Source organism: Bos indicus x Bos taurus, chromosome 6 (assembly GCF_003369695.1).
Source record: "Bos indicus x Bos taurus breed Angus x Brahman F1 hybrid chromosome 6, Bos_hybrid_MaternalHap_v2.0, whole genome shotgun sequence".
In the NCBI taxonomy this organism is placed as follows: Eukaryota; Metazoa; Chordata; class Mammalia; order Artiodactyla; family Bovidae; genus Bos; species Bos indicus x Bos taurus.
This window is the reverse complement of record NC_040081.1, coordinates 94,416,920-94,489,008: the sequence shown is the minus strand read 5'-3', so window position 1 is coordinate 94,489,008 and position 72,089 is coordinate 94,416,920. Positions and strand designations below refer to the sequence as shown.

Below are 72,089 nucleotides of genomic sequence, written 5' to 3'. Positions count from 1 at the left end.
ACTCCAGTATCCTTGCCTAAAGAATTCCTGCATACAGAGGAGCCTGGCAGGCTACAGTCCATGGGGTTCCAAAGAGTAGGACATGACTGAGCGACTAAGCACAGCACCGTTTAGTATATCATTCATATATAAGTATATGAAGAACTTATTAATACATGATAGAATCTTTCAAAGGATGGAGAAAATATCCTTTTCACCTAGAGTAGCTAAGCCATAAAAAAGAATATAATCTGAATAGAGGGGAAAATGTACAATGGGGCAAAATCTCCCTTACTTTATTTAAAACAATAAAAATATGTTTCCACTGTTGGCCCAATTATCATCCTCCGTAAGTAAATGTACCCAGAACAGTGCATGCATGTGTGCTAAGTCATTTCAGTCGTGTCTGACTCTTTGCAACTCTATGAAATGTAGCCCATCGGGTTCCTCTGTCCATGGGATTCTCCAGGCAAGAATACTGGAGTGGGTTGCCATGCCCTCCTCCAGGGGATCTTCACAACCTAAGGATTGAACCTCCATCTCTTACTTTTCCTGCATTTGCAAGTGGGTTCTTTACCACTAGTGCCACCTGGGAAGCCCACCCAGAACAGTACCTAACATATAAAAAGCAAAAAAATATAGTAGAAAATCCTCCAGAAGTAAATAATTTATTAATTATTTAATAGTACTTCAACTGTTTAAAGACAGTTATCATGTCTTATCTGGTTTCTTTTGAGTTAATCATTCCTAATTACATCAACCAATTTTACATGCTGGTAAATTTTGCTGTAAATTTTGTATAAGCATCTGAATGCAGAGTTCCACAGAATAGCAAGAAGAGATAAGAAAGTCCTTCCTCAGCGATCAATGCAAAGAAATAGAGGAAAACAACAGAATGGGAAAGACTAGAGATCTCTTCAAGAAAATTAGAGATATCAAGGGAACATTTCATGTAAAGATGGGCCCGATAAAGGACAGAAATGGTATGGACCTAACAGAAGCAGAAGATATGAAGAAGAGGTGGCAAGAATACACAGAAGAACTATACAAAAAGATCTTCATGACCCAGATAATCACGATGGTGTGATCACTCACCTAGAGCCAGACATCCTGGAATGTTAAGTCAAGTGGGCCTTAGAAAGCATCACTACGAACAAAGCTAGTGGAGGTGATGGAATTCCAGTTGAGCTATTTCAAATCCTGAAAGATGATGCTATGAAAGTGCTGCACTCAATATGCCAGCAAATTTGGAAAACTCAGCAGTGGCCACGGGACTGGAAAAGGTCAGTTTTCATTCCAATCCCAAAGAAAGGCAATGCCAAAGAATGCTAAAACTACTGCACAATTGCACTCATCTCACACACTTGCAAAGTAATGCTCAAAATTCTCCAAGCCAGGCTTCAGCAATACATGAACCGTGAACTTCCTGATGTTCAAGCTGGTTTTAGAAAAGGCAGAGGAACCAGAAATCAAATTGCCAACATCTCCTGGATCATGGAAAAAGCAAGAGAGTTCCAGAAAAACATCTATTTCTGCTTTATTGACTATGCCAAAGCCTTTGACTGTGTGGATCACAATAAACTGTGGAAAATTCTGAAAGAGATGGGAATACCAGACCACCTGACCTGCCTCTTGAGAAACCTATATGCAGGTCAGGAAGCAACAGTTAGAACTGGACACGAAACAACAGACTGGTTCCAAATAGGAAAAGGAGTATGTCAAGGCTGTATATTGTCACCCTGCTTATTTAACTTCTATGCAGAGTACATCAGGAGAAACGCTGGGCTGGAAGAAGCACAAGCTGGAATCAAGATTGCCAGGAGAAATATCAATAACCTCAGATATGCAGATGATACCACACTTATGGCAGAAAGTGAAGAGGAACTCAAAAGCCTCTTGATGAAAGTAAAAGAGGAGAGTGAAAAAGTTGGCTTAAAGCTCAACATTCAGAAAACAAAGATCATGGCATCTGGTCCCACCACTTCATGGGAAATAGATGGGGAAACAGTGGAAACAGTGTCAGACTTTATTTTGGGGGGCTCCAAAATCACTGCAAATGGTGACTGCAGCCATGAAATTAAAAGACGCTTACTCCTTGGAAAGGAAGTTATGACCAACCTAGATAACATATTCAAAAGCAGAGACATCATTTTGCCAACAAAGGTTCATCTAGTCAAGGCTATGGTTTTTCCAGTGGTCATGTATGGATGTGAGAGTTGGACTGTGAAGAAAGCTGAGCGCCAAAGAATTGATGCTTTTGAACTGTGGTGTTGGAGAAGACTCTTGAGAGTCCCTTGGACTGCAAGGAGATCCAACCAGTCCATCCTAAAGGAGATCAGTCCTGGGTGTTCTTCGGAAGGAATGATGCTAAAGCTGCAACTCCAGTACTTTGGCCACCTCATGCGAAGAGTTGACTCATTGGAAAAGACCCCGATGCTGGGAGGGATTGGGGGCAGGAGGAGAAGGGGACGACAGAGGATGAGATGGCTGGATGGAATCACCGACTTGATGGATGTGAGTTTGAGTTAACTCCAGGAGCTGGTGATGGACAGGGAAGCCTGGAGTGCTGCAGTTCATGGGGTGCAAAGAGTCGGACATGGCTGAGTGACTGAACTAACTAAATTTTGCTGTGAATCATTTTTATGAGGCTGTGGAAGCTAAAATATAAGGCTTCTTTTTCTCTATAAGCAAGAGAATATATCCTCAGGGTTTCTTAGCACACTTAACAGATATTTATTTTAAGACATTGACAATATCCACAATTCTGTTTCTTTCATGAATGCATAATTCTTATAATATCTCTTATTGGCCTCTTACAAAACTAGGGGCACTCACTTCTACATTGCTAGTAGCAAGCCAAGATCCACTATTGTTGTTGTTTAGTTGCTAAATTGTGTCCAACTCTTGCAACCCAAGGGACTACAGCCCACCATGCTCCTCTGTCCATGGAATTCTGCAGGAAAGAATACTGGAGTGGGTTGCCAATCTCTTCTCCAGGGGATCTTCTCAATCCAGGGATTGAACCTTCATCTCCTGCAGGCGGATTCTTTACCATCTGAGTTACCAGGGAAACCCAAGATTCACTATAATGACTCATAATATTCAAGTAGTATGGGAGATCACTGGAATTGCCTAAGACTGGGGACACCAGCCTCTAGTCTAAGCTCCAAGATAATGGTCAGTGTGACTTTTACTTGGTGACGTAAATAACTGATGTTTCTTCTTTTTAACAGTAGCCATATCTTTTTACTTGTATCCTGAAACTGCAACATGGTAGTCAGTTCGGTTCAATCGCTCAGTCGTGTCTGACTCTTTGCGATCCCATGGACTGCAGCACGCCAGGCTTCCCTGTCCATCACCAAGTCCTCCCAGGGCTTGCGCAAACTCATGTCAGTGATGCCAGTATGAAAAAGCAACATGGTAACTACTACCTAAAAGAATAAAAAGAAGTAAGTTGAGACTTTTCTCTGGCAGTGTAGTGGCTAAGAATCTGCCTTCCAAGCAGGGGAGGCAGGTTCGATCCCTCGTCAGGGAACTTAGATCCCACATGCCACCAGGCAACTAAGCCTGGAGACACAACTAAAGAGAAGCCCACGTGCCACAATGTAGATCCAATGCACCCAAAAATAAAATAAAGAAAGAAAGAAAAGAAAAGAAGTAAGTAATGATTGAAAGAATTCCAGTAGAAGTTATAGGAAATTACCAAAGGAGGAAAGGGGAGAATAGAAAAGAAGTTAATAGCCGCAGAAAGGAAGGGGCAAGGGGAGAGGGAGAGGGAGAGGCAGAGAAACAGCTGGAGAGTAGCCAAAAAGTATAGGATAGGAATCCATGCTTTTCCCTTTTCCTTTTTGGGAACTGGCAACCCCTAGTCAGCTATACCAACTGGAAGGAAGGAGTGGTGAGGGGAGGGTATGGAAGGACCTGAGGGTGGAGAAACCGAACACTTGAGAAAGGAAAAGGAAGGAAAGTGAAGCCACGGAGAGAGAAAGTGTGAAGGTTCAAAGGTATTCCAAGAATTAGAGAGTCCCTGCTGAAGGAATGCAAAGTGAGCAGAAGGGAGAGAAATCTGAATTTAAAATAGAAATCGGTCATCAGAATAACATGTAAAGAAGGCGGCAAGCAGTAAGACCTTTGTTAGAACTTACCTAAGAATAGAAAACTTAGAGCCTCTATCAAATTATTACAAATTACAGGGACATATTTATACATCATATAATTATAAATATTATGTAATATATGCACATAATTTCCATGAGAGTTAACTGGATGCTATAGTCAGAATTAGAATGCACTTTGGATTCGACTAACTATGCTGTTATGTGAACAGGGAATGTTGGTTCACTTGTCCAGCAGTGAAAGCTGAATGGTTTTTCAAATTCTCTTCAGATATTGCTATGGTAAGAAAGAATATTTTACAATAACTGTAATCTCAAGAATGAATATATGTAGTTTAAATTTTGGAAGGAGAAAATGTATGAAATATTTTCAAGGAAACTGAGGCTTGGGTTTAGTTTTGTGATACGTTTGTACGCATGTTTTCTAACCATGAAATACTGAGTTCTGCTCAGCACCAGTGTGTGCTTAGTCACTAAGTTGTATACCAGTCTTCGTGACCCCATAGACTGGGGCACCCGGCACTTCTGTCCATGGGATTTTCCAAGCAAGAATACTGGGGTAGGTTGCTATTTCCATCTCAAAGGGGTCTTCCTGACCCAGGAATTGAACTCTCATCTCCTGTGTCTCCTGCATTGGCAGGTGGGTTCTTTACCACTGAGCCACTTGGGAAGCCCACTAGAGACTACCACACACACACACACACACACACACACACACACACAAACCCTGGTCTGATTATGCACACTCTACATTTGAGCTGGAAAATAAGCACCGGGCAAGTTTAAAATGTATTTCTTTTACAGTTATTCTATTGTGCTTTTTAGACTGTGACTAACCATAAGAGGCAATCAACCCAACTGACTTGACCTCAAAATGGCTATGTTTATTTGTTTCCATGAAGACCTGATAGTCTTTCTATTATAACTTTTCTTTAGCAGAGGGAGAAGGAGCCTATTGTATCATTTTGAATGAAGTTCTTATAAAAGTTGAAAGTTGTTAAGAGTTCTCATCACAAGGGAAAAATTTTTTTTTTCTTTTTTAAAAAATCTATATAAGAATGTTCACTAAGTCTGTTGTGGTAATCATTCCATAAAATATGTTGGTCAAGTCATTATGCTGTACCTCTTAAATTTATACCATCAGATCAGATCAGATCAGATCAGTCACTTAGTTGTGTCCGACTCTTTGTGACCCCATGAATCGCAGCATGCCAGGCCTCCCTGTCCATCACCAACTCCCGGATTTCACTCAGACTCACATCCATCGAGTCAGTGATGCCATCCAGCCATCTCATCCTCTGTCGTCCCCTTCTCCTCCTGCCCCCAATCCCTCCCAGCATCAGGGTCTTTTCCAATGAGTCAACTCTTTGCATGAGGTGGCCAAAGTACTGGAGTTTCAGCTTTAGCATCATTCCTTCCAAAGAAATCCCAGGGCTGATCTCCTTCAGAATGGACTGGTTGGATCTCCTTGCAGTCCAAGGGACTCTCAAGAGTCTTCTCCAACACCACAGTTCAAAAGCATCAATTCTTTGGCGCTCAGCCTTCTTCACAGTCCAACTCTCACATCTATACATGACCACAGGAAAAACCATAGCCTTGACTAGACGAACCTTTGTTGGCAAAGTAATGTCTCTGCTTTTCAATATGCTGTCTAGGTTGGTCATAACTTTCCTTCCAAGGAGTAAGCGTCTTTCAATTTCATGGCTGCAGTCACCATCTGTAGTGATTTTGGAGCCCAGAAAAATAAAGTCTGACACTGTTTCCACTGTTTCCCCATCTATTTCCCATGAAGTGGTGGGACCAGATGCCATGATCTTCGTTTTCTGAATGTTGAGCTTTAAGCCAACTCTTTCACTCTCCACTTTCACTTTCATCAAGTGGCTTTTGAGTTCCTCTTCACTTTCTGCCATAAGGGTGGTGTCATCTGCATATCTGAGGTTATTGATATTTCTCCCGGCAATCTTGATTCCAGCTTGTGTTTCTTCCAGTCCAGTGTTTCTCATAATGTACTCTGCATAGAAGTTAAATGAACGGGGTGACAATATACAGCCTTGACGTACTCCTTTTCCTATTTGGAACCAGTCTGTTGTTCCATGTCCAGTTCTAACTGTTGCTTCCTGACCTGCATACAGATTTATCAAGAGGCAGGTCAGGTGGTCTGGTATTCCCATCTCTTTCAGAATTTTCCACAGTTTATTGTGATCCACACAGTCAAAGGCTTTGGCATAGTCAATAAAGCAGAAATAGATGTTTTTCTGCAACTCTCTTGCTTTTTCCATGATCCAGAAGATGTTGGCAATTTGATCTCTGGTTCCTCTGCCTTTTCTAAAACCAGCTTGAACATCAGGAAGTTCACGGTTCACATATTGCTGAAGCCTGGCTTGGAGAATTTTGAGCATTACTTTACTAGCGTGTGAGATGAGTGCAATTGTGTGGTAGTTTGAGCATTCTTTGGCATTGCCTTTCTTTGGGATTGGAATGAAAACTGACCTTTTCCAGTCCTGTGGCCACTGCTGAGTTTTCCAAATTTGCTGGCATATTGAGTGCAGCACTTTCATAGCATCATCTTTCAAGATTTGGAATAGCTTAACTGGAATTCCATCACCTCCACTAGCTTTGTTCGTAGTGATGCTTTCTAAGGCCCACTTGACTTAACATTCCAGGATGTCTGGCTCTAGGTCAGTGATCACACCATCGTGATTATCTGGGTCATGAAGATCTTTTTTGTACAGTTCTGTGTATTCTTGCCATCTCTTCTCAATATCTTCTGCTTCTGTTAGGTCCATACCATTTCTGTCCTTTATAGAGCTCATCAATTATATCTTAATAAAATGAGAAAGAAAAATAAAAATGGTTAAAATTACACAGAACAAAATTTTATTTATTAATTTAAGCCTAAAAAATACATATGTGGACCATTTCCAGGGTCACTATGATGATTAAGTGAGAATCACTTAAAGTGTAAATGAAATGCTTTGGTAAGTATAAAATGATAAAGAAATACAAACTCTATTATTATCCATATTTCTTCTAAAATAAAAGTCACTGAAATGTGTATTACTGATGACTCAACTAAATGAAAACATTACATGATAAAATACATATGAAGAAAGATAATTCAGTTTCTACTTGTTTAGAAAAATTTGAAGTTTGGAAGATACAAATACTTAAAACAGAAAACCAAGTCATGTGGACCAAAGTTGGAAGAGGCAAAGTATTTACTACTGCTACTCTTACAAGGAGACAATTGCCTTTCCATCTTGGAAATTTATGATGGATTTACTCATGAAGAAAAATTTTGGTAGAAATGCATTTTATTTGCAAGACACATTTCGGAAGGAACAAGAAAAATAGACAAATAATAGTTTTGTAATGTGGACTGTTAATAATAAATGATTTTGTAAAGATGGGGAAGTTTAGTAAAGAGACACAGTGCCTGAAACTAATACTACATTGCAAAGTGTAAATCAACTATACTTCAAAAAGATTTTTTTAGAAAAAGAAAAAAATAGGTGGAAAAATAAAATTTAAGCCAGACCAAGTCAGTGAAGCTAGGAAAGGCCTTCACTAAAGGGAAGCAATAGAAGGTTATTATAATAATCCAGGCTTGATATCATCTTTGCATGGGCCAGGCAGTGTGGTAGTGGCAAAGATGATGAGATATGTATCATACTGTGATACATTCTGATGTGGAGCCAACAGGATTCATTGATAATTTGCATGAAGAATAGGAGAAAAATAGGGGAATGAAGGATAACTCCAAGGCTTTTAGTATGAGAAATTTAGAACATGAAATTGTATATATTTTATGAAGAATAATCATATTTCCCAGAGTCAAAAGTAATTTAGTGGGAAGAGAAGACTTGTCTTATATTTCTATAAATCTCTTTACTATGTGAGTTAAAAGAGAAGTGGACTTTCTTATCTGCATTCAGTCCATTCTGACAGCATGTCACCTAGAGATTCTGAAACACTCAAGTGTGAGAGACTGAGATTATATGAAGTTGTATTGACATGATGGACTTTCCACAAGTGTCCTGGGGATATCTGAACGTTTAGAACTGTTGTGGTACACCAGGGATAAATGTTTAAGTTTGGGTGCCTGTTTTGACTTCTGGAATATGACAATGACAATGGAATCGACTCAGATTTTCAGAGGTATAACGTCCCTCTAACTTTAATATTCATCTTCTATGCCTGGCAAAAAATGAGCATTCTTTAAATGTCTGTTGAACAAATCACAGACTCCCTATACTATCATTGGTTGGAGATATTCATTATAACAATGTCAAGACTAATAGTGGGGTACCTAGTAGTTGGTTAGTTTTAAGCATCAATGTTCTTCGGAAAAACTGGACAAAGTAATTAATATGTAGTTTAAAGGCGTGTTGTATTTTATATTTTAATCTACACCAGTGGTGCATTCAGTTTAATTCTCACTTTGAATAGGATTTTTCAGTAACCTTCACAAGCCAATTCTAAAATCAATGTGAGGGACTTTCCTGATGATGCAGTGGCTAAGACTCCATGCTCCCGACACAGGGAGCCTGGGTTCGATCCCGAGTCAGGGAAGCAGCTTCCGCATGTCACAACTAAGACCTGGCACAGCCAAATAAATACATACATTTCTTTAAAAGAAAATAAGGAAAACATGGTGTCTGTTTTCCTACACACCACAGTGAAGACCCAGAGCAGTCAAATAAATAGATAAATGTTTAAGAACAACAAAAAAACTAATGTGAAAGAGTAAATCAAAATAGCGAAGGTAACTTTGTTATTAATTTTGCCATTTTAAGGAAGAAAAAAGGGTGTGATATGCCAGATAGCAAAGTGTGTGCTACTTTAAAAAATGTGGTGTTGTACAAGTATCCATTAATAATGATCAATCAATAGTGAAGTGCCCAGAAATAATTCTGTGAAAGGTAGGAGATTTACATTATCATGAGAATAACATTTTAAGTCAATAAGATGTTAACTACACATCAAAGGGTATAAGGAATATTCACCATCCATTTGGGAAAAAGAGTGAAATGAGATTTGTGCCTCACACACAAACCTAATCCTCATGAAATTTGAAGACAACAATAACAATGAAACTATATGAGAATTAGATGAAACTATAAGATATAAGATAGCTGGATGAACTATAGGTCTGGCGAGTAGAAGTGGTCTTTTTAAATGTTATTTATTTTTGGCTGTGCTGGTTCTTCATTGCTGTGAGAGGATTTTCTCTAGTTGTGATGAGCAGGGACCTCTCTCTAATTGCAGTGCGTGGGCTTCTCCTTGTGGTGGCTTCTGTTGTGGAGCACAGGCTCTAGGGCCCAGGGCTCAGTAGCTGTGGCGCACAGGCTTGGCTGCCCTGTGACCTGTGGAATCCTCCTGGACCAGGGATTGAACCTGTGTCCCCTGCATTGGCAGGTGAACTCTTAACCACCAAGGAAATCCTGGAGTGATCTTCTTAACCAAGATACCAAAATTAAAGCTACAAGAGAAAGAATTGGTAAATTGACAGCATAAAAATTAAAAACTTTTTACAACAGAAAAATTATAAGTTAAAAGTCAAGAAATGAACTGGAAAAATATATTTGCATAAATATAACTAGGCTTCCCTGGTGGCTCACACAGTAATGAATCTGCCTACCATGCAGGAGACATGGGTTCGATTCCTGGGTGGGGATGATCCCCGGGAGAAGGGAATGGCTACCCATCCCAATATTTTTTTTTTAGAGAATTCCATGGACAGAGGAGACTGGTAGGCTACACTCCATGAAGTCACAAAGAGTCGGACATGACTGAGCAACTAACACTTTCACTTTCACCTAGGAAGCACTTAGTATTCAAAATACATAAAATCCCCTAGAAATTAAAAAGAAAAAGCAAATAAGTATAAAAATGGGCAAAAAATATGAATAAGAAATGCACAAAAGAGGAAACACAAATGCTCACTAAAGGAATGGATAGAGGGTGAATGTAAATAGTACTAATAACTAGGCAAATGCAATTTCAGACATGAGATACCATAGAAATAACAAAAAAAATTAAATGTTGGCTTCAGTGTGGGAAGTCTGCTCTTCTCCAGTTGTTACTAGCTGAGAGGGCATTGGTGAGACCCTGAGAGAAGAGCCACTTGGCAGTATCAACTAATGTGTTCAATGCTTCTACCCTATGACCTAGCAATTCTCTTCATAGAATTCAGTGGAGAGGAATGCTTGACCACACACAGGAGGATACACACACACACACACACACACACACACACACACACACATACTATTTCTAAGAGAAAAAAGGAAATGAACTGGACTTCTCTAGGAAAATGGGGAATTCAACTATAGTCATTCTCAAAGACTTCATGCTGTAGATCAAAATAATGAGAGAGATTTATAGGAACCAACTTGTAAATAATTCCAACACCTATTATTAAATCAAAATCAAGTACATAAATGACAGAACAATTTGTTGCATCTTATATCTATCTTTAAAACATGTGTACATAAAGCAAAATATAGGTATATATTCTATTAATAGGTGTTTGAAACATTTAAATGTAACTCTTTATTACAAGACCTACATCAGAGAAGAATACATATAAAGTGGCATACCTTTGGGAAGGTTTGGATTATAGCTAGTTTTTGTAATATTTCAGTATTTTACATAGAGAAATTATTCATGTATTATATTCATGTATGAAAATAACATAATACCATCAAAATTAAGTAGTACATGTAGAATGATTTTAACTTTTTTTCAGATATCAAATATTTTCTTCAATAAGATCTTTTCAACATTGGTAAAAATTATGCTAACGGGATCTTTGTTGTTAAAGGAATCATTTACATAAATGAGTGTCTAGTGAATGATACAGAGACAATCTTTTGGAAGATAAGAATAAATCTCTCTACAATATTTCCCTTTAAATGCCTCCATTTCATAGAGAAATGAGATACTGCACTGCATTATTTCTGAGTTTAAAAACCATTGATCTGGGGTAAATTTTAATAACTGAAAATGTTTTAAAATCAATATAGTTATGGAGAGGACATTTATTGAACTGGGAGGCCAGAAAATTATAACTTTATGCCAGATGGTTTAGTGGAAAATACACAAGATTGTATATACACAAAGATATGTTTGTAAAGTTACTTTTTATGCACAAGTAGTGGTACTAGTAACATAATAGCAGTTAACCCACTTCTTTAACACTAATGTTATTGTTCAGCCGCTAAGTCATGTCTGACTCTTGGCAACCCCACAGATTATATTTCGCCAGGCTCCTCTGTCCATGGGATCTCCTAGGCAAGAATACTGGAGTGAGTTGCCATTTCTTTCTCCAGGGGATCTTCCCAGAACAGAGATCAAACCAGAGTATCCTGCAGTGGTAGGCGGATTCTTTACCACTGAGCCTCCAGGGAAATCACACTAATACAGTATTGTAAAATCCATGAAAACTTTACGAAATAGTCACACGTATTCTAGATACTAATGTTCAAATAGAGATATTTAAATAATCAAAAATTAACATAGACTTAGATATCTAAGATCATTTAAAATGTCACAATAGAAAATGTGCTTGAAACATAAGAACATATCAGTCTCAGAAAGATTTCAGGGGAAAAAATGTTTGAAATACAGACATTTTTTTCTTGGAGGAGTCAAAAATTCCAATATGGAAAACAAAGGCATGTAAAAAAGATTCAGTGGCAGGAATCACAGCTAAATTTTTCCATTTTTAAGGGAAATAAGTTGAAAAAGTGACCTCTAGTGGACTCTTAGCTTCATGTATAAAGCTGACTCCATTAAAAAAAAATAAAAGGTTTTGTTATGAATCTGGATAACATATTTTAAAAACACATTTAGTAACATAATGTATTTATTTTGATGGCTTGAAAAATTTGAAAATCATTATTTCAAAAGGAGTTCACAAATTCTCCTGATATAATCTAATATATTTAAAATAAACTTTAAAAAGTACGTTTCACACATGGAACAGTTTTTATTGACCAAAGTGCATTTCTAGTTGGGCAGGAAGACACAGTCTAGACCCATGAGAAATGAGGGACAGGCTCCCGTCAGCACTTGTCTCTGTGGGCCCAGTGCTTCACTGCGTTCACCTCCCACTTTGCCAGCCAACGGCACGCCGACAAACCTGACCCACAGCACTTGCTGGTTTCTAATAAGGCTGATCCATAAAAAAGAATGAAATAATGCCACCAGCAGCAACCTGGACAGGCCTAGATAGCGATTATCACACTAAGTGAAGCAAGTAAGAAAGAGAACAATGAACAGGATATCACATATCCATGGAATCTAAAATATGACTCAAATGAACTTATCTATGAAATAGACACAGAGGAGAATAGACTGGCGGTTGCCAAGGGAGAGGCATGCAGGGGATGGATGGAGCTACAATCTGGGATCAGCAGATGAAAACTAGTACATATAGGATGGGTAAGCAACAGTGTCCTACTGTATAGCACAGGGAAATATATTCAATATCCCATGACAAACCACAATGGAAAAAATGTGGAAAATAATTATATGTATAACTGAATCACTTTGCTGTACAGCAGAAATTAACACAACATTGTAAATCAACTGTACTCCAAGAAAAAAAAAATAGGGTGGATCCTCGGCAGGGGCCTAGACTCTCTGATGAGTAAGTGACCCAAACCATCACCAGTTGTTTCCTGACTTCAGTATCTTGAAGGAAATTTCTTAAAAAGCACAAATTGGAAACAAGATGTTGATTTACAGTAGGGTGATAAAATAGTAAAAGTAAAAGAGGTCCCCACCAAGTTAAAGATAGATTTCTTTTTTAAAATCACTCTGAAGGTATTACTGTTAAAAGAAAGAAGAGAATCATTTTTTTTTCAAAGAGCAAAAATAGTTTAGATGAAATTTCTCAAATATAAAAGGAAATATGTTCAGAAACCATATTTCCAAGTAAACACAGGAATCTTGTACCAGTTCCAAAGAGCACTGAAAATTCCTGGAATGATCATTTTACTTTCTAAACCAGAAAAACCATAATTTTTTATTAGAGTTAAAATTAATTAAAAAATAAGTTCTGATAAGTTATGAATCAGTAATCATCTTGAGGTGAGGAGATTTTCAGAAGGAAAACTTTACAGGTCTTTTTCAACTAATATAACATAGTTTTATGGGAAAAATAAGATTTCAGTAATGGGAAAATCTCTTCTAGAAGCCATTCTGAGAAATATTAATATGAAATGAGTGTGTGAGCATAGTATTACTTTCATCTACTGTCCATGTTTTATTTTTTCTTCTTGGTCAATTCCCTTAGATTGAAAACTGCAGAACCACCAGTTTTTCATCCTTCTTGGTTTAAATTTTTCTAGCATCCAGGTAATTTAGGAGAAAAAAAAAAAAAGAGTCCTGAAACACTATTTAAAGAGATAGATAAGATAATTCTTTTCCAAGGTTAAACATAAGAGATTTCAAAGTGTTCTAAATAGAATCATCTTTTAGGGCTCTAATAGGACAGTTTGCTAATCAAATTCATGCTTTTATTCTTTTTTTTTAATGCAGACTTCCTAGGGACCACTTGACAATTTGTCTCACCGGCCTGTTCAAGTGCTCAGAACCTACCTTACATGCTTAAGAAGCCAGCTTATCAGGACCTCCCATGCTGCTTGCTCTAAACTTGAGTGAGCAAACAGGTCTGGCCGGTGTGCCCTAAAGGCCAGCATTCCTGGGCTCCACCAGACCACCAGGGAAGGGAGCTCTCTGGAGTGGTGAGCTTCCAAAGGAGACTTGAGGGAGTGGATTTTTACAGAAGATGTTGAAGGGAGATAAGGAACCTACTCTGTCAAGTGGAATCCATAGTTCAGACTCCAACTTTATTTGTCTTAGTTTTCCACCTACAATTCTCAAGAAATGATCCATATCCCAGGAAGCCTCATATTAAAAAATGCTTTTTAATCCCAGTAAGCTCATATTTTGTGAAGCCTTTGTTTCTCAGATTAAGACACTATTAGAACCTTAAAGTAGTAACTGATGGGTATCTGTGAATTTCTTTTTTTTTTACGTAAAGTAGATTGTCTAAATTAGGCATCCTCCTCTGTATTATCCAGGACCTTGCTCACTGTCATGCGTACTACAAGCTGCAATTTGGAAAACTTACTGTGCTGAAATCCTGTCAGTTCATGGTTCTTGAAGACCAATGATCTCTCCCAAACACTGGTGACTGCGGCATAGTTAGTGTGTAAGAGGCCACTGAGGCCAAAGATTTTTAAAAATTATTGTACAAATTTTTATGTTAAACTATCTAAGCTTTGCTGTAGGAAAAAAAAAATGCTTTTTAATATGCTGTCCAGATTTGTCATAGCTTCCCAGTTTCCCATCCTCTTCTTTATACAGAGTACCAAAGACTCTTCGGGTCATTCACAAAAAAGGAGAAAGCCATTTATGAAGTTGAGAAACCCCAAGGAAATAGAAAACTCATGAAGACACAGGAAATGCAGTTATGAAAATAATCATTGTTATGCTCCTACTGCCTACTAGGTGGCTTGGACTTCCAAACTTCATCTCCAATCTTTACAACATTATGTGGTTTCCAATGTTCAGTTTACAGGGAAGAAAACTAGGTTCAGAAAAGTTAGGCGGCTTACCAACAGTACATTCTGCACAGGACACGACCAAGAGTAGTAACTCTTGGAACAATGCCACGGTCTTTCTGTCTCCAATATCTTTTTCTGGAGTAAGAAAACCTATGGCATCCGGTCCCATCACTTCATGGGAAATAGATGGCGAAACAGTGGAAACAGTGTCAGACTTTATTTTTTGGGGCTCCAAAATCACTGCAGATAGTGACTGCAGCCATGAAATTAAAAGATGCGTTCTCCTTGGAAGGAAAGTTATGACCAACCTAGATAGCATATTCAAAAGCAGAGACATTACTTTGCCAACAAAGGTTCATCTAGTCAAGGCTATGGTTTTTCCAGTGGTCACGTATGGATGTGAGAGTTGGACTGTGAAGAAAGCTGAGCGCCGAAGAATTGATGCTTTTGAACTGTGGTGTTGGAGAAGACTCTTGAGAGTCCCTTGGACTGCAAGGAGATCCAACCAGTCCATTCTAAAGGAGATCAGTCCTGGGTGTTCTTTGGAAGGAATGATGCTAAAGCTGAAACTCCATTACTTTGGCCACCTCATGCGAAGAGTTGACTCATTGGAAAAGACTCTGATGCTGGGAGGGATTGGGGGCAGGAGGAAAAGGGGACAACAGAGGATGAGATGGCTGGATGGCATCACTGACTTGATGGACGTGAGTTTGAGTGAACTCCGGGAATTGGTGATGAACAGGGAGGCCTGGCGTGCTGCGACTCATGGGGTCGCAAAGAGTCGGACACGACTGAGCTACTGAACTGAACTGAACTGAACTGAAGAAAACCTAGAAAAGCAAGGAAGGGCAGTGGTCATTCCCTAAGTCATCAGTAATTCCAACATCTGAATGTTGTTGTTCAGTTGCTAAATTGCGTCCAACTCTTTGCAACCGCATGGACTGCCGCACACCAGACTCCTCTGTCCTCCACCGTCTCCCAGAGTTTGCTCAAATTCATGTCTATTAAATCAGTGGTGCTAGTTAACCATTTCATACTCTGCCACCCCCTTCTCTTTTTGCCTTCAATCTTTCCCAGCTTCAGGGTCTTTTCCAAAGAGTCAGCTCTTCCCATCAAGTGGCCAAAGTACTGTAACATCAGCTTCAGTATCAGTCCTTCCAATGAATATTCAGGGTTAATTTCCTTTCAGATTGACTGCTTTTACCTCCTTGTAGTCTCAAGGGACTCTCAAGTCTTCTCCAGCACCACAATTCAAAAGCATCAATTCTTCAGCACTCAGCCTTCTTTATGGTCCAGCTTTCACATTTGTACATGACTACTGGAAAAAACATACCTTTGACTGTACAGAACTTTGTCAGCAAAGTAATATATCTGGTTTTTAATATGCTGTCTAGGTTTGTCATAGTTTTCCTTCCAAAGAGTCTTTGAATTTCATGGCCAGAGTCAGCATCCGCAGTGATTTTGGAGCCCAAGAAAATGAAATCTGTCATCACTTCCACTTTTTCCCCTTCAATTTGCCATGAAGTGATGGGACCAGATGTCATGATCTTAGGTTTTTGAATGCTGAGTTTCAAGCCAGCTTTTTTTTCTGCTCTTTCACTTTCATCAAGAGGCTCTTTAGTTCCTCTTCATTTTCTGCCATTAGAGAGGTATTGTCTACATATCTGAGGTTGATATTTCTCCCAGTAATCTTGATTCCAGCTGTGAGTCATCCAGCCTGACATTTTACAGGATGTACTCTGCATAGAAGTTAAATAAGCAGGGTGATGATATACAGCCTTGTCATATTCCTTTCCCAATTTTGAACCAGTCAGTTGTTCGATGTCCAGTTCTAACTGCTGCTTTTTGATTTGCATACGGGTTTCTCACAAGACAGTTAAGGCAATCCAATAACTGCATCTTTTTAATAATTTTCCACTTTGTTTCGATCCACACAGTCAAAAGCTTTGATGTAGTCAATGAAGCAGAAGTAGATATTTTTCTGGAATTCCTTTGCTTTCTTCATGATCCAACAAATGTTGGCAATTTGATCTCTGGTTCCTCTGCCTTTTCTAAACCCAGTATGTATATCTGGAAGTTCTCGGTTCACGTACTGTTGAAGCCTTGCTTGAAGAATTTTGAGCATTACCTTGCTAGCATGTGAAATGAGTGCAGTTGTACACTAGTTTGAACATTATTTGACATGGCCTTTCCTTGGTATTGGAATGAAAACTGACCTTTTCCAGTCTTGTGGCCCCTGCTGAGTTTTCCAAATTTGTTGGCATATTGAATGTAGCACTTTAATAGCATCATCTTTTAGGATTTTAAATAGCTCAGCTGGAATTCCATTACCTCCACTAGCTTTGTCTGTAGTAATGCTTCCCAAGGCCCACTTAACTTCACACTCCAGGATGTCTGGCTCTAAGTGAGTGACCACACCATCATGGTTATCCAGGTCATTAAGACATTTTTTGTATAGTTTTTCCATGTATTCTTGCCACCTCTTCATAATCTCTTCTGCTTCTGTTAGGTCTGAACTGTTTCCATCTTTTATTGTGTCCATCCTTGCATGAAATGTTCCCTTGATATCTCCAATTTTCTTGAAGAGATCTCTAGCCTTTCCCAGTTTATTTTTTCCCCCTCTATTTCTTTGCATTGTTCATTTAAGAAGGCCTTCTTATTCCCCCTTGCTATTCTCTGGAACTCTGCATTCAGTTGAGTTATATCCTCCCTTTTCTCCTTTGCCTTTTGCTTCTCTTCTTTCCTCAGCTATTTGTAAAGCCTCCTCAGGCAACCACTTTGCTTCTTGCATTTCTTTTTCTTTGGGATGGATTTTGTCACTGCCTCCTGTACAGTGTTATGAACCTCCAGCCATAGTTCTTCAGGTACTCTGTCTACCAGATGTCATCAGAGTTATAAAAGACAGCAGATACAAGCCCCAAATGAAGCCTCCACCTCTAAGGTAGAGAAAGCCGTTTAGGCAGCTTGTGTAGCCTGTCAATTAAGATGCTTTTCAGAGTACAGCAACAAGAGCACAAACAACTGTTCTGACTTGAGGTACTGAAAAAGGAACAAAGACTTTGAATCTCTCAGGCATTTGTTTGACTGACTCTTCAACACTAGAGTACTCTAGGCTGCATGCCAAATGAATGTTTGGTTGAATATAAATAAGCTTATTATCATGCACATGTGTAAATGTATATAATAGAACTGAAGGTTAATATAACATTTTATACCTAGGCAGACCAATATTTTACCAGAAAGGACCGTAATCAATTTTGCCTGTATTTCTGGGACATGTTTCTATCTTAACACTCAGAATTCTAAGTGTGAGCAATATTTCCAAATTATCTCAGTGTCTTAAAACTGCTTTCTGTTAGAAGCCATAGAAAATGCCTGGAATTTCACAAGTATGACTTCAGAAATTTCTTTTCATTTATTATGACAAAAACCTTTGACTTTTTAAATTCAGCTTCCCTGGAATGTGTATCAAATGAAAGTGCATTTGGGTAATAAAAAGAAAAAAATCAAGGCAGTCAAAACAAAGTTACCTTACAAAGTACCCATTCCATGGGTCTGTACTTAGGATGCCTTCTTTAGACAAAATGGAACGTTTTCATAATAGATTACTAGCTGTTGTGCTTAGTCGCTCAGTCGTGTCCGACTCTTTGACACCCCATGGACTGTAGCCCACCAGGCTCCTCTGTCCACGGAGATTCTCCAGGGAAGTGGAGAATAGGTTACCATCCTCCAGGGGATCTTCCCAACCCAGGGATTGAACCCAGGTCTCCCACATTGCAGGCAGATTCTTTACCCTCTGAGCCACCAAGAAAGTCTAGATTGCTAGAGAGGGAATCATTCATTATTACACAATATTATAATAATAGATTACTAGAGAGGGAATCATATTATTATTACACTGTTCTAGTACAATGCAGGGGAAAATGCTACCTTAAAGAGAACAATAATGGTAATTAGTTGACAGATGTATCTGTTCAAGGAACAGATATATTAAACCATGTTGAAATTTAAGTCATAGATCAATCTGAGTTTCTCCCCAAACCTATAGAAATTGCTTCCCTAATGACATGTGTCATGACCTTTAATTTGTCCTTGTCAAGTACAACTGTTGTTTCAAGCGTGCAGTACCCCTCTCTCATATTCTATTGCTGAAACTACCTTCCTATTGAGAAATTTTATGCTATATAATAGGCTGGTGACATTGACAATGAAAACGATATGAAGCAGCCATATAATCTGATAGAATAAACAGTATTTCACATTGTTAACTGAAATTTTTTACCTCTTAAACTTGGGCAATCTGGTTATCTGTGTAGAAAAAACAATAAAGGAGAAAGTTACATATTCTAAGAAGGTACATAGTTTCTAGCTGCATATTTGAGACTGAGAACATCATTTTTCTTCGGTGTTGCTTGTTTGAAAATAGAATGGGCAACAAATACAGTATGCACCTAATAATCAATTAGTACAAAAAGTTTCTAGGAAGAAAAAAATGAGACCCTAGATGTCTTCTCTGTGCTCTTCAACTGTCAGAAGCAACTTTCTGAGCCTTTATTAGAATAAGTTTACTCTGGAAAATTAGCCATTTCTCTCTCTCTCTCTTTTTATTTTTCCTTTCTTTCCTCTTTTCAGGGGGTGAGGGTAGGACAGAAAAAGGGAGAAATAAGGGAACTTACTGGGGATTCCCTGATGCCTCAGATGGTGAAGAATCTGCCCACAATGCAGGAGACCTGGGTTCAATTCCTGGGTTGGGAAGATCCCCTGGAGAAGGGAATGGCAACCCACTCTAGTATTCTTGCCTGGAGAATTCCATGGACAGAAATGCCTGGAGGGCTAAAGCCCATGGGGGTCACAAAAAATTGGACATGACTGAGTGACTACTGAGAGAGAGAGAAGGGAAGTACTAGAAATAATATAATTAGCATTTCTGGCTGCCTTATCTCTGGATGAAGCCTCAAACAAAAGTTTGCTATCAACCACTCGTATGTCTTCTATTTTCTTAAAGCTCATATAAATGCAATTTCTCATGGATATTTAAAAGTTGAATGATTATAGCAAACTATGTATCTGCAGTATTTCACAACACCTACTAAGTTAGCATGCTTATTTCCCATAGAGAGATTGACATTTGCACAGTAAGTCCATCCCACTTGAAAGAGAAAGACTTTCTACATTAATGCTGTACAGCAAAAAATCATATCCAACAATTTAAGCCAAAACAATTTGATAACTTAAGCTCCCTGAATTACATCACCTGAAACAGGACCTTTTCAGAGAGCACACATACAGTAGGGTTAACCAGTGAAAGACTGTGACATTCTTGGGACATACCAAGGACTATTGAAAAAGAAGTATCTTTAAACTCTCCTTGCCTTCCCTGGCCTATGGTAAGAAAGTCTTCATGCTTAATTAAAGGTCAACAACAGTAAATCAGTTACTAGCAATTTCCTAAAACTTCAGGACAGGAAACAATAAAGGATGCTATATCCAAATAGAAGCTCCAAGGATAACTTAGCTGGGTAGACTGTAATTCCTGAAGTTAAAATTAGCCAGGTCACCTTACTCTTACGGAAAAAACCCCGGGGAACCTGGCAACCAAATAAATAGATAGGAACTTCCTTCCCATTAATAAGCTTCTTTCAGTTCTGTGCTGAAACATTACTCCAAAGACATGCACTTACTAACTCGCTAACACTGCTTTCTAAACCAAGTTTGGGCACTGTCCTAGTTATTACAAAGATCCTGAGCTTAATAACTATAAATACGTATTATAGAGATATACCCTCAACATATTAGAATTGAAAATGTCTTATAAGTCATGTCACTCAACCTTACTTGTTTTTTAGATGAGGACAGGGTTCAGAGCTGTGACTTGCCCAAACTCAGTCAGCTATATTCACACTGGTTGCTTACTATATATCACTGAACTTTTGTGGGTGGTAAATGTTTTTAATATTTAGCTGTAAATGCTTTTGTCACTTTTGCTAAATATCTTTGATAAAAATAAAGTTCAGCTTTACCACTCAGCAATTAGTATATGGATATGAGACATAAGAGACCGGGGTTCAATCCCTGGGTCAGGAAAATTCCCTGGAGGAGGGCACAGCAACCCACTCCAGTATTCTTGCTTGGAGAATCCCATGGACAGAGGAGCCTGGTGGGCTACAGTCCATAGCGTCACAAAAAGTCAGACAGGACTAAAGCGACTTAGCACATAAAGTGAGTAAAGTCACTCAGTCATGTTCGACTCTTTGTGACCCCATGGATTGTAGCCTACCAGGCTCCTCAGTCCATGGAATTTTCCAGGCAAGAGAACTGGAGTGGGTTGCCATTTCCTTCTCCAGGGGATCTTCCCAACCCAGGGATTGAACCCGGCTCTCCTGCATTGCAGGCAGACGCTTTACCGTCTGAGCCACCAGGGAAGCACATAACTAAATAAAAGTAAAGAATATATAAAAGTCAGAAGTGATATTGCAGCTGAACTTGGAAAACATCCTTTCACTAACAAAGCAGAATTATTTATGATCCAAAAACATTTGAAAACATTTCTTGTACTAACAATTTTGTAGATAAAAATCTAAATTACAAGCCAGTGATTCTGCTTATTTTCCACTAGGTGGCAATATATCTTTTTCTTTACAGTTTAAATGTGTTTTCCAGGGTATGATGAAAATACTTCTTGGAGTAGTTTTCCTTCTTAGTTGACCCAACTGAAATGAAGACTTAAAGAAATCCTAAGAAAGAGAGATAAGAAATTTGGGATGTACTAGGATAGGGGACAGAATTATCTAATAAAACCCAGAAATAAAACGAATAAATTTTGCTTCACACAGGCTCTAATTAAAATTTAGATTAAATTTATATGACCACATTAAAAATTTGGTAGTGATTTATTGTTACATTGAAATCAGGTTTGTTATTTATTATTAGTAGCAAAAAGCACAAAATTTTCTTAGTCCTGCTTAAAACATCATCTTCAAGATGAGGTCATAGTATTCTCAACTATAATACATATTTCCATAGCCTATCTCCAATCAAGACTTTGAAAAGAAATACACATTAAATCACAGTGACTCAGTGGTAAAGGATCCACCTGCCAATGCAGGAGACATAAGAGACGCAGGTTAAATGCCCAGGTCAGGAAGATCTGGACAGGAAATGGCAACCCACTCCAGTATTCTTGCCTGGAGAATTCCATGGACAGAGGAGCCTGGCGGGCTGCAGTCCATGGCATTGCAAAGAGGTGGACACAACTGAGCCACTAACACATGCACATTAGAGATAAGGTGGTTCTGAATGAATAATAAGACAAATACTATTTTCTTTAATTAAAAAAAATGTTATTTATTTACTTTTGGCTGTGCTGGGTCTTTGTTGCTGCATAAGGGCTTTCTCCAGTTGCAGTGCATGGGCTTCTCATTGCTGTGGCTTCTCTTTTGCAAAGCACAGGCTCAGGCTCTATGGCATGGTTTCAGTAGTTGTGGCGCACAGGCTTAGCTGCCCAGTGGTGTGGGATCTTCATGAACCAGGGATCAAACCTGCACTGGCAGGTGGATTCTTTACCACTGGACCACTGGGGAAGTCCAATATTTGCTTTAAAGTCATAGAATTTTCAGTAAACTGTTTGACTTTATATATATATATATATATATATATATATATATATATTTTTTTTTTTTTTTTTTTTTTTTAGCTTTCAAGGGCCATCATAACAAAATACCACAGACTGGAGGAAATTTATTTTCTCACAGTTCTGGAAGTTAGAAGTCCAAGGTCAAGATGTTGGCCGGTTGGTCTCGTCTGAGGCTTCTTTCCATGGCTCCCAGGAAGCAGTCTTCTGTGTCCTCACACGGTTGAACCCCTGTGTTGTGTATGTCTAAGTCTCTTTATACAAGGCCTCCAGTCATGGTGGATTAGAATCTACCCCTAAGATCCTATTTTATTTGAATTACCTCCTTAAAGTCTATCTGAAAATACAGGCACATTCTGAGATACTAAGGGTTAGGAACTCAACACATGAATTTCACAGGGGGATGACAATGCAGACCATAATGACTAGTAAAAGTACACACAGAATGCCCCATTTTCTAAACTGTGGTGTTGTGGTGAAACCAAAAATCCTAGCTTGGAGGTCCGAGATCTAGAGCTAAGGAAGGATCTTAGAGATAATCTGTTTCACCGATTCTTCACGTTTGCCAGACAAAAGAACTTTCAAAACACACCAACGCCTGGTCCCAGACCCAGACATTCTGATGAATTAATTTGGGATGGCACCAGTGATGAGCATTTTAAAAAACTTTCCAATTGTTTCTGAGACCTGAGTAGAGAATCACTAATTTAAAATGCTTATTTATATTTATTTGGCTGTATCAGGTCCTCGTTCTGGCATTCCAGCTCTAGTTCTCGGATCAGGGATGGAACCCAGACCCCCTACATTGGGAGTGTAGAGTCATAATCACTGGGCCACCAGGGAAGTCCCAAGAATCACTGATTTTAGACAAATATTTCCCAAAAGTGATTAGAGAATCACCCAATAGGTTTATGAACATGCAAATTCCTATACATGGGCCATTGCTGCCTTCATTCTGAATCTCCAGAAATGGAGCCAAGTCCATTTATCAAGTGCCCTAGGAATTATTATTAACCCCAAAGTCTGAGAAGCTCTGAACTAGTTTTCACCCTCTCATCTTACAGGTCAAAGGGCTGAGGCTCCGTGAAGTTAGTTCATCCAAGGTCACCCAGCTAGAGAAAGGCAGAACCAGAAGGAGATTAGATGTTAGATCTCTTGAAACCTAATCTAATTTTTTTAGCCGGATTCTCTGTGCTGGTAAAGCACTGTGTGGACATTAAAATGATCTTGCAGCTCTGGTCCCAGTCCTAAACTGCATCTACGCTTGAATTCAGGCATGTTCTGACAAATCTGGAAGCCCAATAGGATCATTACAGTGATATTTCCATTAAAAAGGTTCCAGGAGCCTGTATTGTGTTCAGGGACAATGGGCAGCATCAGAAGTGATGGGTTATTGTGAATTCGGCCTTCTACCGTGCTGCCAGGCCCCGCTGGCCTCACCTCCTCAGATGTAGGCCTGAGTCCTGGGTGGCAAATTCAGGAAGGTGAAGCCAGTGGAGGAGACTGTTGCCCTGGCACCAGCAGCAGCAGCAGGAGTTACTGGCTTAGAATCACTCGCCGTCAGAAAGCAGCAGTCTCTTTTCAGTCATCGGCTGGCAGAGGAGCAGCAGTTGTTGACGGGTGAGCTGGAACAGCAGCTCAAGAGATTTTCAATTCTGTTGCTACAATCCATCCAAAATCCATGGGCAAAGAGAGCTCTTAGGAGCTTGGTGTCAGGCTGTGAGTTGGTGGAGGCTGTGGACATATATATACAAATAAGTTGCGACAAATTTTAGACAACCTACTGTATCAGAATCCAAAAAATAAGCATCAAATCCCTCAAGAGGTGATAATCCATGTATATTGAATTCTTTTCCATAAAGATGTAGCTTGAAGGTTTTGTTTAACAGAGGCTTTCTTATGCATTTAGGGGCTTCCGGGTGGCGCTAGGGGTAAAGAACCTGCCTGCCAATGCAGAAGATGTAAGAGATGTGGGTTCAATCCCTGGGTCAGGAAGATCCCCTGGAGGAGGGCATGGCAACCCACTCCAATATTCTTGCCTCGAAAATCCCATGGACAGAGGAGCCTGATGGGCTACAGTCCATAGAGTTGCACAAAGTCAGACACGACTGAAGAGACTGAGCATGCGCTCTTATGCATTTATATTTTGTTGTTGCTGTTCAGAATAACCAGACTTGAATGAGAAAAGAACAACAAAATGTTGACATGTTATGAAACACCAGAAATGGGCGGGGGCGCGGGGGGGGGGATGGATCTGAAACCAAGATACACGTCACTGAAGAGTTTTTTAATTTAGTGTATAATTCAGTTTAGCCTCAGTATTTCAGTACGGTTCAGTCGCTCAGTCGTGTCCGACTCTTTGCAACCCCATGGACTGCAGCACACCAGGCCTCCCTGTCCATCACCAACTCCCAGAAAAAAACTCAAACTCATGTCCATCGAGCTGGTGATGCCATCCAACCATCTCATCCTCTGTTGTCCCCTTCTCCTTCTGCCTTCAATCTTTCCCAGCATCAGGGTCTTTTCAAATGAGTCAATTCTTTGCATCAGGTGGCCAAAGTATTGAAGTTTCAGCTTCAGCATCAGTCCTTCCAATGAATATTCAGGACTGATTTCCTTTAGGATGGACTGGTTGGATCTCCTTGCAGTCCAAGGGACTCTCAAGAGTCTTCTCCAACATCACAGTTCAAAAGCATCGATTCCTCCATGCTCAGCTTTCTTTATAGTCCAACTATCACACCCATACATGACTACTGGAAAAACCATAGCTTTAACTGGACGGAACTTTGTTGGCAAAGTAATGTCTCTGCTTTTTAATATGCTATCTAGGTTGGTCATAACTTTTCTTCCAAGGAGTAAGTGTCTTTTAATTTCATGGCTGTAGTCACCATCTGCAGTGATTTTGGAGTGCAGAAAAATAAAGTCTGTCACTGTTTCCACTGTTCCCCCATCTATTTACCATGAAGTAATGGGACCAGATGCCATGATCTTCGTTTTCTGAATGTTGAGTTTTAAGCCAAGCTTTCACTCTCCTCTTTCACTTTCATCAAAAAGCTCTTTAGTTCTTCTTTACTTTCTGCCATAAGGGTGGTGTCATCTGCATATCTGAGGTTATTGATATTTCTCCCTGCAGTCTTGTTTCCAGCTTGTGCTTCATCCAGCCCAGCATTTCTCATGATGTACTCTACATATAAGTTAAATAAGCAGGATGACAATATACAGCCTTGATGTACTCCTTTCCCTATTTGGAACCAGTCTGTTGTTCCATGTCCAGTTCTAACTGTTGCTTCCTGACCTGCATAAAGATTTCTCAAGAGGCAGATCAGGTGGTCTGGTATTTCCATCTCACAAAATGTGGTCCACTAGAGAAGGGAATGGCAAACCACTTCAGTATTCTTGCCTTGAGAACCCCATGAACAGTATTTCAGAGACATAGCAATTTTCTAGACTGAGGACACACCTGTTTTAATTGAAGTTTCTATAGGACTGGTTGCTGTTCTAACCCTGCAGTGTGTTTCTCAAAGTGTGGATCCAGAACCACCTGCTCTAGAATTACCTAATGATTATTTAAAATGCAAGATTCTCATGCTTGTTGTTGCTGTTGTTCAGTCACTAGGTCAGGTCCAACTCTGCAACTCCACGGGCTGCAGCAGGTCAGGTCCCTCTGTTCTCCACTATTTCCCAGAGTTTGCTCAAATTCATGTCCATTGAGTCTATGATGCTATCTAAACATCTCATCCTCTGCAGCTCCTTCTCATGAAATCTACCCAATTTCTAGAGATGAGTTTGAGAATCCGCATTTTTCACAGCTACCTAGGTGATTTAATGAGATCACTCCTTCTAGGGTCTCTGTAATGTCTGAAGTTATTACAGAAGTTGTTACCTGAGGTCCCCTTTTTCTCAGTATCCTTACCTGATTTTTCCAGTTGACCATGCTCTTGGGTCCCTGAGTTCAGTTCAGTTCAGCTCAGTTGCTCAGTCGAGTTTGACTCTTTGCGACCCCATGGACTGCAGCACATCAGGCTTCCCTAACCATCACCAATTCTGGGGGCCTACTCAAACTCATGTCCATCGTGCTGGTGATGCCATCCAACCATCTCATCCTCTGTCATCCCCTTTTCCTTCTGCCTTCAATCTTTCTCAGAATCAGGGTCTTTTCCAATGAATCTGTTCTTTGCATCAGGTGGCCAAAGTATCGGTCCCTGAGTAGGCTGTCATAAATAGTTGATATGACAAAGACTCTGAAACTGTACTTATTAAAAGTTAAATTTTTTCTTCTGCAGTGTGTTCAAAGAAAAGCCACCATCCCCAAAAAGAGAGAGATTTGTGCTATCTGCAGTCCCAAGTCCCTGTTTTGAGCTGTTATAAAATTGGCTTAATACCAAAGAAGATGTATTTTGACTATTGGAAAGATTTAAGAAATTCAGATGTGAGCTTCTGGCAATCATGTAACTTGATGAAACTTGTCTTATACCATGTCATTCCCTTTACTATGCACGGAGTTAGTTTTTTGCCATTCCCTTTACTATGCATGGAGTTAGATGTTTGAAAGGTAGGTTTTCTAAATATTTCCCTGGTTTTAAGTTTAGGCATGTTTGGAGGCTTATAATAAGCACTTTCGAGTGCAGTCTCAAAATCAAAGATCTCTATTTTGAAAGCAGTTTCAGGCATTATCACCCCCAGAAGGGGAGTACCTCTACATACCAATGCCTCATCTTTCCTTAGATTGTTCCAAAATTAGAAATTAAGTCCCAAAATGCAAATGGGGTAAAAGAAAATGCTTTCAAATAAATTCAAACTTTTTTGTCTTACTACTGATTCATACTGGTGGGAATTTTCTATACCATCTCTTTGCTGGAGGGGAAAGGACTAAGGGAGATCTGACAAAGTCAAATGGCAGAAACAACTGAGGATGCAGCGTTCTGAGATGGAATTCAGAGAGCAGATTATATGTTCATGAAGATAAACTTCATGGCATTCACTATTGACTTCTATCCAGCCCTGCTAAAGTAAACAGTTTAACTTATACTTTCTCCAAAATATTTTAATGTAGAAGTCTAAGTGACTTCTCTTTCTAGGAGAGACCCTGCAGGGATATTCCTTTCTTTTTCTTTTCTCCACCTTCATTTGCCTCCTACACTGGAACCTCTGAACCTAGAGGAGCCTATGGATACTTGGATTTTTCTAACTGTGATTTGCATCATTTTGGGGGCTGGGTGTTGCTGTTTGGCTATGTTTTCCGTTTTCAAAGACCCAGTGAAATCTGGCCAGAGGGGAAAACAGATCTTAACTCAATTGTTTTGAAGGGGAAAAGTCATCAAATGCTTTTTTTTTTTTTAAGTTTCACACTTCACCAAAAAATTACTAAACACAGAGAAAGCTACTTTGAGTTCCACAAGCAATGGTGTAACACAGGCACACCCAATCGAGATGAGTCCCTAAAGAAAAGTATAATCATGCTACACTTTCCAGCCTCCAACCCCCACAGCTGATGTGCTCTGGGATGTTGCTCAAGGGTGGGACTGTTTTCTGGATTTCTCCCCTAAAACCCACATCCCTGCCTTTCTTCAGGAAAGAAAAAAAAGCAAAAACAAAAAATGATGGGGACAAAAGAAATTTGGATCAATGGCTAGACATCTGAAAACAAGTGAAGGGCCGAAGATCTGATAGAGTTAGTCTCTCTCTTCCTGTGGTTTTTTCCCTTCCAAATCTCATCCCTATTCTTGGTTTACAAAGGTTCTTAATATTTCCTTGAAAAATTTACTCCCTGGAGAATTTGAGAAAGAGAAGATAGCATAGGCATCCATCCTTCAAGTCTCCATTTTAACAGAGGGGAAATGCACAATTAAATAATGCATTCTAGCTCAAAATACATTTTAAAACACTGAACAACATAAGCTGGAGTCTGTTGTTCAATTGCTAAGTCATGTCCGATCTTTTGCTACCCCATGGACTGCAGCACTCCAGGCTTCTCTGTCTTTCACCAGTTCCTAGAGTTTGCTCAGACTCATGTCCACTGAGTTGGTGATGTCAACCAATTTAATTCTCTGTCATCCTCTTCTCCTCTTGTCTTCAATCTTTCCCAGCATCAGCGTCTCATATCCAATGAGTCAGCTCTTTTTATTAGGTGGCCAAAGTATTGGAGCTTCAGCTTCAGCATCAGTCCAAAACATGAGCTGGAGTCAGAGTTCCCCTCCAAGATATTGACTCATGGATTTGTATCATTCATGGATCTCCATGATCTGCAGACCCAGAGTTGTCTTCATTAAGCACTAAGACATCTTTCTAAGCAAGATGCCATTTGTTACGTGGTACTCAGGAAGAGAAATGGGCTACTGTTCTGCATTTTGCTCATCTTTTCTACAGCAAGGGAAATGATAACTAGCCCTCCTCTTACAGCCATTTTCACTCTTGGTGTTTTGTTTACACGTAACTTTTAAGTACTGGGAACATATTGTACTTACCATTTAAGATTATTCTGGCTAAGACAATTAAAACTACATACCCCTGGATGGATCTGTAAGCTTGCTTGATTTTACTTCTTGAATATTTTTCCAGTGACCCTTCTGTAATTTTAGGACATAAGGAAGAAACATCGAGTAGTTAAATACACATCCACAAAACCAAACCAGCTGTTACTCCCACCTCTGCTTACAAATGAACAAAGATCATTAAAGAAAGTCAAGGCCACAAGACTTGTTATAGAGGAAGGTACCTGAGGATTTCTTATAGAAGTTCTTGACCATCTGAGGAAGATAAGTTGAGGCTAAAAGTACATTTCTTTCACCAACTGGGAAGTCTATCATGTGTGATAGTATGAAAAGCTTCTACATGAATGATTTTATTTGCTTTTCAAGACACATCTATTTGATAAGCTCACAGGTAGAATTATTCACAAGCTCAAGTAAAGTAAACTGAGATGCATAGACGGAAAGGCCACAGAACTCCAAGCAAGCTTTCTGACTTAGGAGGCACTATTCTTGCCATTACTTTATGGTATTGAATCTCAGCTTTCTGTTCCTAGATGACAGTCATACCAACCACACAGTTTTAAAACTTGATGGAGTAGAATCCTTACTAGGCTTCCTCCTGGGTAGGTTGTGAGAATTATACCAAGTCAATATGTGAAAAGTACTTAGAATAGTGTCTACCAATTCTGTGTCTACATGTGTACTAGAATGGATATGTACATTTGTATATATAATACACATGTGTGTACATAATATATACATATATAAGTATAAATATATATTATGTGTGCAAACACGTACACACATACATTCTAGTACATACACACAACTTGACAACAGAGGCACACATGCGTGCTAAGTTGCTTTAGTCATGTCTGACTCTTTGCGACCCTATGAACTGTAGCCCTGCAGGCTCCTCTGTCCATGGGATTCTCCAGGCAAGAATACTGGAGTGGGTTGCCATTCCCTCCTTCAGGGGATCTTCCAGACCCAGGGACTGAACCCACAGCTCTTATGTCTCCTGCATTGGTAGGTGGGTTCTTTACCACTAATGGCACCTGGGAATCCCTGAAAAGGCATATGTAAATAACAATTATAACCAGATTAGCTATTCAAGTAGAACAGCTTACCAGATCTCTAACCCTCAGTTCAGTTCAGTTCAGTCGCTCAGTTGTGTCCAAATCTTTGTGACCCCATGGACTGCAGCACGCCAGGCCTCCTTGTCCATCACCGACTCCTGGATTTTACTCAAACTCATGTCCATTGAGTTGGTGATGCCATCCAACCATCTCATCCTCAGTTGTCCCCTTCTCCTCTCTCCTTCAATCTTTCCCAGCATCAGGGTCTTTTCAAATGAGTCAGTTCTTCACATCAGGTGGCCAAAGTATTGGAGTTTCAGCTTCAGCATCAGTCCTTCCAGTGAACATCCAGGACTGATCTCCTTTAGGACTGATCTCCTTTAGGACTGGTTGGATCTCCTTGCAGTCCAAGGGGCTCTTAAGAGTTTTCTCCAACACCACAGTTCAAAAGCATCAACTCTTCAGCACTCAGATTTCTTTATAGTCCAACTCTCACATCCATACATGACTACTGGGAAAACCATAGCTTTGACTAGATGGACCTTTGTTGGCCCTATAGAGTTTTAAAAAATAAAATTTTAAAAGAACTTTCTCTTTAGTTTCTTCATCCTCTTGCCCTGGAGAATAGCTATGTTTTAAAAGTTTTAGGTCCAATTTAAAGTTTTTTAAAAAAGTAAAATTGGCCTTAGGAATAGGATCTGTGAAGCCGAGAGGCTGAGAACACCCCTTCTGCCCACCTAGGCCGGTCACAGTCAGCAGGCATTCTGCCTCAATATTCTAGGCTCCTGGCCCACCTGTCAGCCAAAACACATTTAGAAGAGGAAAAGGAGGTAGGCCAGCTCCTCATTCTATTCCCAGTTCAGCTTCTGGGCAGGCTTAATTTTCTCCATCCCTTGGAGGTACTTTCGCACCTTCAAGGAAAGACAGCATTTCAAAGCAAACACACAAGCACATCAGTTTAAGGACAGAAGAACATCAGACCGACTGCTTCCTCTCCTAGGAGGAACTTCTCAGGAGGTGACACACATGAGTGTTTGTTCGTATATGGGGGCGGAGGGAGTGTCTGTTTTGGAGGGGGGAGGGACTGGCATTTGCTCATTTCTTTGATGAGCAAGGTAGGGTGTGCAGTAGTCCTTAAGGCTCATTCAATCAAATCGACTAAGCAGTCTCCCCTTAGGCTGGGGCAACCACCTTAGGAGTCGGTTGCCTGAATGGTTGAGAATCATCAGGCGGGGGAGGTTTCCTAATAAAACTCTAGGAATGATCTCAAATCTCCAGAAGTACTTAAGAGACGGAATAGAGTGCGAAAGTGATGGAGGGGTGGAGGGAAGGGAAAACGGGAGATACCAAAGAATGAGCGAAACTGATTCCAGCACACGGGATTGGGCGAAGGCGAGGGGCGTGGGGAGGAAGGAAAATCTAAAAGCTCAGGGCGGATCCTTGGCCGTCGCGCTTGCCTGCTGTCCCTCGCTGGGTCCTTGGTGGTTCCCTTATGTGCCCTGTCTCCGCACTGCAGAGCGCTGAAGGCTTCGGACTCGGACGCGTGTGCCTTGCCAAGCGCACCTGGCCCGGCATTCCAATCGTGGACTCTTCCGCTCGAGCCAGCTGCACCGGCCTGGTTGGTGGAGCGGAGTCTGGGCCGATAGTGCGTAGAGAAACCCCTGACTCAAGGGGCGAGGCCGCTTTCGGGGTCCTCGGAATCCGGGAGGAGAGGTTGCTCTTCCCGGTCGTTTTCTGGGTACGGGTGGTCCCGGGTGTTCCAGGTTTCGGCGCTGGGATGATGCTCACTAAGAGACAAGCTGCAGGGAGGGTAAACTTAATAGAAGACGAGAAGCGGGTGCTACACAGCGGTTCAGACGCGGGTGTGAGCGGGAAAGGCTCAACCCTGTTGGACCCACTCCCTCCATTCCCACCGCCGCGCCCGGCGGCGGCGACACGTCTATGCTGGCTGGCGCGCCGGTGTGACGGCTACACCGGTAGCCTGGGCCTCAGAGAGCCGCAGAGCGTAGAAGTGGGCCCAGGACTCAAGCCCAGGACCCTGGGAACTATCCCCGGTGGGTCCGGTTTCAGTTTTGGCTCCCCAGTGCCTGAGAACTGGTGCAGAGATGCGCGTGCATTCTTTCCCCAGCCCTCCGGTTCCCGCACGCCGGTGAGATTCGGCTACACCCTGTAAACTCATCTTGGGAAATAGACGCGTTCCCCTCCTACTCACAAACGCCAGAAGACGAGAGGGGTTCGCGATCCACGCAGAGAGCGCGCTCGGAGATTCCAGACACTAGGAGCCGGGTCATTTCCAAGCAATCTGCCCTTGACTGGGGACACAGCAAATGCTTGTGCGGCAGCCGCTTGAGTTGCCTTTTCCCCAGTCCGTAGGACCTGGCAGGCACTCGGAGCGCAGGCACCTGCCTGGACTTCATGGCACCAGCCTACTCCAAGCCTGCATGACCCTATGACCTTGTTTCCCCCGCAGCTGTGTGTAGACATTTACGCCAATGGCTTCAGCCGGCAACCTCAGCTAGTTTGGCAGATGGGTGGGATTATGGAATTTTAGAAACTCTCATCCGAGAAAGTTGATACATCCAAACGCTTGAACATGCAACATTAAAACATTTCTCAGTTTGCCTTGGCTGAAGGCAAAACTAGCTTTGGGCACCCTTCCCCTACTGCTTCCCGCCCAAAAAACGTCTCCTAGGTAGATTGTTCAGCAAAACTGCCCAGCCCTAAAGTGTCTGCCACTCACACAGCTACCTGATCACCTGGGCATTAGCTCAGTCAAGGTTCAGTTTTCTTCCAGATTGAGTATTTAATTACCATACAAAAGAAAACACAGGAGAAGCTCCAAAGTGTCTACACATATCCTTTAAAAAAAAAAAAAAAAAAAGATTCTAGACTATGCTGCTGCTTCTGCTGCTAAGTCGCTTCAGTTGTGTCAGACTCCGTGTGACACCACAGACAGCAGCCTTAGACTATGGAGAAGTCCTTTTCAAGAAGCAGTATTTACTTACTGTTTCTTTAGACTTGAGTTCACCTTTGACTACCCAACAGGTAATCTAGCCACCATAGTGAAAGGAAGATTCTGGAAGGATGGGATAGAAATGAAGGCACATTCAAGGTTTGTGTTTGTTATTGGGTTTTTGTTTTTAAAGTTAGGCCCCAGGCAACCTTGATTGGTTGACTTGGTGGTTGGTTGGCTTGTTTTTAAGAAACTTTTGCTCTAGGGATTCACTAGTGTTCTAGGCATGGATAATTTGGTCAGCCTCTTAAGGGTTGTGATGTAAGGATCTTTGAAATCCACCTTCTATTTGTTCCCAAATATCTTTCTGATTTCTTGCCATCAAATTTGCTCCAAACCAATCTTGCTTTTTTCTCTAGAAAGCCTTCTTTAGATTTAATTGGAGCCTGATTAGCCTGTTAGAAAAAACAACTCCCCAGTGCTAAAAGTACTTTAAAGATAGCAGAACCTGTCTCACTCATTGCACAGACAAGAAAAGCAAAATGCAGATAAAGTAATGATACCAACAATAATGATGCAAGTCCTACTAATCATGCAGAGCAGAAACAGAACAGGAATTTTGGACTGTTCTTCTCATCACATCTTGCTGGGGATTAGTGTTTCAGATAATCAGACTGTTGCTTAGGAAAACTGAGACCAGGTCTCAAAGAAATGTAGCACAAAAAGTACTTGGGTAATCTTAAGAAGTCAACCTGTTTTTTCACCCATCTCAGTGGTCACACTATGGATCCATCTCTGCCCTACCCCTAGTCTCTGTTTACCTAATTGTAACTTGCTATGTAGTCCCCTTAAGATAATGAAGTCTTTAAAATCCTTTTAGGGAAGGCCATTGAAGGTCTGCAATAAGACCTTGTACAAGTCTCCCATTTCAGAACTTTTCACAAATACTCTCCTTCTGACATAGGGGAGGGTTGGCAAGACATGAAGGAATTAAAAATGGGAAGGAACACCTCCTGTGATACATACACCAGTGTAGTATTGGTTACTAGAGCACCTGTAGAATGACCACTCTGAAGATGCCCATGGATTAAGTGCATGCTACCCTGAGACTTAAAGGACCATTTGGTTTTGATCTACTGATTTCTACATACCACATACACTTACATACATACACTATTTAAGAACTATCATCAATATATGAAGAGTACAGAGGGACTTTTCATAAGAGGAAGGGCAGGGAGAAGAGGAAATTTATTAGGTCTGTATTGTAATACTTCAGGGCTAGTTTTTTCCAGAGGCTGTGCAGCTCTTCAGAACTTTAGAGGGCCTTGCAATACATAGACTACCATGGTCATTTCACCTTAGTTTCTGGAGAAACTCTCCCAAGGGTCTCTTAATGACTAATGACAGAAAGCCAAAGGGTTCTAGAGCACAAGATACCCCTCCATGCAAGCATCACTAGTAAGAACCAAAAATGGGCTTTTCACCTGTTGTCCCTGATCCAGGTCTGAAAATCATTTGTCTTTGGCCACTTGTGAAGATGCTACTTATCCTACTGCTGAAAATGTTGACATCCCAGACACTGGTTAGCTTCATGGCAGGCATCTTAGTTTAAATGATTTGTGCTTTGATCAAGAAGTGCAACACTTTCCAGATAAAGATTTCCCAATAATCACCTTGTCTTCTCACTTTTAGGCTCAAAATTGGCTTAGAGTAAATAATACAAGTGGGGCAGGGTTTATCATTCCTCTCTTTTGCAGTTTCTTCTTTTCAGGGGCTCAATGAAAATACATGGTATCTACTCAGAGTATAATCCCATGGACAGAGGAACCAAGGGTTGGAAAGAGTCAGACACTACTAAGCAACTGAGCACGCACTCAAAAGTGTAGCCTTTAGCTACAAAAAACATTTTAAAACACTTTCCCAATAATTGCTTTGAGGAAAATAGTCATTTATTGTCAAAGCATCCAACATACCCAGATAATCTATAAAGTTTAATAAATCTTTCCAGGGATAAAAGAAACACATAACTATTCAGACTCCATTTCACTGGCACAAAATTACACTTTGTATTAAAAGAAAATACATATTTACATAATGATGACATTCTTCATTGAAGTCCATAATCATTTCATGATACATGCACTTCCCCCTGGAAACTTAAACTGAATGGTTACCTCCTTTTTATTTGTTTTGCTTATTTTTGTAAGAACACAAACTGTAATCAAGAAACGCAGGAAGCATCTCACCCTCCTCCTTTACTTTATATCTAAAATAAATTTTGCCCTTACATATAATTATTACATCTAAACCGTAAGTGCTTAATAATTTAAGTAGAAACGTATGACAAATGCATCAATATGTTGCAATATATGACATTTTTAAAAATGTACCTTTGTTTTTGGGAAAGTGAAAATGCGTGCATTCAAAAGAAAACCCTTCAAACAACCCACCCGATCAAAAATCCACCATCCTGTCTCGTGTGTGTGTGTGTGTGTGTGTGTGTGTGTGTGTGTGGTGTAGGTCACAGGTAAACATCTGGATGTAAGGGTTGCGGGAGACCACGTGTGTGTGCCTATGTGTGTGCGAGTGTCTCGGGGTGTGATGTTTTCGGTCACAAGGAGGTGGTGGATGTCCTCGCGTGTTTGTTCCTGCAGGTGGTTTGACTGTGCGTGCGCGCGAGCGGAAAGCGGAGGTCCTTTCCGTGTCAATTATGCGAGGTCATGTGCCTGGAGAGGTGGTGGCGCTCCCTGAAGGACTCGTTGCAAATGGGGCACTTGAGTTTCTCCTCCCGCCTCCGCTTCACCAAGGGCTCCATGGCGTACTCCTTTTTGTGATGCGACCTCATGTGGTACACTAGGTCGGAGGTCATGCGGAAGGAGGCATTGCACTTGGCGCACCAGTTCTGCGCGGGCAGACACAGCGAGGTGAACGAGGGCGGCAGCAGCGTGAGCGCCGACGGCAGCTGCAACTGCAGGGGCCCCGCAGCCGCCGCCGCTGCGGCCGCCGCAGCGGCGGAGCTCTTGGGCCAGAAGGCGGTGGCATAGAGGAACGGGCTCTGCTTGGGCAGCCCGCCGCCGCCGCCGCCGCCGTTCGGCAGGGCCCCGCAACCTCCGTTCAGCTCCGCTGCTCCCTGGAGCTTCACGGCCAGCGGGTCGGAGGCGGCGGGGTACAGTCTGGTGGGGCCCACCCCGTCGCCGGGGTGGCAAGGCTCGAGAGCGCCTAGCTTCTGGCCCAGCACCAGCGGGGACAGCTGCGAGAAGGAGCGCGCCGGCTGCGAGAAGGCGCTCTTGCGCTCGTCCGCCGCTGCGCCCTGGCCCCCGCCCGCCCCGCCCGCGCCGCCCCCAGCGCCCGCGCCGCCGCCCGGGCCGCCGCCGCCCGCACCGCCCAGCTGCGGCACCGAGGTGAAGGCGCTGCCCCGCGCCGGGCTGCCGCCCTCCAGCCGGCCTGGCAGCGCGCCCCCGGGCCGCGGGGCCAGCAGCTTCTCGGTGCTGGCCGGGGACGCGGCCACGGGCGTGGAGGAGGAGCCGCCGCCGCCCGCGTCCTGCTCCTCGGCGGCTGCGCCCCCGCCATCGGCGGCCGCCTCCTCCGGCCCCCCGGCCGCCCGGGCCGCCTTCTTCACCTCCACGAAGGCGCTGCGCTTCGCCTCTCCCGTCTCGGGACTGGGAGGCGCGAAGAGGCGGCCGTTCTCCTCCAGGCTGAAGTAGCTGCCCGAGTTGCGGTACTGCTGCGGCGTGCACACCAGGTCCTCCTTGGAGGCCGGCAGGGCCCGCTCGGCGAAGCGGCCCCGGCCCCCCACCAGGCCCGCGCCGCCGCCCTCGGTCGCCTCCTCCGGGAACTTCCTCTTCCCTTTGCCCATGCCCGCGGCGTTGCCGTCGGGACTCAGCTCCGCCTCCTGGTGGCCGCTGCCGCCGCCGAGGCTCCGCACCGGGGAGCAGCTGCTGGCGCCCCCGGAGTTCTCCAGCTCCCGCGCCAGGTTGTGAAAGTCCGTGGACGGCTTCGCGCCGCTGCCGCCACCAGCCGCCGGCGGGTTACCGCTCTCGGGGGAGGGGGCCGGGTAGTGGTGGACCGGACCGGCTTTGCAGAACTTCGGGCCGGGACCCAAGGGTGCCTCCTGCGACTGCTGTTGGTCCTTGCCACCGCCGCCGCCGCCTCCGTGATCCTTGGTACCCACGCTGCCGCCTTGCTCCTCTCGGGGGCTCAGATCAGCGCCGTGAAGTCTCTTGGGGCAGCGGAAGCGCAGATGCGCTACATAGGGGAACTCAAACTGGAAACGTTGGCTGCACTCCAGGCATGTGTAAGGGGACGACCCTGCTTAGTGAGCAAACAGCGCGCGCGCACGCACACACACACACACACACACACACACACACACACACACACACGATTACTCAGCATCGTCTCTAGGCCAGTTTGCCATCACCCCCTCCACAAATCCTCTTTCACCTCTCAGGGTCTGAGTGCCTGAAAACAAGAACATCGGACAAGACCTAGTCTAACTTTCCCTCCAGATTTGAGGAGAGTGCAGGAATTAAGCCTAGCGTGTCCCGATTCATCCTCACCTAGCTGTCCCAGCTTCACCCCAGACTATATCTCAGAAGCTCTCTACAAGGAACCCCAAAGGAGGGAAGGCTCGCCCAGGCGCCAGAGTGACCCCAACGCTCCCCACCCTCCGCCCCTCTGCTAGCTAAGGGCCCGGACTCAGGTCTTGAGCCAACCTACCATTCATTTTGCTGTGGGATCTAGAGGGGCAGAGCAAGAGTAACTCGGTCAGTTCTTTCCCGTACCAAACTAGTAACTCCTCATCTTTGGCAATCCTGCGGAGAGAGCGGTAAAACAGCTGTCCGTTTTTTATATAGGCTTCAAGGTTCTGCTCTTCTTTATCTCTGGCTGATTGGACCAGACGCAGCCACATGAGACCTTCGGAGGAACCATTCGCCGCTGAAGTGTCTACCTACAGTTTAGAGAAAAGAAAGAATACAAGAAGGAAGGGAATGAGGGAGGGAGACTCTTGTGAGGGAATGAAGTCAAAGGAGCCAGGGCCATTTCCGCTGTTATTATTTCTCTAAGAATTATTATCTGAGATCAAGCTTCCAAAAACTTGACCCGACTTAACACCCATCCTCATGTTTGCAGCTGGCAGGCAAGATAACATCCCTGGCAAGCTGCATTAATTATACAGATTATTTAAGTCGTCAGGCTTGTGTGTGTGTGTGTGTGTTTTAGCCAAAGGGGTAGTGAGGTCTTAGTTGCCAGACTAGGGATCAAACCTGTGCCCCTGTTTTGAAAGGGCGGAGCCTTAACCACTGGACCACCAGAAAAGTCCTGTTTTTTTATATATTGGATGAATACCAAATTAGCAAATTTTTTTTTTACAATTCAAATTAGTGCTAAGCTCTTGAGAACTGATTTCTAGATTATCCCACATTGCAAAAGTATGTGGAATTTTGTCTGTTTTAGAAGTGAAAAGCAAACTTAGATTTTAGAAATTATTTTGTGACTTTTGCTCATCTTCCTTATTTTTGCTTAAACAACTAATGGTTCTTTGTAAAGAAAGAATAGGAAGTGACAGGACTTTTCACACTCAAACATATGGCTGGAATGATGTTGTATTGTCAAAACACTAACACTTTTATTTAAATACAAACTCTAGACACTAGCTAGCTTAACCAGAAAGAGTAATATTCCAGGGAACAGAAGGCTTCTGGGATTGGAAGGTGAATGCACCTAATATTTACAGAAAAGTACTTATAGGAAGCACTTAGCCTACAAATAGCCTCAATCCTAGTGAAATTTCCCACAGAGTTAAGGAAGTGGTGTTCATCTTCAGGAAAGCCCAGAATCCAGGCATTGATTTAGATACATCTGGCATTCAAAATCTAATTTTGTCACTTATTCCCAAAAATCAGTTGACAATACTCTGGAGTTTGATTTTCCTTTTCTAATTTCTGGTGTGTAAAATAGAATTGCATGTATCACTGCATTTTCTACATGTAGAACCTGTCTCAGCTTGTTATTCGAATGATTCTTAGTCTGTTTTTAAGAGGATATTACCCTCATATCCTACAGAACATAAACCAAGACTTACCCGGAAGATATAAGGGACCGTTCTCTTGTCTGTGGACTTGAGAGCTATGAAAGCTATGCTGTCGTACAGGGAAGTATGGCTCAGGACGCAGGGACCAAATATAGCATTCTCAGGGATGTCGCAGGTGGTGTAAACGCTGGTAAAAATATCTGTCAGACACTGCTGGACAGCCTTGGCATCTCCCTCCCAGATGCCTCGCTGGATGCCCGAATCCTCCATCACTGGAGACAGATACATAGGACAGATGAAGCGAATTTACATTCCTCCTTTTGCCTTCCTGAATCCAGGCAGAATGTTCTGACTACTAGACAGATTTTTCTTGAATTTGCTTGGTTTTTGCATTGATCTTATTTCAAAAATAAAGCTGATGGCAGATTAAATCTGGCATATGACAAAGATGCCAAGGAAGAGTACTTTCTTTTCCTTTAAAAATGTAAAGAGAATTGTGATGGGGGAGCTCAGAGTGGACTGACTGCTAGAAAGAAAGACAAGTGGGGCTAGGAAAGAGGAAATGTTTTCTGACTTACCTTGGGGGAGGATTAGACAGGACTGGGGGGGGAGGGGGAGAGAAGTGGAGAACAAAAGGATTTTTTTTTGCTAGCCTATAGACTTTCTAGACAGAAAGAAACTTCTAACCTTTAGGGGAAAGCTCCTCTCCCTTACTCTTGTGTATTGAGTTGGGTGTCCGGGAGCTGGTTTTTATCTTATTTTTCTTCCAAAGAGGGGAGCAGCACTAGTGAGCAGGCAGAGACAGCGGAGCATGGCGAATGGATTTCAAGTGGAGTGTCAGGGCCACTGATTCCGTGTCAGCTAACCTTTCTCTGCAGCCTACAAGAGGGGACGTGTGTCTGCTCATTACCATAATCCAACACTGTCCCTCCGAGGCTTTAATTAAAAGCAGCAAGCAGAGGTAATTATTTTCTTCTCGACATGCTTATTTATGGATGAGGGTGAATCCCAGTTACCTTGTTATACAAGGGGGTGGGTAGAGTCGCATGTGCCTCATGAAGTGAGCAGGTACAGAGCAGGACTGAAGTGTCCCCTGTCTGAAATACTGCGTGTGTAATGACTGGTGAATGTTTGCTCCCCCAGATCGGACCTTGTCTGGGCAAGAGGGGGCAGCCCCGCTTGAGTAGACCTCAGTAGGCTCTCCAGCTGTTTAATCTGCAGCAATTCAGAAAGTAATGCCCCAGTGGTGGGCTCTCTTATTATTAAGCTGTCATAAAGACACATTTTCCTTCCTTTGCCATTGGACACCCACCCCCCCACTACAAGACTTATCGTCAAAAAAAAACACAAATCATATGTAAAATTTAAAGCAGCTTTGAACTAATTGCATTGTTCACTTTCGCTGACTGATTAGAAGATTCCTCCAAGTTGATTTTTCCTCAATAATGTTGCTATTGGCAGATATTTAAGTATATTTTGTACAGTTAGCAGGAAAGGGAAACCCAATTCTTTTCCTAAGAAGCTGTTCTTTCTGGAACAATATTGGTAATGTCCATTTTTATCTTAATGTCTATTAACCAGTTAATCTTGCAAATGTCATTAGAAGGTAGTGCTCCCCCCCGCCCCCCTTTTCCAGCTAACAGAGCAGGAAACTTTGGTCAGCCTCTTTTCCATTCATTCTGCTATCTCCTCCAAATATCAAGTATGGGCTGTATCTGCCAGAGAGGAATCAGAGAAAATATCCGTAAAGTAGAAACTCCCTTTATTATTCTACAGCATTTACCTCTGGGCATTTTACCCCACCCAAGGTAGCCTTTCTGATCTCCAATTGCACATTTAAATACATTTTTTGAAATCTCTCAGCATCTCTCAGAACCTCCTTTTCAACCGAATTCTATTCTCTCCTTTTCAGTTTCCTCAATTCAGCGTTTTATGCCCCAATTTTTCTCTTCCATTTAAAAGTCTCTTTCACACAAACGGCTCATTGTGCCAAGAGGTCGCCCCGTCACTTGGGGCAACAGCAGGGACGCAGTCATTAAAATGCAGTCCTACCTAACAATACGGTGAAAAGCTCCTCGCTACGCCGCGCTAATAGGGGTTCGCGTCGCCGTGGCGGCCGCCACGAGCCTCACGCCGCTCACAATAAGCGCTGGGCTAGAGCCTGGGCTCTGCCGCCAGCGCGCGGTCGCTTTCGCCGCCCAGCCTTTCGCAGCTCTGCATCCTCCGCTAGGCCCGGGTTCCCAGCCGCCCGGAGCATCTTCCCAGAGTCGGCCCAGCTTGCCGAAAGCCGTCGCTGCTGCCAGCCGCTCGCCCTCCCCCGTAGGCAGGCATTGTCTGGCGGCCGCGCGCGCCCCAGTCGCTGGCTTTTTCTTGGGCAAAGTGCTCTCCACCCGCCCCTCCCTTTGTATAACCCTGTTGGCAGTAGCAAGCCCCTCCACAATTATTTCCTCCCCCTCTTCTGGATAATGAGAAGACGGAGGACAGAATTCTCCACTCTACCCACCAAACCTGTCTTCCTCCCCCCGCCTCCCCCACCCTCATCAAGGCAAAGAGACTTACCAGGAATAAGGTCAGGATCAAACCGCCCCAATAAGGCCACCTGGAACCGGGAGATGCAGACGAGTGTTTCTTTTGCCTATTGTATCAGTGTATTTCCATGTCGAGAGGTGTTGGTGTTGCTGTCAAGTAGGCTCTGCCTAAAGGGAGGAGAGATGGAGAGACGCAGAGAGAGAAACCAGGGAGAGTAGGGAGAGGAGAGAGAAGAGAGAGTTGTACAGATGGGCCCGATGCAGTGACTGACTGGCACGCAGACACACACTTTTTGTTTGCTGCACATAATCTGCCCAATGACGCGTGACAGCCCACGTCCCCTCCCTTTAACTCTTTGCTGGGCTGGGCGCTCCCTCCGGCGGCGCCGCCTGCCTGGAAGCGGTCTCGCCGGCCTGCCCGCGCCCTGCGCAGCCCCTGAGCTCTTTCCCCATGTGGCAACGCCTCTCGGAGCTCGGCCCGGCTCAACTCCTCCGAAAGCCTGGGCCCTCTGGGACTGGTTGGGGGCGGTGATCAGCTTGGGGGTCGGAAAGGGAAGTACCAAAAAGACCTGGAGAGGGCCTTTTCCCGTTTCTCTTGGCACCTGGAGAACCCCTGGCAAACGGTTGTTCACTCAGAGCGAGCAAGGACCCCGCGCGCATTTCCCCGAGTCTGAGTTTTCTGGAGGGGAAGGGGGTTTGTGGATTAGCCCCTCCAGCCGCAGCTGATGCGCGCAGCTAGTTGCCCAGGGGGTTGACAAACCCTCACCAGCGCTCTCCAGGAGCGCTCACACTACCAAGCCCTTAAGAGCAAGACTCAAAAAGGATGCGCTTTGGTGAAAACTTGGCTCAGTCCTTCCTTGAACACGGTGTTGGGTAAGAGGGATGGAGTAGAGACGCCGCCAGACCTCCGAAGGGGATTTACAGGGGTCTTTTGGGCCCAGTACACAAGTACCGGGAGGGAGAAGGGCTGAGGAGGAGACGGGTGGCAAAGAAAACCCAGATTGCGAGACGCAAGCTCTTCCTGCGCTTCTGCCCTCAGCCTGGCGCGTTCCGCCTAGTCCCCAAGGGGGTCCCCTGCCAGGGGAGGCCGGTATTCTAAGACCCCCGGGGTTGGGGAAGGTGAATTAAAAGTAAAAATTATTACCGAGGTGGGCTCTGGAGAGCTTTTCACGTCCAGCAGGTAGTGGAAGAGTGGATGGAGTGGCCGAGACCGTCTCGGAAGCCTCGTTTGTGCGCTAAGCCACTTAGAGGCGCTGGCTTGCCCCTTTAGTGCAGCAGCTGATGCTAATGACTGGAAGTCTTTAACACCCTGAAAGTTGACTCCTTCTGCAGGATTCCGCCACACATTTTCGCTGGGGGGTCTCGGGGTTCTTTTTTGACATTCAACTCTCTCTGCTCCTAAGGGAAGAAAGACCTTTTGAGTGGTATAGACAGTCCTATTCCTTCAGCCCCACCCACACCACCACTACATTGAAGAGGGCAATCCATTAGCTTTAGGATAAATCGGACGAGTAGCCAGTTAAAGTGGCCAGGACTTGAGACAGCCTAGTTTGTATCCTGTGTTCAAACAAGGTAAGTGGATTGGGGGTTGGCGAAGAGCAGCTTAAAAGGAAAAGGTGTGTGCTTTGATACTCTGAGACCTCCCTCCGGAACCCAGTGAAGCAATCAGGCACGGAGCATCTTTACCCCTGGCTCCCACAGTACTAGGAGGCCTGGAAAGAATTCTGCAGAGGAGAAATTAAAAAACAGTGCGAGGAATTTCCCACTGAGTTTTCCTGTCACCCCCGCTCCTCCCCTCTCTTTTCATCCAGCCCTGGCCAGCCGCGCTCCCTGCTCTCCCGCTCCCCGCCCCCCACACATAAATTCGGAACCCTTCTGATTAGACAGGGCCCATTGCCTAAGCTGACTTGAAGAAAGAAAAGTTGCAAAATCTCCATATACTAGGAAGTAAAGGGAGAATTCGCCCTTAATTTTCAGGTTAGTTATCAACTTTTCAAAGAAACCTCAAACTGCAGTTGCCTTCCATCTGAACGTATCTTTTCTCTTATACTTGTCCACACTTTAAAATAGTTTGGCTAAGGGCAACTCACGTAATGACCAAGGCTTAATGCTGAGAGTTTTCATATGTGTCTATATAAAAATCTGCAAAGTTATAAGCCAAAGTCACCATTTGGCTTATAACTGGATGCTCCACTCATTATTCCCCTCATCTCATTCACACACACACACACACACACACACACACACACACACACACACAAGCATCTCTCATCACTTGTTTAAAGAAAGGGTGATGGGATTAGAAATGTCAAAAGAATTATCTCAAACATCTGAAAAATAACTTGCAGTGTTTTAGAATTCACTTAAGTGAATTCAGAGAAGGAAGAAGGTGTAAACAACAGCAAATTAAGATAAAGAAGTAGCCATAAGAGAGTTGTGGTCCCTAAGAAACTACAGCAAAAATGTGTGTGGGGGGCAGGGGGAGGTGGCAAGGGATGGGGAATGGGGGTGGGGGAGTGCAGTGTTTTCAAACTTAATTCCCAAACTGTAGAACAAAACACTCCTCAGGGCCTTCTTTTACTGTTTTTGTTTGTTTTTTAAGAGAATAGGAAGTTTGCTTTTCCCAGGAAAAGTCATCCGTCCATGCAAACCGCTTTAAAAAAAATCTTACATATTGTAAGTATAAAAAGATCTACCCCAGAATAAAAGCATTCTGGAAAACCTTAGAATCTAAATGGCAGAAAGCATTTTTCTTTTCCCTGGCCTTTCCTTTCTTAAATATCAAGGGCATTTGGACTATGTCTTCTTTGAGGTACTGAAACCTAGACTCCAATCTGTATAAAATAATAAATGTTTTTGGCACTGAAATTGGGGGTGAGGGAGCTTGGCTTTCCAAATGTCAGGCTAGAAAATAACTAAGATTCTACACATCAAAGAGGAGAGAGATGTATTGAGAATCAGCTATCTGATTCTCTCAATCTCACTTATCTTGCCCCCTAATTAGATTTCCCCTACTGATTTTACATAAAAGTCCCCAAATTTTAAAAAAATTCCTACATTTTATGAATCCAACCAACTGTTTGTCTTATGTATTAGATGGATCACACAACAACAACAAACCCCACAAATATAATAAGAGTAAGTTTCAAATTCCTACTTTGAGGGTTTTCTAGTATTTTAAGTAAAGCATATTTTGTTAGGTAGTATAAGTGACCTAAGTGAAAACTGTTAATTGGAGGTAAAGAAAATCTACAACTTACTTTAATTTCTCTAGAAATCTATGGGCTAAAATGGTGCATAAACCACTTTGAAATCATCCTGAATTATTACTTATTGGAATTCACTGATACTAAATGAAGGGTTGAGGCATTTATTCAGCCTCAAACAGTACTATAAAAATATATCTCGGTCAATACTTTTTATCTAATTCACATGGAACAATGGGTTTATGCATATATTCAGAGCTCTCTTCCTTCGGATTTTATTTCCAATTAACTTATTAGAGGGATGGCAGTAAGAGTGAGGGTATTTGCCTTGCCCCACTTTAACAAGGCTTCTTGGAGTTATGGCAGAAAATACATGTGTAGACAACTGCAGTATTGTTTTGGAAGAGAAGGCTGGAGAGAGGTTGATGAATGATTCCTGAGATGGTGCCTTTTATGACCTAAGTGAGAGGGTGGAGAAAGGGTAAGAAAGGAAATCTGATACTTGAGAGTGTTACAATGGAAATGTCCTTTTTCCTCCCAGGGTAGAGAAAGAGGGCCTCAAATATCTCAACTTGTGTGATAGGAGGCAGGTAAAGTCTCCAAGAATAACTCACTCAGAAGGATTATTACTTTATAAGAATGAAACATTATTTTTCTTTCTCTCTCCCTTTCCAAGTCCTGGCTCATCTCCCTCCAATCATATCTCCAAATCACTACACCAGCAAAGACTTAGTTTGAAATATATAGGTATATAATATTATATATTTTCACACTGGAAGACAAGATGATGCCAAAGAAGCAGATAGATGGTGGAGACTTTTTCCTAAACATATTAGTTTCCTACAGGGAGGTATCTGGAAGGAGCTATGGGGAGATTGGGGGAGACAGATTAAGAAATTTCATGGAGGGGTACTGCACTGCCCTAGCCTTACCAAGGAGGATAAAGAACTTTCTAAGGGATAAGTTAGAGGCAAGAAGAGGCAATTGGCTGAACTGGATAAAGGTTTACAGGAATGGGGAGGGGGCACTTTACTTTATATAAATATTCATGGCAAAATCAGTCTGGGTCTGTTCCTCACCAAGGGTTACAGCAGATTCAATAGGTTATAAATGAATTAATGTTTCCTAGGCTCATTCTAGGACAGCCAGAGACTCAAAGGATGGATAATTTTGTAGCCTGTGAAGAGGGACTCCAGCTTCCAACTGCAGGGATCATTACTCCTCACTCACATTTTTCTCTCTTTGGCTCTTCCTCTTTCTCAATAGATGGTAACTGTTCTTAATCCTGTTGCTACAACTGCAATCATCATTATAGCTGTAAAACCTTCTCTCTGAGGGATCTCAAGTTCCATTTGCCCTTCCTTCTGTTGGAGTTCAGCTTAGAGCTAGATAGCCTTTGTGCAATTCACTTTCTCTCCTGGATCTAAATCGTAGTCAGCTGGCTTAAGGGCTTCTGAAAATGACTTCCAGCAGAGCAAGGAAACTGTGGTGATCCTGAAGGCAACCACTAAATGAATTGAATGCCTCATGCTCACCTGTGTGAATGTAACCCGTGAACCAGATCTACTATCCAGTATCCTGGCCCCCTGCATTCTCCCAGATTTTATACCCCTCCCAGGTGACTATCTAGAGATCTAGCAAGGAATATTCCGTCTAATCCTCAGGCTACAAAGTCCTCCCCAGAATCATACATACAGTCCTTGAATATACCTTAGTAGATGGAGTAGGGTTGTTGTTTACCTACTAAGTAGTGTCAGACTCTTTTGCAACTCCATGGACTGTAGCCACTCACCAGATTCCTCTGTCCATGGGATTTTCCAGGCAAGAATACTGGAGTGGGTGGCCATTTCCTTCTCCAAGGTGGAGTAGGGTAAGAGGAAGAAAATGTAGACAGGGCCATAGTCAGCCCCTCCTTATCCTCTGGGTCAGGGTTTCCAGACAGATAGGGGACCAAGGGGTGTCCAGCAGTCTCAGGTTGGAGGGATCATCAGATTTTGAGAAGACTGACTCTAGGCCTTAGGAATGCCATCAAGTTGAGAGGCTCTACATCAAATTTCTTTACACAGCCAAGACAAGGGAATTATCCCAGTACTCAGCACCTGACTTCTACCTCTTTTCCCCTTTATTTTAGGCTTCCCAGGTGGTACAGTTGGTAAAGAATCCACCTTACCAATGCAGGAGCCTCAAGAGACAAGACTCCAGTTTGACTCCTAGGTTAAAAGAGATGCTTACTGAAATAGTGGGTTCATACTAGGCAGATTTGACTCCCTGGCACCTGATCACAGCTAACCTTTGAGCAGCATATAGCATTCCTCTCCTGGGAAGGGGGTCTTGTCAGAATGCATGCACACCCAGGACTTTCTAGCTAAGAATCTGTCCATGGCATACTTTTCTGAAGCCTGAGGAGACATCTGATTTTCTCTAACAAAAAGGGAGGCAAAAAAGAAGAAGAATGAAAAGGATAGGGGCAATAGATATCCATCACTCACCACAACAGGGACGACTCACATTACTTTGTTAGAGCCTTGGAAATAGTTTGATTTTTTCACAAACTATGTCCTCATACACAAACTGCTTCCCTGGTCATCTTGCAAATTGGATTGTTTGAGTGAAAATTATCTTTCATGATTTCAAATGAGTTGCATGTATTTCATAATTTAATCTGGGGGTATTAATCTAGCACCACAGGGGGAATGTCTCCCAAAATAGTAGATGGAAGGCCTAGAGCTTTTTTCATCAGCACTAAAAAACGATCAGTGTAGGTCACGAACAATAGTAATATCATCACTACTATAGGCAATATTGCATGTACATTACAAAGTGGCAAAAATGATAGGCAGGGGGACTGAAACTTGTATTTGTTCTCTTGTATAATACTTTCTTACTGAAAAGCCAACTTCCACATTGATTTGCTAGTCTTCTGGTGATGTAATATAAAGGTAACCAAGATATAATTCATAATGTCCTCTAAAGTTTTAAAGAAAACCCATACTTTAAAAATAAATACTATCCAGAATTGTGAAAAAAAATTCACAAATTCCTGAGAAGAATAAATACACTGAATTTAAAGACCTGAATGTTGAGTTTCCTGAAGACCTATAATCCAATTCTGTCTGAACAATTTTATACCTGATCAGACATGGTCATGTATATGTTGGGGGGGGGGTGGGGGGGGCGAGGGGAAAGGAGAGATTTTTCTTGGCTGCATGTCTACAAAGTAGTCACTTCTTGTTGCATGTTTTCATGTAAGATGGTTTTGAGAAAATATGTGACATCATACAGGAAAGCAATTGCTCCCAGAGAAGCAAAACAATAGAGTTCTGAAGAATGTGTTTTATATATATCACTCAAGTATCTTGCGTATGTAATCAGGTGCCTCACAGTGTTATCTACATTCTAGAGTCAGTTTACCTGACTGACATACTAGGAAGTTTCCAAGGAGCTTCTGAACTTGTGAAAATGTCCTGGCGAAAGTCAATGCTCTGAGAGTGCAGCCAGTTCCATTTCTTATCTGGGGGACTGAATTAGTTTTTCTATCCCTAAAGCCACTCACAGCTGAGTTAGACCAGACATTTGGGCCTCAAGGCTAGGCAGGGAAATGTTTGCTAGCCTAAGACAATTCTTGATTATCTGGATTCCCCGCAGCAGTCTGCAGTTCTCAGTAAAGGGGGACAGAGCTATGAGTGCAGAGAAAGCCGAATGACAGAGATGAACTTGGTGGGCTAAGGAGGTCTCCTCACTATGGACCCAAAGAGAGCCTTACCCGGACAGTACACAGAGGGCAGACAACACTCCCATCACATTTGGAGTGACACTGGCCAGAACCAGACAAGCTTTCAGAGGAGGGTTACTCTTTCAGAAGCAGCGCTAGCAAGCCGGCCACATTGAGCAAGAAGAAGACACGCAGCGCTCCCAGTGCGGGGACAGACACGCGCCGGCCTAAGGTGGGAGGAAGTGCAGTTAAGCCCCCTCCCCTCCAAGTGTTCTGCGTCCTCCAGTCTCCTACCGCCTCCCTGGAATTAGCGCCAACTCTGGCCTCCTGCTAAGCGCCTAGTTTTCCTGTGGTAAGGCTTCTGGAGCGCTGGGCTTTTGGGTACCGCAGCTCCCCCCACCCCCCACAGGCCCCTCTGGGCGGTCCTCACACGGCGCCCCCATCCCCTTTTTCAGATCTTTTACTAGCTGAGCTGCCCGTGACCTTTCCCAGCCTTGGATTTTCTCCTCGGGCGAACTAAGGCTGGCCAGAGCTGCCTCCGGGGTCGCGGGGAGGACTCAGTGAGGAAACCAGGGCGAGCGCGCTTTGGAAAGCCAGTTGCTGAGCAGATGGTAAGGGATTACTTCCAAGAGCCGGAGTTAGTTTCATTTCAGCCTTGGCCGTCCCAGAGAGGTCTCAATGCCTTCATAAAGGAACGTTCTTTTCAGACGTCTAGAGAACTGACCCGAGAAGGGCCACCAACAACTCAAGTTTAGGCCACGACTCTATCAGAGCAACTATCTACTTCTGTTCAAATCCTGACCCCTGACGCGTGGCAGGAATTTAACCCGTCCGTTTTTTAGGCCTTCTTCTGTGAACCAAGGGTAATAAAGACAGCTCTTTTTATGACGTTACTGTGAGGGCTGAGTTGATATTTAGCAAGCGCAGAGAAAAATGCCTAACACACATTAAACACCTATTTCAGTGCTGGCTACTCTTACTGATAGTAACACTGCCTTGGCTTCCCTTTCAGAAAATTTAAGAATTGTACTGTGCCCCCGCTTTCAAAGCCACTCAGTGAAGGCTGAGGATTTCTCGATGTTTCTAACAGGAAGGAAGTCCTGGAGGATAAAGTAAGAAGGTATGAGGGATGTGTCCAGGTGTTCAGGGATCCCCAAGGGCCCAAACACAGACTTTACGGTAGAACGAGCGGTTTTTCGGCCAGGATCCTGGGAGATTGGACTTCTATCCCTCATTCCGGCCTGAGTCTTTTCTTTAGACCTGGCAGCGTCGCACGTTGGAAACGCGGGCAAATCCGGGCAGCGCGACCCCGTGGGGTGATGGGCTTGGGAACTCAGCGCTGACCGACTCAAGTGCCCTGGCCAGAATGCCAGAGCCGGGTGGGGCAGAAGAACCTGAAGCCCCGGCCGCCGGCCCCGACCGGGACTCAGGGCCTGGGAGCCGCGCGGCCCTTTCTCTTCCACAAAGGGCTGAGGCGCAACCGTGGGGCTCAGGAGCAGGTGGCCCTGAGACCGGGTGGGCATTCCTGGACCTCCCCTACACACGCTAGCGTTCATAGCTGCCGGACCTGCACTACAGCCGGGCCTCAGCCACGTGGTCGCACCCTGGCCCCGCCCCCGACGTCCACACGCGGTCTGCGCGGGGCCTTGTGGGCTGCACGGCGCCCCCTAGTCCCAGGCCAGGGCTTGGGGCAAAGCCTCCTTGCCCCGGTCCCTGCTGCTTTCGGGCCTCTGCAGTCGCAGTGCCTTTGCCCCAGGCCTACAGTCTCATGAACCCTCCTGCTTGGGCAGGGACAGGTAACAGAGGTCAGTGTGGGCTCTTTCTTCTGAAGGGTCCTGGAACCATTGGACCAAAATTTGGGATCCTAAACACTTAGATTTGAACCCCAGCCTGCAGTCTACTACCTGTGTGTCTTTGAGCACACACTTAACCTCTCTGAGGTCTAATTTCCTTGTTTGGAAAATAGCAGAAACACCATTGGTCTCAGAGTCACCATGACTATTGTAAAAGCAAGCCTGGGTTCAGAACCCAGCTGGCCCAGTTGCTTGGGTTAGCTTCTCTGTTCTCCTGTTTCCTGTGAAGGAAGGGGATCTGTGAACTAGGGTTGATAATCCTTAACTCAAAGGGTTGTAAGAATTAAAGGTGATAAGCCTGTTGGGGGCATTTAGTCTAGCACATGGTAAGAGCCTAAACAGTTAATTATTTAAAGCATCTCAGTGTCTGCCACTTTGAAATGCTGGGTAAATACAGTTTTTTAATCTTAGTTCTCCTAATCTTTTTATCCTCTTCAGAGAGGAACAATGTAAAGGTGCATGTGGCCATGTTGGGTGGTAGTGCACACCACGGGGAAGAGGCAGCTTGTGGCAGTAAATTAGGTGACACTTCTGAAAGCTACATGCCTTTCCTTCTGGCTCTTCCTCTTTAGTTTCTAGGGACAAAGTAAAAGAATAGGAAAGGCAGGGAAAAGGAACTTAGAACATGGAAGATGCTCAACAAATGTGTCTTGAGTAGAGAATGGCATTTTGAATATTGAGACAAAGGGTCTTTGGGAATGGAATAGGAGACCCAGAATTGGGGTTGGCCTCCATCTCTCTGCACCTGGCTGCCAGTAGGCATGTTAAGAGCGTTTCTGTGTGACATTCTGTTTTTGGCTTCTGGGAGGGGAAGATACAGGGGTGAAATATCTTGGGGGTGAATGAGGCCTTTAATGGAGGGATGGGATCTATATATTCTCCAAAGCTTGAAAATTCAATTTAGAGTCCAGGAGCTTACATTCATAGGTATCCCTTAGTCGTCTTTAAGGCTCAGACCCTTTCAGACACCTATATCATCATATGCTTTATCACTTGCCTCATCCTCTCAATACCAGGGTCCTCTGATTTTTCAGATGGGAACACTGATATGTTTTTTTGTTCTCCATAGATAATAGGATAATGGAGGATAATGCTGTACCAGGAACTAACAATCCATCGGGGGAAACATGGCCCCAAACAGCATTCAAGTCCATACCCTTCTGCTTTATTCTTAAGGGCAGAAAATACTGATGCAGCAACAGCAATCTAAGGTATTTCATAAACTTCTCTTCCTCTGCTCTCCTCTAAGACCTTGACTAAAAAGCATTGGAATAGAAAGGAGAGTGAAATGAAATAAAACCATATCCTCAGTGTTTCACTGCCCACCCCCCCACCCCCCCACCCCATTCCAGGGCAAAGGCAACAACTGGTGAGAAGGAGCTGCAACTTAGAAAAGATTTATTTTTCCTGGCCATAAATCTCATCCTCTTGTTCCTCTGCCCAACGAAGCATGCTAAAGTCCTTTTCCATAAAGTATTCAGTATTAGAGCCACAAAGCTCCCCCAATCAGTAGCCATCTGCTTCTACCATAACTGCTGCTCCCGAAGCAGGGAGAGCAGCAGCAGAGAAAGGGCACCACTGTTAGGCTGCTGGACAAATGAGGAGACTGAATAGCTTTGGTTTGCCTTGTGTATCTGTATCTATAGAGACAGGAGAAGAAAGGCGGCATTATATTGATACAACAATTGTAAAACAAAACACGGAAGAGGCATCTAAAGGGCAATATCGCATGCATCAGGGGTCTCCAGATAAAAGGGGAACTAACAGATTTATAGAAACCTTTAATTGGTTTTCAATTGAAAGCTAAAGAGGCTGGGACGAAGCTATGAAGAGTGGCAAAGTGCCCCCCTTCAGCCGTCTGGGAGGCGTGATCGATTTCGCGGAGGGCGAAAAGAAGAATCCGAAACCCGCCGGGCGCCTGGGAGAGGGCCGGGAACAGCTCCACGTGAGGAGCTTTGCTCTGGGGCCAGGGAGTGACTGATTTGATCTTAACAGAATCTCTCAATCTCTTTCTCTCTCTCCTTCCCTTGCTTCTTCCCTTCCTCCCACCCTCTTTCAGACCAGTAGGCAAATGGAGAGGGAAGGAAAGGATGCAAGAGTAAATCTAAGTTTCCATCTCCGGAAGAAATAGACCCCAACCTGAAAACACCAAATTCTGCCGCTAAAAAGGAGGCGTCTTTGGAAGAAATAGGGAGTCCCGCCCTCACCCTATCCCAGTCTTGTCCTCTCTCCCTCTCTAGACCCAAACAGGAAAAACTAAACATCACTGGCGACTGTGCACTCGGGAGAAGTCTTTGCTCGCGCCCACTGGGCAGGTTTCCGAGCGGGTCTCTCCTATCTGCAGGCACCGCGCGCCTTCGCTTAACCCCTTCCTGTCCGACCGGCGCCATAGCCACCCCCGCCCCGAAACCGCCTCCGCGGACGGTGCCCACCCACACAGCAGTCCCAGACGTCCGTCCGTCGGCTCCTGAGGCTAATTTATTGGCCCGACCCTCCATTATCTTTTTCGATTTCCTAATTAATCAAAGATAAAAAGCAATGGTGCAAATTACGATTATGAGGGAACTAGAAGACGGTTTTGAATAAAACGGGAGACGGGAAACGTGATTGATTGAACGACAGAAGGGTGGAGAGGGAAATCTCAAGTGTGAGGAACAGGCCTCAGGGGCTGAAACCTTGACCCCCTCCGTCTAGCGAGCTGACCCCCTCTGCCTGCCCTAGCGCCGTTGCCACGGGTCAGCCCCAGAGGAGGTCATTTGTGTCCGAAGGCTTCGGAGGAAGGAGAACTGGATTTCCTCTGGGCTCCAACCTCCCCGGGCGCCTGCCGCCTACCTCACTCGACCTTCCCCACACCGGCCCACTCCGCAACCGCCCCTACAGGAATTTCAGGGCTCCGGGCCGGCGATCCCACTCTACGGCAGGAGCACCTCCGGAATGACATGCACCCCCATTATTGCGATGCTGTGTCGCGTCGCCAGTCTCTCACGGTTTTCTCTCTGTCTTTGGTTATTCCTCTGGCGAAGCGAGGCCAACTATTCGTGAAATTGCAGGAAAACAAGTCTAGTAGGTCAGAGATTGCATTTGCTCGTGTAAGGGATTAATAGAGCCCCTGTCTGATGCTGCCTTGCAGAATTACGTTCGGGATTAAAAGGCAGACACGGCGCGGGCACACATTTTGCATTTTCTGGTGGTTGTGATTAATATTTCCGAGGGGATTTGTACCGGGAGCTTACGGGACGCACTCTCGGGGGGTCTAATGCCAGACGGTCCCGCGCAGGGACCGGCAGGGGGCCTGTGGGCACGCGCGCAAGCCCTGGGGGAATTAGAGGGGACGCCAGGCGCCGAGACCTTTTAGCGCCTTCCCCCCCTCTACCCTGATACCGGCACAATTTCTATGGAAGACCGCAGGGAGGACTGTCCGGGGAGGCGGACTTTAAAGTCTTATCGGGCTTTCTATACGGGAAAATGCCCTCGAAGGGTCCTGACTCTAGGGTGCGAGAAAAGGGCTCAGTGCCAGGCCGCTGAACTTCACACATTCGTCCAGTAAAGAGAATTCCGAAGTCCGTGTTCAGGGGAAGCACTGCTCCTAAACGCATCACTCCCCTCCCCAAGTGAGTCAACGGACCCAGGTCAGGAAGAGGGTGATCTCAACCCTTTCGAACCGCCATTCTCAGAGCTGCTTTCGGAGGGCCCACCAGGATGCACCTGCGGAGGGGAGCTAGCGCCTAGGCACTAAATACACCCCCCTTCCCATCGCCCCAGGAGGCGGACAAACCCTGACCGCGCGGGTGAAGGGACCGGGAAAGGAGAGGAAAGGTCCAGGATGCGCAGGCGGGGAGAAGGAAGGGAACCTGGCAAGCGAGAAGGGGGGGGAAAAAGGCAAATAGGAAGCGAGAGAGAAGAGTGGAGAAAAGCGAGGAAGCGGGTGGTCGCAGTTGGTGGGCATTACCGCTCTCCGGCAGAAGGGGGCACCTCTCGGGCCGGGACAGCCTTCCACAAGGGCCGGGGCGGGACGTCCGGGCGGAATCCGCCCTCGGGCAGGGGCTCCGGGGTGCTGGGCGCCCCCTCCTGGCGGCTGCGCGGCGCTCACCTCCGCGGTCCCGCGGGTGCTGGGGTCCCGCGCCGGCTCGGCCCGCGGCGCCGGGGACCGGGAGGTGGTGCGGCGGAGGGAAGTCGGGAGACGGAGGTGGTGTGAGGGTGCCAGGGTGGCGGGCAGGCTCCCTCCCCTCCCGCGCTCTACCCCGCGCGCTCCTCACCTGGGGCCTGCGGGGCTCCTTCCCCGCGGGCACAGCTCCGGCGCGCCCCTCGGCGGCCCGGCTCCTACCCCAAGCCTAGCCGGCGGAGGAACCCGCCCTCCTCGCCGAGCAGTCGCCGTCTCCGCAGCCGCAGCAGCTGGGAGGGAGGGAGAGACCGGCGGCTGCTGCCGGGCGGCGTCTGGGGGCCGCGAGCCGAGCGCGAGGAGCCGCCATCTGGAGCCTCGGCTGCGGGCGGGGGTGCGGGTGCCAGGGAAGGGGCCGGGCGACTGGGCCCGGGGCGCGCGGGGGGCTGGGGTCCGAGCGGCGTGGGAGCGGAGGCCTGGGGGTGTGATGGGAAATGTGCGGGAGGGGGTCTGGCCCCTGGGAAGGGGGAGCAGAGGCCTGCCCCCTTTCGAGCCCCCCTTGAATCCCGGGGCAGTCCCGACCCGGAGTTCTAGCGAACGAGCGAGGCACCCGCGTGGCAGTCCCTCCTCCTCGCGGGGTGGAGAGCTGAGGGGGGGAGGGCGGTGTGGGGACCAAAACACTCTTACACGCTCACACACCCGCTGCCCATCAGAAGTGGTTTTCTCATTTCCCTTTCCTCCCACCTTGTCCATCCCACTCCAGGAAACAGTCCCTTCCACACGGCGTGGGTTTTTGGACACCTCCACATCACTCCAGAGAACTTTTTCAGCCAGAACGTGGGACAGACACTGACAAGATACCATCCTTGGGGATAAATACCATCTAGTTTCCGGTGGACGGTGGAAAAGGAAGGGGGTGGGGGGGGGGGGAGTGCATTCTTGCACTTTTAGCGTAGGTTGGATGGGGGCACGGAGGATAGGGAATGTCATTTCTCCCCTCTCCTTTTTTTTTTTTTTTTGTATTTCAACTTCAATGTTTTTATATTTTTAACTTAAAAAATTCTCTGTCCTAAATTTGGATGGGGGCGGGGAGAAGAAACTCAAGGAAGAAGAAAGGCGACGAATGCGGGAGAGAGCCAACGAACTCCAGCCCTCCAGTTTCCGGGGTGTCTCTGAGGGAGATGCCCTCAGCCATAGGTTTTAGCTCAGTGCAGGGGGAACTGATTGGGTGTATGGGTGGTGGCGGGAAGTCCGGATTAAAAAAAAAAAAAAAAAAAAGCCATGCTCACTCCCACCCCAAGGCATTAAAAGACACTCCCTCCCCCAGCTGTCTCGTGTCCGGCAGAATGGCATTATGTAAAAGATCTGGCATGTCACCCAGTGGCACATCTGGTAGGTGTAGATGACATTCATTAGCACAGGGCTTCTACTCCGCAGCATGCCAAAGCCCTGACAGAGATGCCCGCTGCCAATCATTCATTCGCTGCCAATCCCAGAGCGAGGCCGGGCGGGATGGCTCCCTTCCACCCTGGCACAAGGACTGGAGGAAACAATGTGCTGAGATACGAAGAGATGAAAGCGGGGCTGAGGATGCAAGGCACCCAACAGATGTATCCCGTGAGGAGATAACGGGGCGAAGAGTCATTTAGCAACCAAGCATATGCAGGGTCTCAGGAGGGAGGCTTGGGCAGGGGTCTGCCTGCCTAGGGATGCGCTGAGGGAGGAGCAGGGGAAGCCCTTCAAAACCTCAAAGTTGGAGCTGCTTCTCTAAAAATACACGAAGATCAACCCCCTCCCACATTACCTGTAAGACCACTGTCTCTCTCCTCCCCCCTCTCTCTCTCCCCTTACCCCTGCCCCACCCTGTATGTACCTCTGTGTCCCTAACTAGCTCTGAAAAGATGCACTTCTCTGCCCTCTTCAGGCTTTCTGGTCACCGATATAAGGAACACCTTCCTGTTCTTACTGTTCCACCGCATTCTTTGCCTTGTAATTTGAGGAGGAAGGGAGTCTGTCAGGCTACCTTTACTGCATTTGAAAAAGTAAAGTGTGTTTGGGGATTAAGTGTTGCATACATTAACAACTTAAGTGAAAAAAAGGGAAATGTTTCAATTTCTAGCCTTTCAAAGGGCATAGAGATGAACAAGGGAAAGCAAGGGGATTTTTAAAACAGCAAGGGATGGATAAATGTAAAATGCAGGATAGAAGTTTCCTCTGAGGGTTTTTTTTTTTTCTTCTTAGGCTGGGTTGTGGTTACCTAGGTGGACAGCATATTGTTTTTTTTTTTTTTGTTTTTTTATGTCAGGCACATATTTTATAGATATTCTTTTTGTCCTGTCCATATTTAATAAAACAACAACAAAACTCAGAGGCTTTAGGGCTTGTGGAACTCAGTATTTAAGTTGAGTATAACAGCTTGTTATTGAATATATATATACATATTATGTATAAAATTATAATACTCTTTTTAGTGTAAATAATATACCATGAAATATTTGGGTCATTCTTATACTGGCTCGTGATCACAAGATGACTGCCATAATTCCAGGCATCACACCATTAAGAAAGGGAAGGGCAAAGAAAAGTAGTTCTTTCCTTTTATGTGAAGGAAATACTTTTGGTTTTTATTTATTCCCTGGCCACAGATACTTGCAAAGTCTGGGAGAACCAACCTTTAAAATGTAAAAAGATAGAGATAAGGATATTGGGAATGGTTGTGAGTTGCAACCAAAGGCATCTGGCAAAAAGCTCAGGGCAGAAAAGACTTAATGCTAGCATCAGGCAAGAGCAGATTATCACACTTATTATTTTAAATAAATGTCTTTTGTTCTCATTATTGTCATTAAAACTTATCAGTCAGGGATGCCATACTTGAATTTAGCAACTTCTTTGTGAGTTTCATCAAATTCTATTTCAAAATAAAGGCTCAAGCTTACTCAACATGTTTATAAGACAGAGACATAAACTCTGACTTATATCTGAATAAAATTAGTTTTTTGGGGAAAAATATAAATAGAGCTAACTTGTTTATAAACCTAAATAAAACAAGGAAAATGACTCCTGTTAGAAGGACTAGAGTTTCAATCCCAACTCTGTTAACTCACTAGATGTGTGACTTTGGATATTTTTCTGGTTTAAGTCTATATCCTTATTTGTAGCTATGGCTTCCCTTGTAGCTCAGTTGGTAAAGAATCTGCTCGCAATGCAGGAGACCTGGGTTCGATTCCTGGGTCGGGAAGATCCCCTGGAGGAGGAAATGGTAACCCACTTCAGTATTCTTGCCTGGAGAATCCCATGGACAGAGGAGCCTGGCAGGCTGTAATCCATGGGATCGAAAAGAATCAGACACGACTAAGCAACTAAACCACCACCATCACCTTATCTGTAAATTGGTTAATAATGTATTAACCTTGCAGGGTTATGGTAAGACTTAGAAATATTGACAGGTTTTAAAAGGTAGTAATTGTTAGGGACCCAGCAGAAATCAGAATTCTGCCAAGTGGATCAAAGGAAAAGATTACTTAAAAAGAGGTGGGCACAGCTGTGGGAACAAATGAGAAAATGAAACGCACAGAAATGGCACCACAAGAAGCTCTTAGGAGAGGAATTAGAGTTTCTATAGCCCAGTAAGGACTGGAACCTTGGAGGAGAGCTCAGGAGTACAAGCTACTGCCAGAGAGGTCATGGCATAGCAAGGAGAGAGGAGGGATGCAACACCCTAGTCTTTCTCATCTCACATCTTTCAATTTCATGTTAATATCTTCTGTTGGCCCGACCCAACTGGGAACTAGTTGGCAATGTACTGGAACTTGAGGCTGGATCTACATGGGTCAGCTTTTGAGGACCTCAAGTCAGGCTTAGAAGGCTGGAGAATGGATCTTGGGGAGAATAATCAGCAAGTAACTATTATTATTCATCAAAAAGTTTGAGAACTCTCTCTGCAAACCTCTTTGAGCACAATTCCAACTGGAAGTAAAAACTTAACAGGCTTTAAGTAAACCTAACCATCCAAGTTTTTAAGAGTCATCTCTCAGAGCCCTTTGGCTGCAAGTTCCTACTAGCACTGATTTCCAGAGGTCTTGGCAGGCTGTGTAAGCCAAGACCTGGAAGAATTTTAGAGTACACCCTATTGACTTCCTTTGGGCATCCCTAGGTCTCTCATCATTTTGTGGTTTCCTGTGTCGGCCTCAGTCTTGCTAGACCTGGTTAGTCACTTGCTGACTGTTGCTTTCAAGAAAGTCAGCCAAGATTCAGCAAAAAGTGACTACCTCATAACAAATCAACCCCACAGCAACAGCAAATCCTACTAACACATTTTCTTGAGTTCAAAGTCTGTGTGGACTTCAGATTGAAGTAACTTTTCCTCTTCCTGATTTTGCCAGCCCTATCCTCTCCTCCTATACCTGAACTAACCCATAGGCAAAATGATGAAAAACAGTGGTAAAGAAACATGTTCTTTTTTCTATTTTTATATAAAATTATAACTTGAATCTTGATAAATCTCTATAAATCTAGAATTACATCAGAATCTTGAATGTTCACACCACACATTAGTACAATAAAAAGCCACATTTTTGAATTTCCTAGGCACTGAGTTTAAAAATTTGTGAGGCCTGATACAAAATTAAAAGTCACTGTTTAAATGGAGAGAAACATTATAGAAATATAGAATATGAAGAGTGAGGTGCAAAGATGAATAATTTGGAAGTACTATATACAACTAAACAATGAATCAAAATGAATACTCAGAAGTGTTTAAATGCAGACATAGAGATCAATAGAACAGAATAGAGAGCCCCAAAATAAACTTACACACTGTCGATTAATTTATGACAAAGGAGGCAAGAATATACAATGGAGAAAAAACAAGTCTTTTCAGCAAGCAGTGTTGGAAACACTGAACAGCTACATGTAAATTAATGACATTAGAACACTCCCTCATACCATATACAAAAGTAAATTCAAAATGGTTTGAAGACCTAAATGTAAGACATGATACCATAAAACTTCTAGAAAAGGAAGTGGGCAAAACACTTTTTGACGTAAATTGTAGTAGTATTTTCTTAGATCCGTTTCCCAAGGCAAAAGAAATAAAAGCCAATGAGGCCTAATCAAACTTAAAAGCTTTTGTACAGCAAAGGAAATCATCAACAGAACAAAAAGACAACCTATGAAGTGGGAGAAAATATTTGCAAATTATGAGACCAATAAGGGATTCATATCCAAAAATATACAAATAGCTCATACAACTCAATCAGTATATATACTAACAATGAATAATTAGATACCAAATATTTTCTGTATTACTAAAGCTCCTGATAAAAGAGGGAAATACCTATGAATCTAACTAAATTGTGTAGGATCTATATGCTGAAAACTAAAAAGTGCTGACTAAAGAAATTAAAGAACATTTAAATGATGGAAACATATATCTCACTCACGGTTTGCAATACTCAATATAGGAAATAAATAAAAAAGATACAAATACAGCTTTTATTTTAGATTTTTTGGCAAAGGTGCAAAAATAATTAAATGGAAAAATGAATAGATTTTTCAATAGATGTTATTGCAACAATTGGACATCCATATCTCACACTTATTACATCAATATTAATACACAATAAATATATCATAGATCTAAATCTAAAACCTAAATCTTATAGAACTTTTAGAAGAAAACAGAAGTAAGTCTTTATGACTTGGGGTTAAGCAAACTTTATGACTTGGGGATATCAAGAGCATGACTGAGAAAAGGAAAAATATAACTTGGACTTAATAAAAATTTAAAACTTCTCTGTGAAAGCCTCTGTTAAGAGAATGGATAAACAAGCTCAGGCCAGGAGAACACATTTGTAAATCATATATCTAACAAAAGACTTGTATCCAAAATAGAAAAAGAACCATTGAAACTCAAACATAAAATAAAGAGCTCAATTAAAATATGGGTAAAGGGTTTAAACAGATATTCACCCATCAGAATGTATCGATCAAATGAAGACATGAAATGATGTTCAACATCGTTAGATACTACAGATATGAAAATTAAAACTACAGTGATTTTCAATATTTGAATAATTTAAAAGAATATTGCTAATACCAAGTATAAGTGTATTAGTCTGCTTGGGCTGCTGTTATCAGAATACACTAGGCCTGGTGGCTCAGACAACAGGAATTTCTCATAGTTCTCGGGACTGAAAATCCAAAATCAGGATCCTGACATGGCTGGGTTCTGATGAAAACCCTTTTCCTGTTTTGCAAATACTACTTTCTTGCTGTATTCTCATGTAGTAGAAGGAGAGATCATTTTTATCCAGTCTCTTCTTATGTGGGCACTAATCCCATTCACAAGGGCTCTACTCTCATGACCTAGGGCTTTTCTGGTGGCTCAGTGGTAGAGAATCTGCCCACCAATGCAGGAGACACAGGAGACATGATTTTGATCCCTAGGTCAGAAAGAGCTCTGGAGGAGGAAATGGCAACCCACTTCACTGTTCTTGCCTGGGAAATCCCATGGACAGAGGAGCCTGATTGGCTACAGTCCATGGGGTTGCAAAGACTCAGACAGGACTAAGCAATTGCACACACAGGCTCATGACCTGATTACTTCCCAAAGTCTCTACCTCCAAACACCTTCACACTGGGGATTACAGAATCAGCATATGAATTTTGGAAGGAACATAGACATTTAGTCCTTAGTAACTAACAAAGATACAGAGGAAATAGAACTCTAAAATACTGTGGGAACGTGAAATCATCCTGTCACTCTGAAAAGTTTGATAGTTCTTCTAAAAATAGAGTTAAACACATACTTATGTGACCCAGAAATCTCATTGTTTGAGTGTTTATCCTAAAGAAATGAAACATATTTACAAAATCTTATTCACTAACATTGATAACAGCTGTATTCACAATATGGAAAAAAAACCAAAATGTCTTTCAGTGGGTGAATGAATAAACCACTTTCATACATACATACAATGGAAAGTACTCGGAGAAAAAGGAATGAACTCTTGATATATAGAAAAACTTGGATGATACCCAAAGGCATTACACTGAGTGAAAAAAGCTAATCTGAAAATGTTGCTGTTGTTTAGTCACTAAGTCGAGTCCCACTCTTTTGTGACCCCTTGGACTATAGTCCACCAGGCTCCTCTGTCCATGGGATTTCCCAGGCAATAATACTAGAGTGGGTTGCCATTTTCTTTTCCAGGAAATCTTTCTGAACCAGCGATCGAACCCAAGTCTCCTACTTTGGCAGGCAGATTCTTCACCACTGATCCACCAGGAGAGCCCCCTACAAGGTTATATAAACTGTTGTTTTTATTTATGTTACATTCTCCAAAAGACAGAACTATAGTCCTGAGAAGTGGAGTGTTGCTTTAACATATAACAAAAAATGTGAAAGTGGCTATCCTATCCTTATCAATACTTTAGGGGTTTGAGATATTTAGAGGCTGATCTCGGGGAAAAATATGACCATGAGGTGGTAGTTCCACAAACAGGCTTTATTTGGGTAACACTTTGATGGATTTACATGTTAGGTGGAATCTCTCACAGCAGGAAATTGTCCAGAGGAACAATTGTCCCTCTGGTGGTAATTGTTTTACCACCAAGAAAGGTAGCAAGACAAGGGAATTCTGAGAGAAAGGTGTGAGAGGTGATGTTGCTCTTTAGCCCAACAGGGAGTCTCTGTGTTTTGAAGGGTAGCAGTAGTTTAGGGTCTTTACAGCTCTTGAGTTTGTCTTAATTATCGCTAGCAGATGTTGTGTACAGGTTTATGGGGCATGCAAAGCAGATGGACTTTACATGGCTAAAAATCCATTTGTTTGGGGTGTGTTTAAAACAATTGGGGGTATGAAAATTTGAGTTTGACACTGATAAAGTTGATGGTGGAGACTTGAAGAAGTAAATATCCTAGAGGCCAATATACAGAGGCTAACTTTGACTCATTTATATAACAATAGAGTAATAGGTAGAGGCTGGAAGAAATTTGAGCACAAAAAGTTTGCCTTGAACAGGCTGTTGGGAGGAACATGAATGATAAAGGCAATTCTAGTAAGGATGCAGAAGGGAAAGAGGAACACTTTACTGGAAGATAAAGGAATTTTAAGTATAACTGGAAAAATTGTTATAGTGGCAGAAAACTTGGCTTCATTGTGTTCTACAATTGTGGAGAGAGCATAAATTGTAAATGATGAAATTGGATATGTTGCTGAAGAGATTTCCAAGCAAAGTATTAAAAGGGCAACCTGTTTTTCTTTTTCTTTTTTTGCTTAGTAAAATGCAGGAGGAAAGAGATAAATTGAAGAAGGAATTGTTAAGCAAAAAGGAAGCAGTGCTTGATGATTTGGGAGGTTATTGGCCTATCTATATTTCAAAGGATGTTAATACTAGAAGACTGACTAGGGAAGTGTGTTCTGGAGAGAAGGCCAAGGGTATAGCTGGATAACATTTGCTGGATCAATTAGGCATGTGACTCATGAATCCACTCAATTGTCTTAGGAGAAGGGAGGAATAGAGACAGAGTTATTCTGGAAATATTTCTGGGGGATTCTTTCGTCTAATGCTATGGACCCATGTGACATAAGGGAGACCCACAAGGTTTTTGAGAATGTTATATCAGCAGAAACACTGCCTGCTTGGACTGAAAGGAGTAGCAGCGGGACACAATGAGAAAGCTGTTGGGCTTCCAAATTACTCAAACAGAACACTGCTACAGCAAACATACGCTACCCTTCAAGAAAAAGTAACCATGACTCCAAGGATGCAGCCACTGCAGGTTGTAAGAGACCTATGGAGTCTCAGAGGCAGAGCATTAAAACACCGAGTATTACTCATAGACGTTGAAGCTTAATGGAATTTTCCTTTATGTATTCTAACTTACCTGAAACTGGTGACCCCTATATTACTTCCAATCTCTTCCTTTTGGAATAGGAGTATCTATCCTGTCTATATCTAATATCTATGCCTATCACACCATTGTATTTTGGAAGCAAGTAACTTGTTTCCTTGTTTTAGATGTCCACAAAATAGAAACTTTTGTTCCAGGATGGATCAGGCTTAGACTCTAACCCATACCTGACATAAATGATAAGATTTTGGACTTTTGAGCTGACGATATTTTGATGAAATCTTAGATTTGAGAGTTGATGCTGTAATGAGTTAAGATTTTGGAGGATGTTGGGATAATGAGAATATACTTTACACATGAGACAGTTGTGAACTTTGGGGGACTAGTCAGTGGACTTTGGTAGGTTGAATGGCATCATCCTCCAAAGATATTTTGTTCTTGTTCAGTCACTCAGTTGTGTCTGACTCTTTGTGACCCCATGAACAGCAGCATGCCAGGCTTCCCTGTCCAAAGATATGGTGGCCATATTCTAATCCCTAGAATCTGAGAATGTGATCTTATTTGGAAAAATAGTCTTTGCAGATGTAATTGTTAGGATTTTAAGATTAGCTTGCCTGTGCTGTGCTTAGTTGCTCAGTTGTGTCCAACTCTGTGACCCCATGGACGGTGGCCCATCAGGCTACTCTGTCCATGGGGATTCTCCAGGCAAGAATATTAGAGTGAGTTGCCATGCCCTTCTCCAGGGGAACTTCCTAACCCAGGGATTGAACCCAGGTCTCCTGCATTGCAGGCAGATTCTTTATCGTCTGAGTCACCAGAGAAACACAATGACAAGTGTCCTTAGAAGAGACACACAGAAGAAAGACACAGAGGAAGATGAGAAGGCTATGGGAAAACAGACACAGGGACTGGAGTTATACAGTCATAAGCCAAGGAATGCCTGAAACCACTGGAAGTTGGAAAAGTCAAGAAATTTTTCTTTCTTAGATATTTCAGAGAGACTTACACCTTGACTTTGGACTTTTGGCCTCCTCCAGAACTATGAGATAATTATTTTCTATTGTTCTTAAGTCACAGAGTTTGTCATTAATTTGTTATGAAAACCCTAGGAAGCAAATATACCTACCTTGTTACCTTTTTGGATTTAGAACTCTGTTAGGAGAGAGTCACATTAGCATTATAAAAGAGCCTTCATATGGTTTTAGTTTCTTTGTATAAGTTTGGGAGCCTGAGATTTTTGATTCTGGAGATAATTTGTTGTTGTTCAGTTGCTAAGTCATGTTCAACTCTTTGTGACCCCATGGATGGTTGCCGCCAGACTCCTTTGTCCATGTGATTTTCTAGGCAAGAATATTGGATTGGGTTGCCATCTCCTTTTCCTGGGGATCTTCCTGACCCAGGGATCATATCTGCACCTCCCATGTCTCCTGCATTGGCATGTGGGTTCTTTACTACTGACCCACCAGGAAAGCCCCTTTTGGGGTGATTGGGACAAAGACAATACAATAAGTTTATACAGACATCTTTACAGGTCTCTTGCACAGACTTCTATGCAGAGCAAACTTTTAGAAAAAGCTTAGGATTCTGTATCACCTATATTTTTGTGTCTTATTTGGAGATATGCAATTCCTCTGGGAAAGTATATTGTTTTTAACTTGTGGTGGTATTACTTCTAGAATGGGATGTAATTCCAACATATAGTTAAGACATAAGGACAAGAGGACAACCTTTCCGAGCTGGTTTTCTCATCTCTGAAATGGGAAAGCACTAATATCCAATGTGCAGAATTGCTTATTTTTTTCTTATGGGAAAGAATACGAATATGCTTTTAAAGGTGTAAAGTACTACTTGTGATGGTTAATTTTGGCCATGGGGTGCTTAGGCTAAATACTATTTCTGAGTGCATCTGAAGATGCCTCTGGTTGAGATTAGCATTTGAATTGGTGGACTCAGTAAAGTAGATTGTCTTCCTGGATGGGGGTGGACAGCATCTGGTCTGCTGAGGTCCTGAATAGGACAAAAAGCAGAGGGCGAGAAGATTCATCCCCTTCTTGCCTGCCTGCTTCTGCTGGGAAATTGGTTTATTTTCCTGCTCTTGGACTAGAATGTATACCATTGGCTTCTCTGGTTCTCAGGCCTTCAGATTAGGATTGGAATTACCACTGGCTTCCCTAGGTCTTCAGTTTGCAGATGGCAGATTGTGGAATTTATCGGCCTCATAATTATGTAAGTCAATTCCTTATAATAAATCTATCTATCTATCTGTTTGTCTTGCTTCTAGTTCTGTGTTGGTTCTGTTTCTGACAAAAACACACACAAATCTACTTTAAAACTATTAATATTATTGGATGATTTTAAGTCAAACCATTATAACTTTTAAGCTTTACCTTGTGTGGTTTTCTTTTGTTTTTCCTCTCACTCCTTACTCCATTAAGTTCATTCATTCAACCAGGATATATCAACCAGTCAAGTATACTAACTTTTTATCAATTTGTACAAATTTGGATGACTTGTCTATCTCAGATCATTTTCAGACTAAGAATTCTATTTCTAATTTTTGAGACTGTTAAAATCATAAACTGTTTTTAGAAAATTGTGAATAAGTGGTTTTCTCCTAGGATTAATATATTCACCAAGTTATTCCCATTTGGTTGTCACTTACCTGTTACATACTAGAGGTATTCAGCTATTTTGATGTCTTTCTTACTGGTAAAAGTTGGTCTTTTTGGTCCCTGGACCCAATATTCACCCATCAGCAGAAGATAACATTGGATTCCACAGGTAAAGGGCTCAATCCAAGACCACCCTACACTTCAGATGACAGTTACAAGTCCCTTTGACTTCTGAAAGAGATGGGAATACCAGACCACCTGACCTACCTCTTGAGAAATCTGTGTGCAGGTCATGAAGGAATAGTTAGAACTGGACATGGAACTACAGACTGGTTCCAAATAGGAAAAAGAGTACATCAAGGCTGTATATTGTCACCCTGCTTATTTAACTTATATGCTGAGTGCATCATGAGAAATGCTGGGCTGGATGAAGCACAAGCTAGAAACAAGATTGCCAGGAGAGTATCAATAACCTCAGATATGCAGATGACCCCACCCTTATGGCAGAAAGTGAAGAAGAACTAAAGAGCCAACATTACTTTGCCAACAAAGGTCTGTCTAGTCAAGGCTATAGTTTTTCCAGTAGTCATGTATGGATGTGAGAGTTGGACTATAAAGAAAGCTGAGCAGCAAAGAATTGATGCTTTTGAACTATGGTATTGGAGAAGACTCTTGAGAGCCCCTTGGAATTCAAGGAGATCCAACCAGTCCATCCTAAAGGAAATCAGTCCTGAATATTCATTGGAAGGACTGATGCTGAAGCTGAAACTCCAATACTTTGGCCACCTGATGCAAAGAGCTGACTCGTTTGAAAAGACCCTGATGCTGGGAAAGATTGAAAGTGAGAGGAGAAGGGCACAACAGAGGATGAGATGGTTGGATGGTATCACTGACTCAATGGACATGAGTTTGGGTGGACTCCGGGAGTTGGTGATGGACAGGGAGGCCTGGTGTGCTGCAGTCCATGAGGTCGCAAAGAGTTGGACACGACTGTGCTACTGAAATGAACTGAACTGAATTTGCTAGAACAGCTTACAAAAGTCAGAGAAACATTTTACTTGCTGCTGCTGCTGCTGCTAAGTTGCTTCAGTTGTGTCCGACTCTGTGCGACCCCATAGACGGCAGCCCATCAGGCTCCCTCATCCCTGGGATTCTCCAGGCAAGAATACTGGAGTGGGTTGCCATTTCCTTCTCTAGTGCATGAAAGTGAAAAGTGAAAGGGAAGTCGCTCATCGTGTCGGACTCTTAGCGACCCTATGGACTGTAGCCTACCAGGCTCCTCTGTCCATGGGATTTTCCAGGCAAGAGTACTGGAGTGGGGTGCCATTGCCTTCTCCAATTACCATTTTATTACAAAGAATATTAAAAGACACAAAACAACAACCAGATGAAGAGACACATAGTGCAAGGTTCCAAACAAAGGGGCTTCTATCCTCCTGGAGCTTGGGGCCTGGAACAGTAGCATGTGGAAGCGTTCTGGTTCCCCAACCTTGGAAGCTCTCCAAACTTTCTTTGGGTTTTTAGAGACGCTTCATTACATAAGTATGATTGATTAACTCACTGTCCATTGGTGATTGACTCAATCTCTAGCCCCTTTCCCCTCTCTGGAAATCAGGGGGGTGGCACTGAAAGTTCCAACCCTCTATTCATGGTTGATTACCCTGGCCAAAAGTCACTTTCATGAACATAAATTCACTTGTGGGGGGAGGGGCTTGTTTTGAATAACAAGACACCTATTTCACCTTTCGTGGCTTTGAAGCATTTTCAGGAACTAGGGACAATAGATGAAATATTATTTAGTATAGCAAAAGAATCTCCTATTGCTGTTATCGCTCAGAAAATTTAAAGAAATTTGGGAGCTGTGAGCTAGTAACTATGAATGAAGACCAAATATACATGAGAAATATATTTTGGTCATCTGAATGACCAAATATATGTATTCCCTATAAATCACAAAGTTGCAGTTGGCTATAGAATTTTTGTTTGTTTCTCTATTTGAGAGAGCCAAATATTCAATTATACTGATTTTAACTTTAGAGTCTTCTTATGTCTCAGAACAAAAACCAAAAAAGCCTCTAGATGTTAGCTGAAAAGCTCGGTCAAAAATCTAAATAAATATTGCAAAATCATTCCTAGTATTTGAGTTTTTCTGTTTTAACCTGGATTTTAGACGTCCCTGACTGTAGCCTTCATGTTAATTAACTTCAATCAAATGCAGACTGATTTTAGAAAGAAATGTCAGGAAGAATAAGATAAGAAAAATATGTCAACTCTCACTCTTCATGTTGCAGCCTTTAACTCCAAAAAAAATAGTTAAAAGGCTATCTAAATTTTATTCATGCAAAACAATTACTTCCCGTATCTGATTCATTACCATGTAGCCATGTTAACTCATGGTAGATTCATTTCCTTTATTTGCTTTCTCTGAAGGCATTTTTTTTCACTTCACTGTTTACTGCTTGTCCAATATTTTGTTTTTTCTACTATTCTTTGTTCAAACTGCAAAAATCTGAAATAAAAATATAATATAGAAGTATAGGCATCAGCTAACATTTTCTATGGCATATGGTACTTCAGATGCCATATGTACCAGTGTTTAGTGATTCTGGCAAAGAGGCATAGAATGGTGAAATCCAACTGCCAGGATTGCTGAAAACAAATATGTAAATGCTCCAGGGCTTTTGTTATTCATAACATACCTCTAACACAGCACATACAATATGCTGTTCATTCTGTAACTAGTATAACTAATAAACCACATTTTTCTCTCTTATTTTTTAAGGCTTCTCCAAGTTTGTATGGTCTTCTGCCTCTAACCTTGACTCTCACTACTGAACTCTGCATTTCAGGAAGCTCATATTAATGAAAGAGGCCTAGGGGAATACAGTTTTCCCTTTCCAAAGGCTTTTATTTATTTTTCAAATTAAAATCCAAAGTCTTCTACAGGCCTCTTCTATGAAACAAAGAAAACACTGGGCATGTTCTCTAGACAGCAGGAGTTAGAGGAAGGCAGCTAACACCAGGAAAGACAAATTTGGGCAGGAGAACAGAAGTGACTTTATTAGGAGGCTAGTCAGTGGTTTTCCCAACAGTGAAGTTCTATAGGAAGTCACAAGAGAGGAGACTACAGATATAATGGCTTTGAAAAAGGGAAATGATCAATTTAATAAGTTTTAAGCCCATATAAAATGATCACAGTTTAGAGAATAAAAGTTGACCTTGTTTGTTTTGTTGTTGTTATTTTTCTGCTGGTTTAGGTATAGCTAATGGGAGGCACACTTAATCTCCTCCTTTCTGTTTCATAGATAGGAAATCCACACAAAGTGGACAGAACAGTAGACCAGCAGCTAGAATACTTAGAGGTCATTACTTTCCATTTGTCCTCAGACAAGCTGTTTAACCTCTTTGAGCCTGTTTCCATATGTATGATGAGGATAATATCTTCTCTGAGGATATTACTGTGAGGATAATATGATATAATCTTTGTGGAAGTGCACTTATCTAGCATTATTGTTATTAAAAAGAAAGCATCTGTAGATTTGCTGATAGTTTAGAGACTTAAGGAGGCTTGTACTACCTCTGAGTATTTTTCTGTACGCATATAAACCTAGAAGGAATATTGGAAATGGAAAGTTGTGAAACGTGCCCGTAACACTGTCAGCAATGAAAGTGTCTCCCTCTAGGTTTAATTCTTTTAGGCGAAAATCAAGTGAAACTGACATTTTATAGGTCAAAAATGGTCTACTGTAAGAAATTTTACTTGTTCCCCTTTATCTCTTCCCCAGAATTCCAATGATCTCTCTCTCACTCTCACTCTCTCACACACACACACTCATACCCTTTCCTTTCAAGCAGTAACTGGTAACTAGAAGACCAGTCTGCTTTCCATTTCTGTTTAATAGCCTCTTCCCTTTCTGTTTAATATCGTCCCAAATTAATCCCCAGATTATTTTATTTGTAAGCAAGTGTGTATGTTAGTCACTCAGTCGTGACTAAGTGACTAACCATGGACTGTAGCCTCCCTGGTTCCTCTGTCCACAGAATTCTCCAGGCAAGAACATTGGAGTGGGTGTGCCTCTAAAATGTGAACCTCTCATTTTCATTGCTGTGCTTCAGTCCAGGTCCTCCTGTCTTATTTGTATTATTGAATTACTCTTCTACCTAATATTCAACCTAATAATTCTGTGGTGGCAGCAACAGTAATCTGAAAGCCTTGGGAGTGAGTTCAGAGTCTGTAGGATCAAGAAACTATCTCCAGGTTTAGTCTGAAATTCAAGGTATAATCTTGAAGAGATATCAAGGACATTAGAAGAAGGCTGGGAGGAGAAGTTAAATGCCTAGGAAATGGGTGCTAAGAGTCATTCCAAAGAGGAAGATAAGGTCAAGAATCAGGGAGCTCTAGGATAAGGTAACAGAATCCCAATAGAGTTTTTTCGGTTTTCCTCTTTTTTCTCTCCTATTAGAATATAACCTCCTTGATGGTTGAGACTGTCATATTTATATTCCACTTCCAGTGTCTGTTTCTAGGATATTGAGTTAATTAATTCAATGATTGATATGTACTCCCATTAAAGCAGTTATTGGAATTGCAGGCAGGTTCTGCTTCCCTGGTGGCTCAGAGGTTAAAGCGTCTGCCTGCAATGCGGGAGAGCTGGGTTCCACCCCTGAGTTGGGAAGATCCCCTGGAGAAGGAAATGGCAACCCACTCTAGTATTCTTGCCTGGAGAATCCCATGGATGGAGAAGCCTGGTGGGCTACAGTCCACAGGGTCGCAAAGAGTCAGACATGACTGAGCGACTTCACTTTCTTTCTTTCTTTCTGTTGTCTCATTGTCAGACATTGGGACTGAAGATAAACCTCTTCTTACCTATAGGTGAAAATAGTCTAGAAGGATTGTTTCTCTGGGAAACTTGAGGACAGACTTTCTAAAGGAAAAGGAGATGGAGTTATGTTGCAGGGACCTATAGAAAAATCCCAAGTGGGCCCGAGTTCCCTAGTATGCTACCATGTAATATTAAATTTTCCTTTCCATGAAAACAGATTAAAACTGGTACACTCCAACTATTTTTATTAAACAAGGTGCCTCAAGATTGTTGGGCTCCTTTTTGAAAAAGTCCAACACTGAATTGAAAGAAAAATTAATCCCTTTTTAAAAAGCTCTTTTGCTTAGGAATTATACTTCATTAATATTTTGGTATGTGTAAATCCACATATAAAATAGGGAAAACCTTGTCTCTGAATTCCAAGGAAGATAAAAGGATGTTACAGTGAGTTTCATTAGAGGTGAATTCCAAATTTCTGCCTGGAAAAAATACTAAATGTAAGAACAGTATTTCTCCTTCCAGCTAAGGCATATTGGACAAACATGCAGAGAATCAGCAATTAGGAATAAGCAATCCCTCTATCATTGGGGTCCAATTACTGGAGAAATAATATCAATTCTGGGACCATTAACAGTTAAAATTTTTTATCCTGAGACAGAGATGTCTAGCTTAGGAAAGCATCCTCAAATGTAGCAGAAACTGTGACATATTGTTACCCTAGTTTTATTATTGACCTAGTGTTTGTTAGATATATCTGCTCTACTACAGAAGCCCTTCAGTAAGAAAAAAATAATAGTGGTGATGAAAGCTCAAAATAGCTTGCCTCTGATCATTAGAAGGAACCAATGTAACACAGACATACTTCAGAGAATAGTACCAACAACCATCAATCAAAATTCTCAGGTGAGACTAGGTCACAGTGCTAGCTTAGCATTTTGGATGAAGAAGTTCAGACTACCCTCCTGAACTTCCAATGAATACATTTTGAAAAATTCAGAAAGGACAGAGAAAAGTGCTTTGTTACAAAGCAGGGCTCCCAAGAACAGTAGACATGCCAACCCAGGGCAGATGTATCAGTCAATCAGTTAACAGCTCAGTATCCTAGAAGTAGATTTTATAAGAGACACTAGGGATGGAATATAAATATGATACAGTCTCAACCATCAAGGAGGTTATGTTCTAGTAGAAGAAAAAGAAGAGGAAAACCAAAAAACCATGAGAGCCTCACAGCCATGGTATGAAGTAGGATGGTCCATTGTCTTCAGGTTGGTCAGAGCAGGCTTCACTGCTCTGGAGGATTATCAGAGATTGATCAGGAGGAGGATTATCTGAGATTGATCTTGGTGAGGGAGAAAACTCTTGAGAGTCCCTTGGACAGCAGGGAGATCAAACCAGCCAATTTTAAAGGAAATCAATCCTGAATATTCATTGGAAGGACTTATGCTAAAGCTGAAGCTCCAATACTTTGGCCACATGATGTGAAGAGCTGACTCATTGGAAAAGACCTTGATCCTGTAAAAGATTGAGGGCAGGAGAAGAAGGGTATGACAGAGGATGAGATG

At 42.9% G+C, this 72,089-nt stretch overlaps 1 protein-coding gene across 3 annotated transcripts; it reads right to left on the bottom strand.

Moving 5' to 3' along the window:
* Window positions 1-34,736: 34,736 nt before the first annotated feature.
* Window positions 34,737-54,872, bottom strand: PRDM8 (PR/SET domain 8). 3 transcript variants are annotated; one of them, XM_027544860.1, is made up of 6 exons: window positions 54,399-54,872; window positions 42,516-42,769; window positions 41,403-41,539; window positions 38,895-39,115; window positions 37,529-37,760; window positions 34,737-37,120 (listed from the first exon to the last, which is right to left on the bottom strand). In XM_027544860.1, exons 4-6 carry the CDS (start codon window positions 39,111-39,113, stop codon window positions 35,514-35,516), a joined length of 2,058 nt encoding a protein of 685 aa, XP_027400661.1. In that variant the 5' UTR covers window positions 39,114-39,115; window positions 41,403-41,539; window positions 42,516-42,769; window positions 54,399-54,872; the 3' UTR covers window positions 34,737-35,513. The 3 variants fall into 3 exon arrangements, with proteins under 3 accessions (XP_027400661.1, XP_027400663.1, XP_027400662.1); XM_027544862.1 differs by having other exon boundaries at window positions 34,737-37,117; window positions 54,399-54,869; XM_027544861.1 differs by lacking the exon at window positions 54,399-54,872 and adding an exon at window positions 54,092-54,180.
* Between the last annotated feature and the right edge of the window lie 17,217 nt (window positions 54,873-72,089).

What these genes read in the sequence shown, in the direction of transcription:
- PRDM8 (XM_027544860.1), bottom strand. Translation starts at nt 39,113, where the DNA reads ATGGAGGATTCGGGCATCCAGCGAGGCATCTGGGAGGGAGATGCCAAG. An exon ending in CGGTCCCTTATATCTTCCGG is followed by an intron (nt 37,761 to 38,894) that starts GTAAGTCTTGGT and finishes TCTAAACTGTAG; the next exon opens with GTAGACACTTCAGCGGCGAA. An exon ending in ATCCCACAGCAAAATGAATG is followed by an intron (nt 37,121 to 37,528) that starts GTAGGTTGGCTC and finishes TTGCTCACTAAG; the next exon opens with CAGGGTCGTCCCCTTACACA.